Source organism: Homarus americanus, unplaced genomic scaffold (assembly GCF_018991925.1).
Source record: "Homarus americanus isolate GMGI-L3 unplaced genomic scaffold, GMGI_Hamer_2.0 scaffold51476, whole genome shotgun sequence".
NCBI lineage: Eukaryota > Metazoa > Arthropoda > Malacostraca > Decapoda > Nephropidae > Homarus > Homarus americanus.
Genome location: NW_024736148.1, coordinates 4,801,296 through 4,872,574, shown reverse-complemented (window position 1 = coordinate 4,872,574; position 71,279 = coordinate 4,801,296). Strand labels below are relative to the sequence as shown.

The following is a 71,279-nucleotide window of genomic DNA, read 5'->3' as shown; positions in this document are numbered from 1 at the left end:
TATTACAATAATATTCTATCCTAATTCACTTGTGATGTAAAAGTTTTTAACTGAAAAGCGATTCGAAAAACACGTGTAACTCTAGCTGATATGGCAGAGCCTGGTCGTGGAGGCTTTGTGTTTGCATCGGCCCTTCTTAAGCAGCTTTTAATTTTAGCGTCACGTTGAAATTGTGTTTACCGGTGTATTCTTATTTTCTTGCTTCTTACTTTCCAGAAATATGACAAGTTTTTATATAATACAATGTTACCATACTTTTTAATTTACAAGTATTCATTTTTAAAAATACAGAAGACACCAAACAAATACTAATACGGATATTGCGTGACTCTCAAAGACCAAACAGCTGGTACTCTCTCCCTCAGCCCTACCAAAAATAGCCCAACATCTTTCTTGTTTATTCTCTTCCAATTTCTCACTTTAACTGGTATTTTTACTTCATATTGCCTACATCAGATAAACTACAGTAATTGAGGTTAGATATTGTTATAAATTTGATTACGGGTCCTGGCAGGTACCGTTAGAACCACCTGACCCTACCAACAGTGTTGCAAGTCAGACAGCATTTTTTTACATTTTGGTGTTCCATTTGTTAATTTTTTTTCTGTGGGTTTGCATAATAGTATACTGTTTTACCTACAGTATTGTAAAACGATTTGGGAAAAGAAATACTGTAACTAAAATTTTAAAAGGAAAATTTTGAAACTGGCAACTGTGTAGATGACCTGACTCACATCATATTGATGTTTCAAATTTAATTAAAAAATTTATGTATCGATAAATAAACTTTTAAAATGAATACTTTATGTTTTATACTCCTGTGCATACCATACCATGCATTTGGCTACTTTGGGCTTGCTAGTGATGACGCAAGAGATCTGCCCTGGCAACTGTACCGACACTCACAGGGGCGGTGCTAAGGCTGCTTCCATTGTTTACTGTAGTTACTGGTAAATATTTTTCAACCTAACGAAAACTATTACTCAGATAGAGGTCGAATTTCAACTTTTGCCCAAAAATTTGGTCTTAAGAACTCGTGCTATACACGGGGTGTGTATATGTATATATATATATATATATATATATATATATATATATATATATATATATATATATATATATATATATATATATATATATATATATATATATATATATATATATATATATATATATATATATATTATATATATATATTCTCATAAGAAAAAGAGCCACAGCCATTAAACGAATATTTACCTTTTCTATCTTCAGACCACCAAACTATTTTTGTAATCCTTCTGTACAATATCCCACACTTCTTCTTATCCTCCTTACAGTGTCCAAAATGAAATTGCCAGTGGAGGATCAATCATCATCTGGAATAAATCCGAAAATATGTTGACATATAAGCCAAATTATCAGTAGCAACACCAATATACCTGTAGTGCACTCTAGTGGCTAGGTTTCTGCTGTGAGGGAAGTTCAACTAATTATCCAGTGGGAATTCTGCAGGTAGTGTGGCATGAATTGGTGAAGAAAAGGATTTAAAAACATTTATACAGTGGCTACTGAAAAACATTGGAAGCAAGAATGAACTCGCTTTGGTTTATGTATTTCAAGTGACCTAAAACTTCATATAAAGCAAGGTTCTAGAGAATCACGAATCTGTTATATACTATAGTGCATTCCTCCCGACTTACAACCTACTCGATTTACGCACTTATGATCTGCCCAGTTGTACCAAAATTTGGTCAACTTAATGTGGTTTTTGAGTCCCAAAGTCAGTAAAGGACAAAATTCACTTTTAAAATGGCTGGCAAGTTTCTAAAGTGAGTGTTTTGTGGTGCTGAGAAGAAAAAGAGACACCCATTTTAGATTTTGTGTATAATTTATATTTCTGACTTACGACCTGGATTTGGGTCCCTAATCCCGTCAGAAGTCGCGGAGGAGCTGTAGTTTCACAATATTCTTCCTACAATATGATAATCCCAAAACAACAAACCTACATGTACTGTAGATAGTGTAGTGGATGTACTGTAGATAGTGTAGTGAATGTAATGTAGAGAGTGTAGTGGATGTACTGTAGATAGTGTAGTGGATGTACTGTAGATAGTGTAGTGAATGTAATGTAGAGAGTGTAGTGGATGTACTGTAGAGAGTGTAGTGGATGTACTGTAGATAGTGTAGTGGATGTACTGTAGATAGTGTAGTGAATGTAATGTAGAGAGTGTAGTGGATGTACTGTAGAGAGTGTAGTGGATGTACTGTAGATAGTGTAGTGGATGTACTGTAGATAGTGTAGTGAATGTAATGTAGAGAGTGTAGTGGATGTACTGTAGATAGTGTAGTGGATGTACTGTAGAGTGTAGTGGATGTACTGTAGATAGTGTGGTGAATGTAATGTAGAGAGTGTAGTGGATGTACTGTAGATAGTGTAGTGGATGTACTGTAGAGTGTAGTGGATGTACTGTAGATAGTGTAGTGAATGTAATGTAGAGAGTGTAGTGGATGTACTGTAGATAGTGTAGTGGATGTACTGTACAGTGTAGTGGATGTACTGTAGATAGTGTAGTGAATGTAATGTAGAGAGTGTAGTGGATGTACTGTAGATAGTGTAGTGGATGTACTGTAGAGTGTAGTGGATGTACTGTAGATAGTGTAGCGTACTGTAGATAGTGCAGTGGATGTACTGTAGATAGTGTAGTGGATGAACTGTAGATAGTGTAGTGGATGTACTGTAGTGTGTGTAGTGGATGTACTGTAGATAGTGTAGTAGATGTACTGTAGATAGTGTAGTGGATGTACTGTAGAGAGTGTAGTGGATGTACTGTAGATAGTGTAGTGGATGTAATGTAGATAGTGTAGTGGATGTAATGTAGATAGTGTAGTGGATGTAATGTAGATAGTGTAGTGGATGTACTGTAGATAGTGTAGTGGATGTACTGTAGATAGTGTAGTGGATGTACTGTAGATAGTGTAGTGGATGTACTGTAGATAGTGTAGTGGATGTACTGTAGATAGTGCAGTGGATGTACTGTAGATAGTGTAGTGGATGTACTGTAGATAGTGTAGTGGATGTACTGTAGATAGTGCAGTGGATGTACTGTAGATAGTGTAGTGGATGTACTGTAGAGTGTGGTGGATGTACTGTGGATAGTGTAGTAGATGTACTGTAGATAGTGTGGTGGATGTACTGTAGTGTAGTGGATGTACTGTGGATAGTGTAGTAGATGTACTGTAGAGAGTGTAGTGGATGTACTGTAAATAGTGTAGTGGATGTACTGTGTAGATAGTGTAGTGGATGTACTGTAGATAGTGTAGTGGATGTACTATAGATAGTGTAGTGGATGTAGTGATGGTGATGTATGGATAGTGTAGTGTAAATAATGTAGTGGACGTTGTTAGTTGATGTAGTGATGATGATGTAGTATCAATAGTGTACTTGGTGTAGTGCGTGGTGGAAGGCAGACAAGAGTATGGAGGAGGTGGGTTGTGTGTGTGGTGGAGGTGGGTTGTGTGTGTGTGGTGGAGGTGGGTTGTTTATGTATGGAAGTGGGTTGTGTTGGAATAAGTAGATCTTTATGGACACATCTTAGGCTCTATCATACGTTCACTAAAGATTTTTTTTTGAACGGTTCATCATATATCGTTATTTCTATTAACATTTCTTTGGATCATAATAGAAAGCGAGTATTGTATAATAGTGGGTTAAGGTATCAGAATACAGTTACCCAATGGTGTAAAATAATTGACAAGGTTGTTATGTGATTGGGTAGTTCCGGGTTCAACTGGCATTTGACGCGGCGCGCTGCTACTGGTAAAACCAAAATTCTTTTTTTTGTTTTATATTTTACATCGCTGTTTCTTAACTTTCACTCTGGATTTAAATTGCAAGGGTTAAGATGAATATATTGGTGAAAATCTACATGAAATAGAACAGAAAAACAAGAATAGGGAGTTCACACGTATTATTGTTGAATGCACCTTCACCAACACAACTCCTCCCACCCAAATTGCCACATTTTACTGTTATCTTTGAAATATTAGTGTACCACCAACATACTGAATCAATAAACACATGACAACAAAAATGTCAAGTAGCAACAAGTTTTGTTCAGAAAATGGCAGCGTCCTCACCTGCAGGAGACTTGTGTACAGCCTGTCGGTGTTTGGGTCCTGTCAATTGCGATTTGTTGACACATCACCACCGTTTATATACCAATAATGTCAGTTATTTCTAAAGTCTCTATTATCATTCACTTCAATAATCCATCAAAACACAGTAGATAAGCCAGAGGCTTCAGTATTGTAAAGAAAACGACGAAATAGTCCAGCAATGAACGAGTTACTCCACCTGTTCCAACGACTGACGCTTTCTGACCACTGGCCACCACACGGCGAGTATTGTTGAAAAAAATACCACGAACGTGACTTGACGCCCTCTTTATTCTCCTATCTTTGAGAGTATATGTTACTAACTCAACGTAACTTAACCTAACAATCCTAGGGTAACTTTCTGTATATAAATAAGGATACACTGTTGATTCAGTCTCTTAGGAAAATGTACAAGAGCTTCTGTTCGTAGTACATCTTTAACATTTAACGTATCATCTTTGATACAAGACGCTATTTTGTCTTTAGTTTTCGAATTTATGGATTCTCTCGGATTCTATTACGCAAAAATACTACTTATATAATATATTGATAAGTAAAGGCATCAAAACTAACCTTTATACAAGTCTTATGTCAAAGATTTCGTAGAATTTACTGGAAAAGGGACCATACTGGCTCCAAGTTGCTGGTGAATGTTGATAACAAACCCTCACAGAAAACGGAATATGTTGGGGAAAACTATACTGTAGATGTTACAGCAGAAGTAAAGATAATATTTATTTATTTATTTATTTATTTATTTATTTATTTATTTATTTATTTATTTATGTATTTGTTTATTTATTTATTTATTTGTGCTTTTATTTTTATCGTTGTTGAATTAGGGTAAGAATACTCTTTCTATTCAAACTTCCGTCTCTACCTCCCTCACACTCTCTCTCCCTCCTGTTCAACCTTCCCTCTCTATCCCCCTCTCTCCCACTGCCCTTCACTCTCTCTTCAAACTTCCCTCCCTCTTTAACTACCTTCTCTACCTCTCTCCCTCCCTTTGACAAGTCCTTCCCTCATTCCTACACAATACTGAAGTCCTTCCCTCAATACTACACAATACTGTATGTCCTTTCCTCAGCCCTACAGTATTACATAGAGATGAACCTCAATGATCCCAGACAAATATTATACAAAATCCCCCCCAAAAATTAAAATAATCATTGGGACTTAAGACTCAATCCTAGGGGGCCTAATCTAATAAAAGTGAAACCTCTATTTAATGGACTATATGAAGAGGAGTCTATTATATTGAGGGCCCATTAGATAAGGTAATACTGAAGCAGATAGCTAACACCATAAAGTCGTTTGATTTCATCTATTTTTCCACATTTTGTTTTATGATAGTACTGTACACTGTACGGTATACACAATAAAAATGATACATTTTTTATTATAGTATTTTTTTTAAGTTTTCTTTATCTACAATCATAAATCACCTGTAGTGGGTTGGGTATGAAGGAGGGGGGATACTGTGTGGTAAAACTGGTAAAAACTGATCATATGACACTAAAATGATGTCTGTGTTTTGCAAACAACCAAATTTATTAGTACAGTAAATATTTCTCAGAAAAATCCATTGTTGTTGGTGCGTGTTGCTGTCTGCTCTTTGTTTACAACACAGTCGCTCAGTCCAAGTGTATGTTCATGTTCACAAAAACTTTAAATTATACCATGATGCTTCAACAAAGTTGCTTTAATTGGTACCAGACAACAAAATACGTAAATTCTGATTAATATGGCAGGGGGGGGGGGTGAGGTAAGGTTAGGTTGGTTTCTTTGGTTGGTTAGGTCAGGTTCTATTAGGTTCTGTGCCTTGTCATATAATTTTTAGTATTCATCTGAGAAAAAAGAATCACAAATCAAACAATGCATTCTTGTGTTAGCCTTCTGCTCCAGGATTCCCGAAAACTTTAATTTAATAAGGGGCGGATATTTTGCCGTGATCGGCAAAGTTCCTACTAACACTATTTTCCCCATGAGTGTGCTCTGGTTGGCTAATCGTCCATTTCTGGTTTACAACGCAAGAACGATCTGTGACCATGATTGGCGGCATTTGGCATTTATTTTGCCACAAGTCAATCATTGTGTAGCTATAAACATACCTAACCAGAAGTTGTTGTTCAATTTTGTTGATTTTTTCCAGACATTCTTATCACTATAAACGAGGCAACATTTACTAGAACCTAATAAGCCTGACCTAACCAACCAAAGAAACCTACCTAACTTCCTAGCTGGGAGGAAGGGGGGGGGGGGCGTCCCCGCCATATTAAACAGAAAGTACTTAGTCAATCAAAGCAGACTCACAGTAAAATAGCATTAGTAGGAACTTAACCTATCATAACAAAATATCCACTACGATTTCACAATCTATATGGATGAAAGTTTTTATATCAAGGGTCCATTACATGTGAAATGCCAAATTAATATATTATATGGAGAGAGAAATCCATTATATGGAGGTTTCACTATTAAATGCTAATAATTAGGCTGAGATCATTAAAGTGTGTAAGCCATAAGTGTAGGCTCACGTCAACAAAGGTGGTAAAGACACAAACAATAACTTTACTCTGTACCAAGTTTAAAAAATCTGTCTGTTATTATACCATTTTACTATTAAAGGTAAAGGTATAGAAGAGGGTGACCACCAGAAGGAATTGTCCGAATCGGTTAAAAAAAAAATTTCTACACTAATATCGTGATATTAACAAAAATTTTAACGACAATGCATATAACCTAAGAGAACCTGACCTAACATACCCAACCTATGGGCTTGTTAGGTCAAGTTCTATTAAGTTCAATGCACTAGCATGTTAATTTGTGTTAAACAACTCATCCTAATATTGGCGTTGATATTCATCGGCAATGGCAAGGAGCAATACGTGGAAGCGTTCACCATCATTTAGGAAATGTCTCTTGAAAAGGGATTCAGCGAGGTAATCAACAAAAATGGCACCGGGAGAATTGTGAAGCGGGATGGAGTAAATAAAAAGATTTTCGGGTTATATTGGGTTCTGTGCATTTTCGTTTCCATTTCTGTGTTTAATATACTGCAATGTTATTTGCATTATATTAGAGAATAAATACAAAATAATGCATAGAACCTAATAAAATCTGGCCTAAAATACCCAGCCTAAGCGTGTTAGGTCAGGTTCTATGCATTGTCGTTTCCATTTTTTTATTTATTCAGTAGGCTCTAGCCAATAAGGTCTAATAGGTGCCTGAAAAAAAACGCCATTATTAGCAAAAACGTTTTTTGTGTGTCATTAAAATACATATAAAAAGGGTTTATTGGTGCCGCCGCCCCAAGAATTTCACCCATTTTTTCCCCTTTGAAGCCCTCCTAACACTTTTTGTTAGCTGAAATAAAATGAATTGTTATTCAATCATCAAAATAAAGAATTTGAGTAATATAACACTTACCTTGGGGTAGTATTTGAGGTGCTTGGTGTGATAATTGTTCCGAGGCTGGGGCATGGAGGCTACACCGTCAAACCTTCGCCCACTTCCCTGGAGCCATCTCCATCCCCACGATGGCCTCTCGCACCTGGTTCACCCACTTCCGTTAACACTTCATAAAACCCCGCAAAGTCAAAATCTTCAGGCATTTCCCCAATGTCATCAATGTCTTCATCAACTTCAACCTCTCTCTGTTGGTCTTCCTCGGCTGGCCGGCGTTGTGAAGAACGCGAGTTATGAGTGACTGCTGCCGGGGGCGGCTCGTTGTGCTGATAGAAATAGTTTTACAAATCCAATCATTTGCTCCCTTTCACCCAAGTCAATCTCAATGTCTTGTATCATCTCTTGAAGGCTGGTACAGACACCCAATAAGAGTGACAGCTTCTGTGTCGTCACTTTCCTCTGCTCAGTTTCCCCTGCATCACCACACTCATTTTCCCGTGTGATTTTATCAAGATATATATATATATATATATATATATATATATATATATATATATATATATATATATATATATATATATATATATATATATATATATATATATATGGCGTTGTCCTAACTCATCCCTTATTCCAAAGACAAAGAAGAGACGGCAAAATTTTTTTTTTTATTTATGTTGGACTTACGACCTGGATTTGGGTCCCTAACCCCATAGTAAGTCAGGGTCTAGCTGTGTGTGTGTATGTGTGTATATATATATATATATATATATATATATATATATATATATATATATATATATATATATATATATATATATATATATATATATAATGTAAATCCACAATGAAAATGTGGATAAGATAAATCTTGATAAAATCACACGGGAAAATGGTGGTGTGGCACTGACATGATAGTTTCCCACATCACAGATGCCGCTGTGATTCTTGTTCAGCTGTGCAGTGGACAGGTTGAGAGCCCAGAGCAAGGCAGGGCCAGCAAAACACACCTGGGCCCGTGTTTCTCATGGCCAGAGCTGAATAGCTGCTCCGACAACCTGCGGTGGTTACGGATACCAATATAGAGGGGTGTGGGGGTACCTGGACTCCTGCCATGGAGGCTGCTCCAGAGACATCCGATGCTGTCGAGGTGGGAGGGGCAGTGCTGTCCCTCCCCCTCTCCATCTGCTCCTACAGCACTTCATGAGTCCAACCTTTAAACGGCATCTGCCACAGTTACCACAAGGTCAATTGGCGGTGAACAGAGGTGGGCATTCTTCAGTGGTGCAGGAAGACACACTGGCTGCTCATATGTCTGGCCTGCACGCTACTCCCCCAGAGACGTCACTGAGAGAGTACTCCGTGGAAGCACCAGCAGCCCTGGCAGCGACCTCACATGAAAGACACTTTTTACGTAGGCAGTCCACGTGTATATACACACTTTAGTCCTGAGTTTTCTTGCAATCATGTACTCAGAAAGGTCACCATGACATGTGGGGCACTCAAATCCACAATTCATCGCCAGCTGTGTGCATCTCTGGAAGTAACTCATTGTCTCACCTGGGGTCTCCTCATCCCTAAAAAACACTCCATGTAACTGCCTGGTTAGTCTACCGAAGGGCCAGGCTGCCCACTGCATCCAGAGCCTCACTTGCCTTGAGGTTTTGCAACTGACCAATGGTGTACCTGGAATCCAGGGCACACTGTAACTTTGAAGTGCAGTGTAGACGGATGTGTTGGACTGTTACCCCATCCGACCGTCCACTTGTGCTGAAGGACAGTGTGGCTATCTGGGACTGCGGGGCTGCGATGGCCATCTGTTGAGCTTGGAGGGTCAGCTGGGGGGAGTCATTTCTTAGCGTGAGTGGCGTCAGACAAGGCTTGCCAGCAAACTGACTAGGGACTTGCTGGCGGTCTTCCTGGTGAGCCTCTACAGAGTCATGTAGGCTTAGCTTGGCTCCCACAAAGTTCTTGACTGTCATTGCACCATGTTGGGTCTTGAAGAAAACATGCCAGGGTTTTCTGTGGTTTAATGGAGCCAGAGAACATGTGAGTGTAATGTCAGTCAAGTCTCAACTGCCTATGACAGCTTCAGCTGTGAGCGGCGATGCAAGATGCCGTACAGCTCGACATCCCACACTAGGTGAATAACTAAATATTATACTAGTCAAATTCCCTTATACAGTATATATCAAGAATTCATAAGAGCCCAACCACATTCAGAATTCCCGACCAGCACTAAATTAGATATTTATAGAAAAAAACTGTGTATAAGAATAGTCCTAATGAAATGTAAGCAGTACACAGTACAGCATTATAAAATAAGAGTACAGGTAAACCTCTATTTACAATGGGGGTTACATACCCAAAAACCCCATCACAAATTGAGTTCATTATAACATGGGATTCAATGGAATATGTTCCCAGCCTGTTTGATACATGCACTCACCACATCATTAAGAACAAGCCTGGTTGCTTCACCTCCAGAGACACTGTTTTCCTGGGCACCTTGGACTTTCCAGACACAGGAGCCTCAGCAACATGCTTGCTAGACATTTTCAAAATTACACTGCTCACTTCAGTCAAAAAAAGAGCAAAAGCACTCCACAATCACAACGTGCAATTTGAATGTTAGTATGTCCTCTCACTGTAAGAAGAAAAACGCTGATAACAATGCAACGACAATGATAGTGGCCAACACTACTTACCTCATGTTCACAAATACAGAGCCAAAGCACTTTACAGCCACAAAAAAACACTGTAAAATCACTTCACAGTCACCAAAACAGAGTATACAATCTGAATATTAGTGATAAGGGGAAAAAAAGCCACCAATGATAAGTAACAACTACAATACCAACAGATAATCGTTGAGTAACACGATTACAGGCAGATGCATCACTATGGAACACAGTGCAGGACTGTAGTGCACTAGGTGGCTGCATGGTGGTACACGGGTAGATGACCCCGTGGCTGGCAAATGCAGTGAGAAGCGAGTTAATGCGATTATTTTTTTATTGTAAATAGGAAGGTGGTTTTAAAATATCACCATTGTTAAAGCGAAATATTGTAAATACTAGAGAGATCGTAAATCAAAGTTTACCTGTATATAAAAAAATAATGTTTTATTATTTTGAAATGTATCTACTATTTTCTACACATAAGGGGTTTGGGATTTGGTAGAGGGTTTTAGACAAGACTTTGAAGTCTATGCATATTTCTCTTTTACTGTCAGAGAAGCAAGTACAGTACTGGACCAAGGAACTGACATGAAAATTAAAGTCGACAAGTTTGTAATTTTATTTCATTTAAACATAAATCTATTTTTATTTACATATCTTAATTATCATACTCAATTGCTGTAATAATATAGACTCCTTGCCATAACAAATTACCCAAAGACTATCTATCATCTACTCACTAGCACAACACAAACTAACAGTCAAGACTTGCCAATGTTGGCTCACTAGAAAAGCTCTGCTCTAGATAAAGACTATGAACAAGAGTCTCATATCTAGACACTAACTAGACACTACTGGGACAGATAATAACAGATTCAATCAAAACACTCTCCTAATCACTTCCTATTTTGCACACTTGTATCTTACACACACGCACACACACACACACACACACACATATATATATATATATATATATATATATATATATATATATATATATATATATATATATATATATATATATATATATATATATATATATATATATATATATATATATATATATATATATATATATATATATATATATATATAAATAAAATTGCAAAAAGAAAACTGTGTGCCAAAGAGAACAAAGGCATTTAAAGGTAACATAATGATCACGCAATTCCACAAATCCAAAAGACATTTGTCCATTATATAGGAAACTATAAAAATCTAGATCTAGGCTGTGCAAAGCTATAATTTTAACATGAACCTCATTATACATACTCGTCAGGTCTCTCTCAGTGGAAGAAACGAACAGTACTTAAATGTGTTTCGTCTGAATAATATAAAAATGATCACGAGTAATCCGACGAGATACAACGTTTACTTGCTCTCCCCAAAAAATTTGCAAGTTTATTCAAAATACCAAAAAGTGTGCAAAAAAAGCAGTGCATGGTAATCAATGACATTGGTGCTTTATCAACCCAAATATGGAATCTGAGGTTTAAAGAATGTGTTGCAAAACACTTGATGAATCACAGCTACAAAAGTCTTGCATTATTGGGATCTGCAGCTTTACTAAAATAAATATTTGACAATCTTTCCTTTAACTTACATCTTCTAAGCATGTTTTGTAATAGGCACACATGCAACTGGAAAAACAGTATTGTTTTCTTCACTTGAACTGTGCAGAGAGAGAATACCATCTACCACCAAAAAATTGATAGATTTGTTCCATTTAGGCAATATCAACTTCACCTACAACAATTAGGAAATTAAACAGGAATCTCAAAGACTTTTCTTGCCTTATCTTGAAATTTAAAAGATAGTTAAAAGCTACTAATCTGCCACATTAATAAAAATTTAAATAAATAAAATAAAAAATCCTAATTAAATGTTTGACATAACTGCATTAGTAAATTTAAATGTGTAATCTTTGAGAACAAAACTGAATATATAGCCATCAAACTATTCCTAGTTTGTATAAAATTTAAAGGTTGTATTCTGAATTTCAAGGTTATTCCATTTAGCCAAGTCATCCATGGAAGCACTCCTTTAGCTTTATAGAAAATGAAATTTTTGTCGTTTTTTCTCCTACCGATGACGATTTATATATTTTTGACATACTGTATTAAATCCAACAACAAACTCCACAATTTTCTTTGCACACCAATTTTAATATTTTATATTCTTTCACTCACCTATATGACTTCCAATTCTGGGTGACTCACAACTGACTGAGCAAATGTTTGACCAGCCTGAGCAAATGTTTTGACCAGCCTGGGCTGATGCAGCTTATGACAATTCTTGATCTATTTTTGACTATACTTAGATGCACTTTCTCCTGTTTTCTTGTTTGTTCTCTCATACATCTCTTGATCTTTCTTCCCACTTCTTCTATGATGTATCTTTACTTATGTAACCTTCTCCTACACACTCCTTAAGAAGTTTAGAGGCTTCTTCATCGTCTGACAAGAAACCGAACATACAGCATTCTTCAAGAAATGTTCCAGGTAAAGACTACATTTTAAAAATGTGGTATTGTTAAGACAGCAGATTCAATCTCTTTCAAGCCTTTTCCTGCTACAATGTAGGATGCCCAAAAGCAAGGGCAAACAGACTGTAATGGAAATATTTAGGAAAAATTATGCTGTACCACCCAAAAGGATGATAAAAATATTACATAAATAGTACAAATGGTTTTGGCTAATTAATCCTGTCACTGAACTTTAGGCAATAGAAAACAAATCATCATAAATAATTCAAATAGACCATATGCTTCGACCTTGGAATGAAGAATGAGAGGAACGACTAGGTATGAAAATATATCTTTATACTGTATCTATATTAAAAACGATCAAAATATAATGCACAATTATCAACATGCCTGAACAAAATGCCAAAGGAAGAATCTTCAACTTATTTTACATTTACCTAATTATGTCCAATTATTACTTGAATGCCTATGTTTGCTTCAAAAGTCCATACATTGCATAATGTTTTATTAAATGCATTTTAATCCTTAGGATATACGATAAATTATCCTTCAAAATCATAGTTACTGCATGAGCATGTGCAATTATCTTATCAGAGTAGTAAACTTTTAAAACACATAAAATATCTGATCGATGTTAAAAAAATAAGAAAGTCAATATATTTTGTGATTGTCAAATAAAAAATACAAATAACAAGTAATGTGAACAGGAAATATATAACACAATCTCATTTATGTAAACAAAGAAATTAAAGACAAGTCACAGACACTGTTAACACTTTACTCCTCTATCTTACATCAAAAGTATTTCTTCAGTTAACCTAATCTTTATTCAGCTGATTAAAAGTGCAAATAATCAAGAATATGCAGCAACATGTCAGGTTATGTGGACTGAAACATTTTATAACTATTTGTCCTCACACACTTCTGTACTGTAATATACTTGTAACTCCCTCATTCTCCACAGCTGACTTCATAACTATTTACCAGCCTGTACACACTACTGCATACTCTGTGCCATATACTCTGAGAGATATGTGTCAATATGGTTCTATATAATTTTTAAAATAAGGGCAGCCGCTCCCTATTAACTTGCTGTGCTCAAGAACTGCAACCTCACTATCATCTAGACCCACACCCATTCTCTACTAGTCACTAGTTTCGACTCACTTTGTTTGACTTTCAAGTACGATACCTGTATTCTGAGACCAATAAACTTACACTTAACTCCTCTGACTGTATTCTTATGGATCACTTACAACTTTCAGGTCATCTAACTACATGCTGAGAAAGCATTAGAAAGAGCAAAGTATAAATCTAGTTATCCTTGAATACAGGTAATATTTGGCTAGACAAGAATCAAAGGAATATGAATAGATCAAAGATTATTTGAAGCTTTGGTTGAGAAAATAACATTAATTATTAAATAAAGGAACTTGCTCAATTCATCCATCAGTTAAGCAAGGAAATAGTTTAAAACTGGCAACAATGAATTCATCCTTAAGAATAAATTTTCTTCATAAATAATTATTACCTAATATGTCATACTGGTGATATTAAATGGATGCTTACCACAAGCAATGCATACATATAAAAATTTGTGTTTTGTACAGACCTATTGGCTTATTATATGACAAAATACTTATTGTGACACTAATTATATAACTAAGAGAACCACTGGCAGTAACCTTAAGGATGACATAGCTTAGTTTTCACTCTTCTTCACTCATTTGATTTTCTGTTCCACTATTCACTCTGATAATATATTTAGTTTATAAATACTAATATATAAATATTTATATATATATATGTATATATATGTATGTATATATCCGCAGTACTTAAAAATTCTTTATTAATTCAATCTTAAGATAAATAAATTTGTCTGGAATGCCTGGCAACATCCAGAAAATCTTCAGTTTATTGGCCACAAGAAAAAGAGTGCCTTTAGTTCAAAAACTCTTGATGTGTCATCTTCACTGTCAGCATTATTAAAAATTTCCTCATTAAAAATTTCCTCACTGGCTGCACTCCATGTGTATTGCTTGTCCTCCTGTGCACACTCTGTCCCCTCCCCCCTAACACACCCTCAGCAAGGGTTCTTCAGTAGCCTCTTAATGCGGTAATCATACACTCTTCTGCAAAAAAAGAGAAGTTCTGGCACCACACAACCTGGAGGTTGGCGATCTTTACGGCAATAGCCTTCTTCTGGATCTGGAACTGGCGTTGCTATTGGATACACACCTTCTTGAAAGAGGCGGAGAAACCGTCTATATCTATGAGAACAGGAAAAAAGGTTAAAAATAATTAAGTGCACAGCAGTCGTGTACAGTACTGTATAGGTAATGTCACCAGTGGTGTTTAATCTTTCACTTCTACTGGAAGGAGATACAACACAAGAGTGAGAGATAATAGTTTAGAATGGACATTGTAGAAAGACTGGTCTACCGTTCACCTCTTCTACCAGGGTTCAATATCCTGTGTGAAGACAAATATTATTTTACGACAATACTGTAATTCAGAGGAAGAAAGGTGGGACTGTGTAGAGTGCGTAGTTTTTAAAGAGTCAAGTTTGGTGAAACCATATGCGTGTTGATTCTTAAAAGAGATTGTGGGTTATGCTTGGTCCTACACTAATGAATGAGTAGGTATTACCGTATTAGAAAATTCAGCAATGAGTTGATGCAAGGAAAAGTAAAAGGTTTTTATCAATCAACAATATTGATCTGTGTAGAGTTACTACAAGGTGGATAATTGTCTTGCTTACATGAGAGGATTGCTGACTGAGTTCTGAAGACATTTGAAATTTATAATCCTTTTCCATTTGAAATGTCTAAGAGATCGAAATTTAGATAAAACATTACTTATCTATTTTACATGGAGATGGGTAGAGGCATAAGGTAATGAGAAGAAAGGTCTGAGTGACTTAAAATTTTGGTGTTGTATGCATGAATTTATGCAGTTTCCTGTTTACCAAATGCAGATCAATACTATTGGAATGAAATTGCAGAAATAAGGACAAAACTTGATCCTTAATTAAAATTAAAACAATCACAGAAAAATTTATGGAAAAAAAATGGATGGCTTTGAATACCTATCCTAGTGTACAGTAAGATTTCATATGTCGTGGGATTTCTTGTGTTTGGCGTAAAATATCGTGAATTTCGCTAGATTCAGCCAGCTGAATGCGTGATCCAACAAGCTGAATGCTGGCCACCGTCTTGAATGACATCACAGTCCTCACACCAGTTACAGTCATTTCTGCTACAACTCGTGTTTTGTCAACGTGAATTGGTTGCAACGCGATTGATGAATAGGGGAACGCTGTTTGTAAAATGCGAACTTTTGAAAAGAATGTTGGTTATAGCACGATTCCATCCTCAACGTTTTAAGCGTGGAGCGGGGTTATGCAATGTTTACAGATCACGTTCGACATCACATGTTCAATTGATTCGTGTCCTTTGTTTGCAAAGTGTTTTTTGAGAGGTACTCTGTATTTTTATTTATTTATTTATTTTTGCAAATTTAGCTGTTACCCATAAATACTAGATGAAAAGAATAAGTAAAAAGAGTGTTTCGCACTGAGGACTAATAACGGTTTACACCAGCGCTCAGGTTCTCAACTGGCTCAGCCATGTTAATATTGTTATTATTATCCACTCTGCATCTGTGTTTTTCTGGCTAAATAAACTGTTTCAATTTATTCAATTCTGTTTACATCACGAGATTAGTTGAATCGCGCGGTTTCTGTCAATTACTCCGTGATTTTTGCTATTTTCTCCAATTTTGTTGTGTTAGTGATGAATATGGAAAGACAAAGTCAGAAGAATGTTCCCAAGAAGCGTTCTGGTGATCGAATTGCCGGTGGTGAACGTAAAAGAGGTTTACAAGAATGCAACTATCGCGTTGTAACCCGCACCATCCTAACGACTGCCCGGGCTGATATTGTGTGCTTTTGTGGGTGGTGCTACCACCTGTCGAGTCAAGATAATAGCCTCTACCTCTACTAGGGGTCCTACTGGTGGGGGTGGGACAGACCCACCTAAGCGGCCAAATAAGGAAAAGGAGAAGTGGGACTATCATAAGGGAGTTAAGTTTGCCAAGTACTGTACTCGATGCAGGATAAGCAGCGTGTGATTAAATTACTCGAGGAAGGCCTAAAAACTAGTTTCCGGAAAGCACAATCAAGCCAATAAAGGCAGAATTTGTATCATTTGGAGGTCATAAATGGGAAAATCAGAGGTAGATGTAGAGTGGACAGTCTATATTGTTATTTTTCCCATTAGTTTATGTATTTGCATTTGGCGAATTTGAATTTGGCGCAATTTCTCCAGTCTGTATGACCCGCAAAAAACAAGATCTTACTGTACTTACAACAAAATATCTGTATCTTTTTATCTAATTTAAGCTGTGCAGTATTTGTTTTGCATACCTAAACATATCCTTACACACATAATAATACAGTCCATGTACTGCATTTGAATCAAATTTACCTTACTCATAAAAAAAAAAGTACTAACCGGCAGTATTCATTAAATGTAAGGACATAGCAACGATCTTCAATGCACGCTACACTAAGATGATCTCGATGTTTGGAGGCAAAGATCTCATCAGGAAGGTCGTCCGGACGTCTCCCTGAGTCAGTGTGTTCCGGACGATAATACCACAAAATAGACATCATCATGTCAGCTGGAAAAAAGAGAATGACCTGAGTCAGTATTTAATATATTAATTTTCCATCAACTCATTTTCCTGAATTTTCTATTGACCATTAAGAAAGACAACATTTAACAGGAAAAATATCGCTGAATCAAGATCATACACAGATTTTTAATCTGCTCTTATTCATTCACTTTAAATGCTGTTATAATTCTAAAACCACTTGCTACTAGGCTCTCCTATTATTCATGTGGATTTTAGTACTTCTTTCATGTCCATCCTTTCATTTCCTTCTTAGTTATCCTATTTCTGTCCTACCATCTAACTACGTAAGTACTATGCATTCTCTCGAAAAAATTTTCACTTCCTATTATCTGTATTCATAGTACCACAGCAATTCCAGATCAGCTGTCTGACATTTCTAACCTACATCTCCATCTAAATTCTATATTTCTTATTCTCTGCATCCTCTTTATCTCATGAGTGTCATTTCTGATCCCTGTGTATCCTTTTTACAAGACTTTTAACAACAATTCATGTTAAGGATACATTAAACACACTAAAACACTTCCAAACCTTCATATTATTTAATATTTTCATTTTGTCATATTTCCATTCGATTTCAACACCAGTTTAAGTCAATTTAGTATAGATTCAGTAAGTGTTTGTAAATACAGTTATTGCAATCCATCTCCATTGTCCATATCCACTTCATGTCCTGCAGGTGAGGAACTGATGATGCATTCCATGTTGACAGTTTGTGTCTCCTCTGATTCCCTGTACAGTACCCATGCTCTCTACATTAAAGAGTACCTGTACCCTGAGTACTGGACAACCTGAATAATGACACATCCGAATAACAACACGGATCTTGGAAAAAAATTACTGTGCAGCTACTCCCCTCCCCGACTTATGACCTACTCGACTTACGACCACCCGGACATACGACCACCTCAGTCGTACCAAAATTTTGTCAAATTACGTATTTTCGAGTCCCAATGTCAGTGATAATGCGCTGTGTATTGACAAAATTTTTGTTTGTAATTCACTTTAAAATGGCTGGCAAGCTTAAAAGTGAGAGTTTTGTGGTGCTGAGAAGAAAAAGAGACACCCATTTTAGATTTTCTATGTATTATTTAAACATTTTCGACTTACGACCTGGATTTGGGTCCCTAACCCCGTCGTAAGTCGGGGAGGAGCTGTATTTAAAAATGTGAAAAATATCTTGCGGATCATTCTTATTTTTGTGGAGCGATGTAGTGTAGACCGTGTGGGCCTCACCACATCAAAACAACACAGCCGTGCAGTACTCAGTTAGTGTGCGGTTATTACTCAGTGCAGATGTGCCTGTTCTCTTGTAACATATAAATAACAGAGCAGAAAGTGCCTTACCATGAAGGATAATCTTATAGTGTTAGTCATGGTTGACAATAAATGCTATGTTGCTGATATAAAGCAGAAATTTGGAACTGAATACTGCAAAGTGAGTGATATCGTAAGTGTGATCCGCTTCATCTCCATTGAAAGTGAAATTGTGTCCCTTACACACCCGCGTAATCTTCACTTCATAATACATGTTGCTAACTCGCCAGGCAGCTGTGGCCTTGAGATGGCTATGCATGTTGTTACCACTGATTCATGTAATGAAACTGTAAAAGTTGTTGTAAAATCATTTCAGTACACTAATGTGACTTAAAAATAAAGGAAATATGATAAAAAAGAAAAAAGAGAAGAGCACGACTATAAACAGTGTTCTCTGTGGGAGGTGAACTTACTTATGGATGATTCACATTGTTCCAAATGTGACGTCATGGCACACACGGCGTTGCAGCCATGTGCCTCTCAAATTAGCTGGCTGGCTGAACTTTTCACTCTCGGCATGACCCACAGGATGGTTCGAGGGCGGAATGAGCTATTTTTTGTATACTGTATACCCTGTAGTGTTAAATATGTGGTATTGTATTTGATGATGTGCTGTGTATTATTTTCATTGTTTATTATAGCATTTTAGGTGTATGTAAAATACAGAATAACAAGAGATTGGAACCTATTACCTTTTACTCATTGTTAAAGCTACCTATGACAACAAAGTTCCCAACAACGAAGTGAATTTCACGAACACATTAACTTCACTGCCAGAGGTATACTGCACACATCATTCACTTTATCACACGCTGCACACGGCCATCCATGCCTTATACATATGTACAGTATGGAGAGATTCAGGATTCGGGAACCTTAAAAAATCTTTGTGGCTCTGAATGTTTCTAGAACCTAGATCCTCACCTACAGTACATCTAATAACTTTAAATAAAAAACAACTTAACTTACTGAAAGTATATCATAAATACGATTACTTTATTTGTACTAGTTTTGAGCTTAAATAAGCCAATGTGTGTTGGTGTAATATGCTGGCTGTTTTGAATGGTTGTGTTTGCAAATATTGGATTCCGTCTGAGTAACGACGCTGCTTTGGGTTAATTAGTTGGGTACTTTGGTTTTTACTGCTGAATGAAATCGCCTTGTCATCCTAAGTTGTGCTTGGGCACTTGTCTTCTATTATATTTGCAGCTCCTCAGGCATAATTAAACGATAAAAATAAATGCAATTTTTCAATTACAGTCAGACATTTTCACCTCATAATGAAAAGAGATTATTCTTTACTTTCCATCAATTATTAAGTGAATAAAATTATATCATAGCCCAAATAATCATTACAGGTATCCCTCATTTAACACTCATGCCCTTAGTGATATTTCGGTTTAGTGATGTTCAACTCACTGGGAAAAACTCGGGAGGGGAGTTGGAAAAACTGGGGATTCTGTACTCCAAATGTGCATTACAATATTGTACTGTAATGTGGCTTAGAAATAAAGAATATATAATTTAAATTATAAAATAAGAATAATGATGAGCATGGGTATGTATGTGTGGGAAGTGAACATATGTACTGAATGGAGGGAGTGAGCTGTAACTGCAGCCAAATGCACTCTTCCTTCCCCCTATGTGACGTCACAGCATACACGTCTCTTGAGTAAGCTGAGCTGGGTTGTATGTATACTGTACCAGTAAATGTGAGGAATAACTATAAATAGTAATAAATAAAATAAAAACTAATGCATTACTATTTGGCAATTGCTTCATTACATACAGGACATGAGACAGCAAGCTGAGATCCCCAGGCCCCCCCCACCTTCCCTGCTCTGTGTGCTAACTCGTGCGCATGTAAAAATTTTTCCTTTCATTTATGTTTTTGACCTAATAATGATTTTTTTGCACATTCTGTATGAATGATTTGTGTGCTCATGTAACGGAGTAAAAACAATAAATAAATAAAAAAAAGAAAAAAGTATATATACCTAAAATTGAGTTGAAAAATACAATACTGTACAGTAACTTAGCAACATGTCATGTTTACATATTTGTTCACCTTACACACATACTGTACACACCCATGCTCTTCATTTTTCTTATTTTACATGACAGTATACATGTATTTTCTTTATTTTTAAGCCACATTAGAGTGTTGTAATGGTTATTCCACAACTTTTATAGTTTCATTAGATGTAACAAAGGTAACATGCCATCTCCACTGATGTCATCCCTTGTTTAGCGATAATTTCGCTTAATGTTAAGCTTTTCATGTCTGTATTCCCATCATTAAATGAGGGATACCTGTACTGGGAAACAATGAAACTGGCAGCACTCTACAAAAGACATATGCCAGCAACAGTATATGGACACTTCAGCATTTATCTTTTTCTTATCACTGATGTTTCACTCCACAGGAGAACTTCACTCTGAGTCAGAAGCTGCAAAAGAAGAGCCTCTAAGCCACCTCATCACTACACAATTCTTTCCCATTATTGTAATATCCTTACCCTATCCTGTCTCTCCACACTACAGTGTTCAACCTTTCTTACAAGGCTTAAAACTGATAAAAATAACTTACAAGTTTCGGGGTCTTCCCATAATGCAGCTATCTTGGCAACAAAGGGAAGGTCTGTTTTTCGTGGTCCAGATCTCAACAGAACACAGTCTCGGACGCGGACAACATCACCTTCCTTATGGCGCATCGCTGTATAACAAGTTCTGACAAGTTCAAGTTCATCATTCTGAAAGATAGAAATTTTTCATTGGCAATCAAAAAGCTTCAGCACAAAGATTACATTTCCTACAGGAATTTACATGACAGTATGGACAGTTTACCAACAGCTAATCCACTCAATGTAGATATTGTTAGCTGTTTTAGTCAATTCTAAAAATCCCAGCACAGTACAGTACTGACTTATTTAATTATGCACACACTCACCCAGAGAATACTGTATTTTGGCTAGCTTGGGCTGAGGCAGCTCTTGACAAATTATTGGTCACTGTACTGTCTCTGTACAGTACAGTGACACAATACAGTAGGTACAGTACGTACTTCCTTACTGCATGATGTTTGCTGTTCTGAAGGTAAATACAGGTTTATGTATATTTGATTCTATACAGTATTAACAAAAGTTACTTTAATCTTTACTTTTTGTGTGTGCACTTGTGAGTACAGTACTGTACAAGATATTACATACCATACCATAATTATATACTGTAGAGTACAGTAATATCTCCATTAGTTGAAATCCCTCTTAGCCTGAACTCTCCAATAGCCAGAATTGAAATATGCTAAGAGTTTTCTCAATTCTTGGTTTGGGAATGATCTTCCGAGGTTGAAAATCAGGCGCATTTTCTGAAAATTCCAAGAAAAATTCTGGAACTCTCTCCAATTTCTTTTCCGGGTTTGAGAGCAAATTCCGAGGATGAAAGAATGCGTAATTTCCCGAAAATTCGAAGAAACCTCCAGTCACGATCAGTTCACATTAGTCAGTTGTGGAGTATATACCTACAGTCTACCAAGCAAGCTTTTCCCCCCCATTTGTTTTTCTATTATTGCCCAGTGTTTGAGCCATTATATCTGATAACTGTGGACCAACCACCTAAGGGGTGCAACTTATTTTTTTATTGATTGGCAGGGGGGGGGTATATTTTTACTTGTGTACAAAGAAATGTATCCAGGTATTCCCTTTCTGTGTATGCCCATAGGACAATTATTTCTTTTACCTGTAGTATTGTATATGTGTGTGTGTGTAGACACACACACACACACATACAGTACACTCAAAACGCATACAGCAATGCCCCGCTTTATGCGGTTCTCGTTTACGCGTTTCCACATTTACGCGATACCCCGCCAGAACTGCAATTCCCACTTAACGCAGTGCATCTACTCATATACGCGGCGAGCGGCTGGCGGTCCTGCCACGCCGCCATTTTTGGATTCAAACCTCCCGCCATCCCACCATGTTGGGCATGCTGCGCGAGTAGGTTGCGTAGTGGATGCCTCTGTTGCGTTATCGCTGACGTCATGTGACGTATCGGACTGTGATTGGGCCACGCATCCTTACCTCCCTCCGCCGCTAGCTGTGATTGGTTTAATGTAATATGACGTGCCCTGCCGCGGGAGGGATGAAGCCGCTTGACCTAGCCGCGTCAGTTACACCCCTCCCGGCCACACCGTGTATACCGGTATCTATTGTTCCATAAGAATGGCTGTCACCGGACCACCACCACCACAGAAAAACCTTGCATTACTTGGACCCAGCCGCCCTAAGCCAAAGAAGATACGATGTGCCCTAAGCTACGATGTGAAGTACAAGATTATCCAAGAGTTGGAGAAAGGAACAAGACAAGTTGATTTGGCGCGCCAGCATGGCGTGAACGAATCTATGATCCGGACGATAAAGAACACATGAACATCACAAAGTCTGCAGGGGCTTCAATGATCAAGTATTGCCAGAACAAGGTGCTTCTCAAGACGGAGAATTTACTTGTGAGCTACTTGATTCGTCAGGCAAGACGGAACATGACGGTCGACATGCGGTCAGTTCAGGAGTACGCACGTGAACTGTACACAGCAGTGTCACGTAAGATGGGAATTGCAGAGCCCAAACCCTTCAATGCTTCCTCTGGGTGGCTGCACAGGTTTAAGAAGAGGAACAAGATCACCAACATTAACATTGGTGGTGAAGAAGCGAGTGCTGACCGTGTTGCGGCTAGGGATTTTCCTCCGTTCTTACGTGAGATTATGGAGGAAGGACAGTACACTGACGACCAGGTGTTCAACATGGACGAATCCGGTCTGTTTTGGAAAAAGCTACCTTCCAAGACCTTCGTTGTCCAGTCTGCCAGCAAGTGTCAGGGCCGGAAGTTGCAGAAGGAGCGCATCACCGTCCTCTTTACCACCAATGCCTCCGGTTCCTGTAAACTCAAGTTATCGGTGATCCACACAGCCCGCAAGCCACACGCCTACAAGAACATGGACATGACCAAGCTCAATGTCCACTGGCTGACAGCATGTAAGGCGTGGATGTTCTCTGCTCTGTCCCTCTCCTGGTTTGATGACTGTTTCGTTCCCGACGTGAAGAAATTCCATGAGGAACAGAATGTTCCAGTCAAGATTTTGTTGCTCCTTGACAAGGCACCAGGACACTCGCCCCTACTGTTGGATCGTCACCCCAACGTAAAAGTGGTCTTCCTATCTCCCATCACTACGTCATTATTCCAGCCCATGGACCGGGAGTTGATATGCAACGTTAAGGCTGCATTCTCTGCAAAGAAGTTTAAGCTCCTGAATGACTGTACCAACATCAAGGATGACTTGCGTAATCTGGGTGACACCGATAGCAAGGGCGACGAGGACGAGGAACAACAGTTGGCAGAGCAAGAAGTTCTCGTCAAACACTTTTGGAGGAAATTTAACGTCAAGAAAGCTGTGGACTTCTTGGTGGAGGCATGGGATCAGCTGTCTGTAGCAACGGTTCGTCACGCATGGAGACATGTGTTGCAAGGTATCCCAGGTGGGAGGCAGAGTCAACCTGTGACTGGTGAGGTTCAGACTGTTGCAGTAGCAGTGGACCTTGCCAGAGAAGCTGCGCAGAGTGTTTCAGCTGCAGGCTTCTCTGAGACCACCAATGACGACATTATGGAGGTGATAAGGGATCCTGATGTGACTGCCGACGAGATGTTAAAATACAATCACGTCAGTGAAGAGGCAGGTGGTGTGTCATCCCAAGAAGAACACAAGTTAACGCATGGTAGTGTAAGGAGTGCCATCGAGTGTGCAGAGAAACTGAAGCTCCTCCTTTCCGACGACCCTAACGATAACCGGTATGAAGTCTTCACTACCCAGCTGTTGCAGACTATGGAGCCGTATATCAGGGTGTATCACGACAACATCAACACTAGCCGTCAACAAAGCATTACCGAGTTCTTCGCCCACAACCCACCACAGCCAGCCCAAGCCAGTGATAGTGACAGAGAGAGAGACAGTGATGGTGACTTTGAGGGTTTTGTCAGGGAGGCCCTGACAAATGTGGATGACAGTGATGGTGACTCACCTGAGGGCCAGTAGTCTGCCCTCTGCCTCGGAACCAGCCGCCATTCCCGTACGCCGGCCCATCTCTTCTACTAACGTAAGTGTTAAACCTTACCTTGATTTTTCCTAACATAACCTAACCTTACGTAAGTGGTAAACCTTCATTTTTTTAAAACCTAACCTAACCTTACGAAAGTGTTAAACCTTGATTTTTTTCTAACCTAACCTGACATAAGTGTTAAACCTTGATTTTTCTTTTACGTGGTACAGTATATTATTCTCTTATTGATATTTCTCTTCTATATTATGTGTGTGCATACCATCATAAAGTTAAGATGTTATTTTTACTAAAACGTACGTATTGTGTCGGGAAAAAGTGGAGTTTGGGGGTCGGCCCAGTCTCTATTTCAATTAATCCCATATGTTCTGTTGTTCCATTTCCGCGTTTCCCATTTTATGTGGGCCTCCGCGGGTTCAATTGACCACGTAAAGCGGGGTATACAAATAAAAAAAAATTGGAAAATCCTCTCACAAATAATCAGAAACAATTTTATTAAAAATGTGAGTCTACCTTCAGGTCCGTTCTCTATTACAGTGTGTGTGTGTCTACACACACACACACACACACACACACACACACATATTTACGATACTACAGGTAAAGGAAATTACTCTCTCTAGAACGAATGGCTCCCTGTCCCAGTCGCAAAAATGCTGGCAACTTTAAAACTACCCAGATATTCTTCTGTACATCCAGGGTGTCATCCACGAATAACCGAGAACCGTGAAGTAAAAATCATATTGTAGCTATACATATCATTATTACATTATTACAAGGACTGTGTTTGAAACCCATTTGACAAAAAACAAAGGCATAGTATTGAATTATAATACAGTATAGATTATTTGCAATAGTTTTTTAAAAAAGTACAGTAAAAACACTTGGGAACCTGAATAAGAGAACGTGTCTTGGGAAGAGCACTATGAATAATGTTATGCTGATATGAATACAGTGGTCCCTCAGTTAACGAGCACAATTCGTCCCAGAAGGTTGCTCGTTAACCGAAACCAATGTTTCAATGGGATTTTGGGTAATTGGTTCCAGCTCACTGAAAATTACATACAAACGAAAAATAAATGCAGTAAAGTACACTTACTTTGAAGTGTGCATGTAGAAGGCTCCTGGTTGTTGATGATGATGATGGGAATTAGAATGGGGGTGGAGGAGACGGGAGAAGAGAAGGCATTGGGGTGGAAGAGAAGTCACCCCATGCCGCCATTTCACCCTTAAAATTTTAGTTCACTTGGTGTAATTCAAGATTATTTTCTTTAAATCAACACTGCACTGCGCTATATATTATCAATATGTAAAATATATTTCAAAATGACCAATAACTTGACTGGAAACAGAAAAAAAGCATTTATGTTGAAGAGTCTCAAACAAGATGTTCCTTCCTCTGAACCTGTAAACAAACTGATGCCAAGCTTGGTGTGTTGAGTGCTGTTTGGCGAGCATAAAACTAATTTCCTGTACTTCAATTATGTTCAATAATTGTTAAAATGACTAAAAAATTTAATATAAAACTTTTAAAATGATTGAATAGTACAACCTTCTTGATATTTACTAAAATGGTTGGGAATTTAAGTCCTAGAACTGATTACTGTATTGGCGGACTAATACTATAGCTAGTTAGCAGGCGAAAACATGTTGAGGGGCGCTTGTAAGGAATTCGTTAATCGAGGGATTGCTCGTTAACCAAAGTGAAGAATCTTAGGGAAGGTAATTCGTTAACCGAGGCGCTCGTTAACCGAAGGATCACTGTAATGTTAATGTGTGATTCATACAACCATGAGGATATCCAAGATGTACATCTTTAGAAACTCATTAAGGTAACACATTTTGTTTCTAATTGAATGGATATTAAGCAAACCTACTCTTCATAGGTTCAGGAGGGGGGGAGGGGGGGCTACACGATTTTTGAAAAACTAAAGTCAGTGTTTCCAATTACTTTTTACGTTGTGGAGTCTTCACAGGGCAATCTTTACTTGATGCAAAGTGACTGACTGGCTGACTTGGGTGGTACTGCAAGAGTGGAACAATTTGCACAGCAGGGCGAGGTCTCCAGTAAAAACTGGAGAACAAGTTGGGAATGGGAAGGGACTGGTGGCTTTGTATACACTTATATGAGTATTTGCTTCATTTAATTTACTGTATATTATTTTACTATAATAAACTTACATATATTCATCACTTGTTTTCATGTACTGTATAATATTTACAAACCTTACACTTCTTACCGGGCTCTCCACTGTAAAACATCAGGAGACAAAGTTCTTCTCCACATATATATATATGAAACAATACTGACGGTGTTCTACCCTCTATTAGTCTCCTAAATGCAATGCTTAAGTGCCAATTAGTGAACTATCATATTTATATTGTATATCGGCCCTACAATTGGAGGGAGATTAGAATTAAGACTGATGATATACATTATACAGGATTAACCCTCTGCCCATTCATCTTATGGGATGATCCATTAACAAAGCTGGACAAAAAAACAGAAACTTGGAATTACAAAGATGGCAATGGAGTCAGACAGAGAACTGTGTGATATAAACGAAGAGTGTTAGTTCCCATTGTCTGTGACCGGGCAAAGGAAAGAATGATTTGCCAGAGGAAACCACCATGCAAGGGCCGATCCAGAAAAAAAAAAAAAATATATATATATATATATATATATATATATATATATATATATATATATATATATATATATATATATATATATATATATATATATATATATATATATATATATATACAGTGGTCCCTCGGTTAACGAAAGGTTCGATTAACGAAATTTCGGTTAATGAATTAGCTCCCATAAGGATCTTCAATTCGGCTAACGATCAAAACTTCGATTAACAAAATCCTTACGACAAACACGTTTTGTTGTGAGCATCAGCTGATCACCTAGTCCGTCAATACAGTAATCGGTTCTATGTTTACATTTGTTTCCAGTGGAGTAAATATCAAGAAGTTGTGCTCTTTAATATTTTTGCATTTTTTATATTAAAATTATTATTTATTTTAAAATTCAGTTAACATAATGATAATATATGCAGTACTGGGAACTTGTCATTTTGTGCTCCCATCAGCCGCTTGACTCACCCGCCAAAGTGTCAGTTTAACTTTGTTTACAGTGAAGGAAACATCATGTTTGTTGCTCTCTTGAATACAGAGTACTTTTACGTTTTTACTTTAAAATTATTGGTCATTCTGAAATTTAGCTAACATATTGATAATATATAGTGCAGTGTTGATTTAAATAAAATAATCTGTAATTACAGCTAGTGAACTTAAAATTTTATTGGTGAAATTACTGCATCAAGCATGGGTCCAAAGGAAGGCAATTTCTCCTCCATCCCCACTTCCTTCTCTTCTCCCTTCTACTCCTCCACCCCCCCACTTCTAATTCCCATCATCATCATCAACCAGCAACATTCTACATACTGTACACACCTCAAAGTAAGTGTACTTTACTGCATTTTGTTTATACTTTGTATGTACTTTTCTGTGAGCTAGAACCAATTACCCAATATCCCACTGAAATAATGGATTCGGTCAACGAACAACTCTGTGGAACGAATTGTGTTCGTTAGCCGAGGGACCACTGTACGTATATACAGTATAAAAAAAAGGGGGGGGGGAGGAGAGGGGGGTTCAAATAAGTTGTGGGTGGGAGAATAGAAAGTGAGCCTTTTTTTTGGGGGCCCCTCCCCCCCCCAAAAAAAATTAAATCTGACCAATATCATGGACATTTTGAGGCCATTTGCACTTGATATTAGGAGATATTCTTTGGTCAATAGTTATTACTTTTTACTAAACAAAAATGCTTGAGTAACAATACTGCATTAAAGAACAAAAATTGGAATGGAATTTTCTGATGAATAGAGGGGGTCTGGACCCCCAATTCTTTTTTTTTCTTTTTTAGAAAGGAGTTCAGCCATGAGCTTTGTTATTAATAAAGCACGGAGTGGACTTGAGAGTAGACTCAACATTTTTAATACATTTGTTTATGATTATTTGTGAGAGGATTTTCCCATTATTATTTAATTGCATGTATGTGTCTACACACACACACTCACACAAATATACAAAATAGGTAAAAAAAAATATTGTCCTAAGGGCAAACACATAAAGGTAATATACATTTCTTTGTACACAAGTAAAAAAGGACGCCCCTCCCCCCGTCAGCATATGTTATTCGCGGCCACTTTGAGAACCTAACCCCGCGAATTTGAAGGGCATGCAGTATAAGACAATTCCCAATGTCCCTGTTGTTAAATTGGACAATTGTCATGGTTTAAACCCTTGCCATCACTCTTGGGTATGTGCTAAGCTGAAAGCAAGAATAATACACAAATTTCCTCAGGCACCAAACTTGCAGACAAATAATAGTGAATCTTAATCTTTACACATAATTTTTAACATTTTACAGTACATACAGATATTAATTCATTATGCATAATAAGGTCAGTTACATTATGAACTTTTTTTTTAACATAATGATGCCAATGATACACTCCTGTTGCTATACTTCATCTTCACTATTACTCATCCTTAAAAATTTTGATCTTTTTTCATGTAAGGTAACAATGATCTTTCTACTCATCGGTATCATCTTCTCCCGAGATGTTATACCCACCAGTCACTACCTCTCTGTAAGCTAAGGACTGTTTCCCAAAATAGTTATTCCCTTTGTCAGTGACGAGCCATTTCCTAATATGGCTTCTCTCTCTCATCAGTGAAGGCCTGCCTTCCAGTCCGGCTACTCCTTTTTAATAAGCACAGGTTCATTTCCGAATGCAGCCATCTCTCCGCAGTGCTCCAATATGTTTCCCACTACCGTATGACCATTCCCTTCATATAACCAAAAGTCAGTTTCTCAATGTGGCCAGTCGCCATATTGAAAAACCAACATTAAAAAAATTTGTAGCTACATGGTGATCAGTGCATAACTACAGAATATCAAAATACATGCCATAACAGCAACAAAATAATGTACAGTACTGTCAAACACTCTAAATTAAGAACGTAAAGCATGAATACTTACTCTTAGCCAGATCTTCCCCTCGAAAGGTTCACCTTCCCAGGACCAGTTGTGCACCCATCTTGGCTTCTTGGCAGACTTGCACTTGCCCTGGGCTGTAGCGCTCCTGCGACGAGAACCAGCATTTATTGGCAGTGGGGGGAATGTAGGGAAGGGAGAGGCACTATTGGATTTTTGGGATTCCTCTTTGCTTTTGGATTTTTTTCGTCCACCACTCACCACTTCTGAATCAACACTGGATGTATCACTTTCATTATTTTTTTCCTTTAAGTATGCTAAAAGGCTTTTTTTCCTATTCAGTTTCCCATTTGGGGGTGAACGACGGGAAGTACTCTTAGATGATTTGGTAATCTTCTGAGATTTCAAGGTTTGGCTCTTTGTTCCTGCAAGAGTTTTAGAAGCACCTTCAGTTACACCTGTCTTTGTACTTAAAGCCTTATTACTGCTTGTCCCCAAGCTCTCACTATTCCTTCTTTTTACATTATTAGTTGAGGTATTCAATTTCTTATCAAGAGCCTCTTTAGATTTTGATTTGGATGCAACTACACTATTTTTGGGCACTCTTTGGTCACTCAACAGTCCCAAAGGGGACTTTTTTACATCTCGCAAGCCTTTTGTTAATTTCAAACTATCTGTAAACCCCACAGCTTTTGTGGGTGAGGACATGTCACACTTTTTAGATAAAGAACCGCTTTTAAGAGGTATGTCACCTTGGCCATTTATTATTTTTGCTTTAAAGAGAGGACTATCTTTGGGAGACACTTTGAAAGAAGAAATCTTGGTTACTCCTTTTGGAGTCACTTCTGTCTTAATTTCTGACAAAACTTCTTCTGTCTTGATGCTCATCATTTTCATTGGATCACTAGGTTTGATATCATGTTTGCAGTCTAACTGCTTGGAAGGTGAGAGAGATAATTTGGAAGATTTTAAATATTCCTTTTTCTTATCTTCTGTCTGAGATCTCAAGTTTTTTCCTTGTGAGCATAAATCATTAGTCCTATTTCTATGTAACTCACTCTCACAAGGAACATCAGTATTTTTTTCTGAGGGCACTCCTTGGATGCAGGACGTGACAGCTGTAGATTTATGATCAGGATCTGGATTAGGGTTTGGGAATGACGTTTCCAGCACGATACTATCACTACTGGTATCTCTTGTTTTTGGAGGACGACCTCTCTTACGAACCAGTGGCGCTGAACTAATAATGTCTGTTTTAACATCTATTAAATCGGATCTCAAATCATTTTTCTGAGTGTCACCTATGGATATCATATTAGATGATACCTCAAAAGAACCTGAATTACTTTGGCTAATAGGAACATTTTCTGGAATGTTTGGTTTTGTATCTTTACTTTTGTCTTCAGACTTTACCAACATTCTGTGTGCATTAGAACTGGATGAAGACTTTGCTTTGGCTAAATGGGCAGTGGCTGTCGGTGTGGGCAATGTCTGACAAAGTAGGTGCCGGGGGCCAGGTCTCTGATAACCCACTTGTGGAGTGCCTCCACTGGGTACAAAATTCTTAGCTGTATCACTATCTTTAGTTTGTGCTACTTTACATTGTACACTCATAATTAACTTGTCTCTCACAGAGATTGATCCTTGTTGACTGTTAGTACCAGCCATGGTGGACTTACATATAGTAGGTGCTGTACTTGTGGTTTGAGTTGCAACTGTCGGCTTGCTAGGATTCAGAACCACTCCTTCTGATAATCCAGTGAGGGTATGGCTTCTGGTAGAGGGTGCCACAACTGAAGGTGTCAGAGTCATCCTTGAAGAAGAAACCAAATCAGAGGCACTTCCTGTAAAACTCCCACTAACTTCTGGCACGTTGGTTATACAACTATTAGTAACCGAGGTCGTGGTCTGAGCATCACAAACAGCATTTGAGGCACATGGAAATGGTGTGGTTTCTGAAGAAGTTCCTGACTGTGTTGGACTCCAACTTTTATTTGGTCTAGAGTCCATATTTATAATAAGATCTGGACCAACTTGGGCAGATGTGGCAGTGTTGACAGATCGAAGAGATTCTATTTCTAGGTCTGAAACAGAAGATCTGGCTTTTCTGTTCTTAGCAGAAGGAAGTTCCTTAATTACAACTCCGCCCTCATCCATGGGAGGCACTGAACATGTATTTCGTAATCCTTCTTTGAACGAAGTTCCAAGAGCAGACACACTCTGGGTTGGTTCAAGCACTGCTCTTGCTGTTGTAGTCTGTGAATCCATGTCAACAGTGTCTATGACATCCTTAAAATTTTGCTGTGGTGAAGTAGTAATGGAAATATTTTTCTTAGCATCAACAGAACTATGCTCAGAACCCTGGCTAGCAACCATTGTATATGTATTTCTTGTAATTTTGAATGAAGTTCCATTTGATAAATTTACATCATGTTGGAGTTTTTCAGGATTAATATCTACAGCAGCCTTTATTATTGGATCTGCAACCTTCTGAACCTCTGCAGAAGTGGCTGTTGTGATCTGTGAAACATTGGTCACAGAAGGAGAAATACCAGAAATGCTAACTGTTGTGACCTGTGTTGGCCTCACTGATAGTCGAGGCACTCCAGATACAATGGCTGTATTTGCTTGAGTGGAAACCATGGGGACTTTAGGCACACCTGTCACAACAGCTGTAGTAACTTGTGACAAAACCTTGTGAGGTTCTAAGACCCTTGTGTCAACAGCTACAGTACCTTGTGTCAAATCTGTGTGAGCTTTCTGAACACCAGTGACCACAGCAGTGGCAGCTTGCGTGGAAACCAAATGAGGTTTAGGCATGGCAGAAATGCTAGTTTGTGAAGAATCCTTGTGGAGTTTAGGCCCACTAGAAATTCCAGCAGTAACATGTGTGAAAGTTGTATGAAATTTACTAACAGGGCTATTCACCTCTGCTACATCCAGTGAAGACTGTGGTACCCCAGATACTCTGATGTCAGTGGGTTGAGTTTGGCTCACCAGCTGACTCACACTGGATACGATGGTGCCATGGATCTCTGATGGAACTGAAGTGTCCTGTGTAGGAGCCATAACAGGTTGAGGTATACCAGGGACGATTGCTGTAGTGATCTGCGTAGGTGGCACAACCTGTTGTGGGATGGCAGTGACCACAGCTGTTGTGACCTGTGTAGGTACAACAGCAGGTTGGGGTTTGGCAGAGACCATACTTGTAGTTACCTGTGTAGGTGCTACAACAGGTTGAGGTACAGCAGTGACCTGTGTAGGTGCTACAACAGGATGGAGGACAGAAGTGACCACAGTTGTAGTGACCTGTGTAGGTACCACAACAGGTTTGGGTATGGCAGTAACCACAGCTGTAGTAACCTGTGTAGGTACTACAACACACTGAGGTACACTTGTGACCACAACTGCAGTGACCTGTGTTGGTGCCACAACAGACTGAGGTATACCAGTGACTACAGCATAAGTACCTTGATGACCCAAGCTTGATTGGGGTACTCGAGGTGTGACTGTTGTAGTGACCTGAGATGGAATAGCAACAGGCTGAGATAACTCACAAGAAATATTTGTTATATTCTGTGAAGGAGTTACATCTGGTTGTGGTGCACCCGTAACAACAGCTGTAGTAGGCCTTGTGGGATTTTTGACAGACTGAGGAACTCCAGTAACTACAGCTGTGTTAATTCCTGAAGGGATGACAGGTGAATGAGGAATGCCAGTGACAACAGCTGTAGAAACTTGTGCAGAAGCTAAGGCATTCTGCGGTGCCTCAGAAACAAGAGCTGTGGCAGGCTTTGAGGGAGATGTGGTTGGTTGAGGCACCTCAGAGGTAACAGCTGATGTTACATGAACAGGAGTCATGGCATGTTGAGGAATCCTAGAAACAAAGGTTGTAGCTTGCTGTGGTGTAGTTATAGTATGTTCTGGAACCCCAGAAACAGTTGTGCTTGCTTGTGTTGGAGCTCTGCCTGACTGTACCACAGACTGAGAACCAACAGGAGCCCCAGGATTGATGGGCACAGTAACGGTGATAGGTGCCATGGCCACCATGGTCGTGGTGGTGGTAGGATGAGGCTGAGAGAGAGGCACATCGGGAGGCACTGGGGCAGGCACTGGTGGGGGAACATTGGGAGGAGGGGCAGTAACTGCCTGGGGATCCTGGGATGGCATTAGAGTTACTGTTTGTTGTGGTACAACAGTTCCAAACACCTGGATGGTTGGTTGGGTACCAGTGGTCATCACAGTAGTGAGAGGACCAGTATGGTACACTGATGTTGCACCACAGCCTTGTTGGGCTCCACTATGAGGAGGATGAGGCGGTGGTTGTTGTGTGGGGTGATACTGATATTGGTAGCCTGGACCCCCACCTTGGCCCATGCTACTGCACTGGTTTGCGCTGTTTGTTGCAGCTTCTGGCCCTCTACCATTTCCAGTAGGGGGCCAAGTATGCACGTTTTTTGGATCCACTGGACAGCAAATTGTACTCTGTGATGAGGGTCCTGTAGGGAAAAAAAAAAAATGCTAGTAAAGGTTTTAATCACACTTTCCCCCAGAATTTACAAACAAAAAGTATATAAATCAATAAATTATTTACTAAGAAATATATATCTATGCTATGAAATTGTTTGAACCATGCTTCAGGAATACATAAAATATTACAAGCTAAAACTATGTTATTGCACAATACGAAACGATAAAACAAAAAGATTAAGCATAAGTAAGTGTACCTAAGCACAAGCCAATAAGCACAAGACAATCACAAAATGTCCATGGGCATGCATCTATAACAATCAAACAAACAAACAGGGCAAACAAAACACACCTATGAAGTTTATTTTAACAATCGTACCCGGGGGAGGATACGTGAAGACCGGTGTATATTCCGTGTAGTGATATGTGGCATACGCAGGAGGGTGAGGGCCATTGGACGTGGGTGGCGGTGGGGGAGGCAGAGCTAATGCCTGGGGGGGTCCCTGGGGAGGAGGGTTGGGCACACATAGGGTATAGGAAGTGTAGCTCTCTTGAGAGTAGTGAACACCTCCAGGTTGTGGGGGAGGATAGGAATACTCAGCACCTGGGGCAGCATACTGACCCCCAGAGTAAGTTGGAGGATAAAAGTGGTATGTTGCTCCCCTTGGATAATACTTGTCATAGGGCGCTACGTGCGGTGGTGGGGCTGGGGGAGCCGGGTGATAGCTGTAGGTAGGGTACTGGTAGGGTGGAGTATAGGGCTCAGAACCAGACTGATTGGGAGGAGCTTTAATTGGGAGTGGAGGAGAAGTAAGCCTAGGAGGAGAGGAATAAGGGGGAGCTGCTGCCACTGGTGATCCCTTGGGAGCCTTGTAGGGGCTGGTGCCGTCTGAGGTGGTGGCTGTGTAATTTGCTTTAACCGGCATGGGCCCACTCACTGGCTGGTAGCCTGCAATGAAATGCAAGGCTGTCACCCAAAACATACACACACGAAATCAATCTAAAAACAACATATACCCAGTGTGGAACACAAACTTTATAAAAGCTAGTGATTTCTCACACACGCTGGGGTCTTATTTTTCTTTTTAGATTGGTGATGGCTAGTGGTTCAATGTCCATCAGCTATTATTGTAAATGGATAAGAAATAGATATATAGAATATACTGTACATATATAATGTGTGGATATATATCAAAACACACAATATATAGGCATGAGACCAAGTTGCCTGTTTGGGGGTTGACGCACCCTTAATCTTAGTATGGGGGTATGGGCCTAGTAACCCCCACCTTCTTATACTGTACCGGGTATTCACTTACAACAAAGAAACAAACGATTCACAATGAAGTGTTTAAATGTGTGTGTAGATGTAGGTAATCAGACTGATGAGAGGACAGAAAATTAAAATACTTTGAGTGAAATTAACCTGGATATCGTTGTTGTGTGCAAAAAAATTGAAGGGCAATGAATAAAGTGAAGTCAAGAGTGTCTGACCAAGTTAAAGGTGAATGAAGGTGTGGTGGTGCTGTAGTGTTGTGTGAGAGAACATCTGAACATTATGGATAACAATAACAGGGGGTTAGTTACAGTGTGTACATGTGCACCAGGGAATAAGAAGGGTAAGAAGGAACACAGAGGAGCTCTGGGAAGATCTGAATAACTGTATTAGAAAATATTAGTATACAGGAGGTCCCCGACTTACGAACGTCTGCCGATACGAACGGGGTTAAACTTGAAATTTACAGTACAGAATTTTATTTACCTGATGACATATTTTTTTACTTTCATTTACTGAATTTTGTCATACTATTTCTTCCTTTGTCTTAAATTAAGTGCTTTTAGATGTATATAAGGACTTAGGCTGTGATATAGTAGGATTTTAAACATTGTTTTGTAAGTATGGTATGCATATAGCATATGTTCCGACTTACGTACAAATCTGACTTACAAACTTCCTCAGGAACGGAATCTGTTCGTAGCCCGGGGACCCCCTGTAATAAATGAGTGGTAACGATAGGGGACTGAAGCTATGGAGTGACAGAAATAAATAGAAATGGTGAAAGACTGATAAAAATATAAGCTGATAAGAGTTTGATAGAGCAGAACATGTGGTTTAAATAGAGAAATTCTTAAGTAAAGTGTACATGGAAGCAGGATAATAGAGAAGATAAGAAGATTGTTGAACTATGTGTTGGTGGATAGAAGGCAGAAAATTGACTGATGAGAAAGCATTAAGAGGGGTGACAGAAAAGAGGGTCTGAACATTACTGGGTAGAAGTTCAGAGTGAAAGAGTGCCAAAGAAGCGAGTAGAAAGATTAAAAAATTTGAGGAGCTGTGGATAGAGAGAGAATGTTGATGTAAGATTTAAGAAACGTTAAGAGATGAAGGTGGAGGTGAAGAAATATAGTTTAAAGAACAATATACAGTAAACTATTTAAAACAGTAGCCTTAGAAAGTGCAGCTGAGGTGTAGGGGTACAAAACAATTAAGAAAGAAAAAGACGTAAAAATTGTACGATGAAAAGTTGGCAGCAACCATGAGGGAGAAAAGAAGGGTCTAGAAGTGTCATGTGTAGGAAAAGAATATATATATATATATATATATATATATATATATATATATATATATATATATATATATATATATATATATATATATATATACAAACGGTTCGATTAACGAAATTTCGGTTAACGAATTACCTCCCATAAGGATCTTCAATTCGGTTAACGAACAAAACTTCGATTAACGAAATCCTTACGACATCACGTTTTGTTGTCAGCATCAACTGATCAGCTAATGGGCTAGTCTGCCAATTCAGTAATCTGTTCTATATTTACATTCGTTTCCAGTGGAGTAAATATCAAGAAAGTTGTGCTCTTTAATATTTTTGCATTTTTTTTTATATTAAAATTATTAGTCATTTTAAAATTTAGTTAACATATTGATAATATATGCAGTACAGGGAACTAGTTTTTTGTGCGCCCATCAGCCGCTTGACTCACCCACCAGGCGTCAGTTTGGCTTTGTTTGCAGTGGAGTGAACATCGATTTTGTTGGTGTCTTGAATATTTTTGCATTTTTACATTAAAATTATTGGTCATTCTGAAATTTAGTTAACATATTGATAATATATAGTGCAGTGTTGATTTAAATAAAATAATCTTGAATTACACCTAGTGAACTTAAAATTTTATTGGTGAAATTACTGCATCAAGCATGGGTCCCCTGAAAGGTGATTTCTCCTCCATCCCACTTCCTTCTCTTCTCCCTTATCCTCCACCCCCACTTCTAATTCCCATCATCTTCTACCAGAAGCCTTCTACATACACACCTCAAAGCAAGTGTACTTTACTGCATTTTTTTTTACTTTGTACAGTGATCCCTCGGTTAACGAGCACCTCGGTTAACGAGATTTTGGTTAACGAATTACCTTCCATAGGATTCTTAACTTCGGTTAACGAGCATTCCCTCGATTAACGAATTCCTTACGAGAGGCCCTCAACATGTTTTCGCTTGCACACCAGCTGTCGTATTAGTCCGTCAATACAGTAATCGGTTCTAGGGCTTAAATTCCTTACCATTTTAGTAAATATCAAGAAAGATGTACTATTCAATCATTTTAAAAGTTTTATATAATTTTTTTTAGTCAATTTAACAGTTATTGAACATAATTGAAGTACAGGAAACTAGTTTTATGTGCGCCAAACAGCCTGTCAACACACCAAACAGGCGTCAGTCTCTGTGTCTTTTCAGTGGAGGTAACATCTTGCTTCAGACTCTCTTCAACATAAACGATTTTTTTCTGTGTTTTCATTCAAATTATTGGTCATTTTGAAATTTATTTTACATATTGATGATATATAGCGCCGTGCAGTGTTAATTTAAAGAAAATATTCTTTATTTACAGCAATTAAACTTAAAATATCACGTGTTGAAATTGTTTTTGAATCCAGCATGGGTCCCAAGAAATCTAGAAAAGCGACTTCAATTCAGATGAAACAGGAAATAATTAGAAAACATGAAGAAGGCATTAGAACAAATGTGCTAAGCAAAGAATATGGCATGTCGACATCAACTGTGTTGACAATTCTTGCACAGAAAGACAAATTCAAGGAAGTGAAAGTGAGAGACAAATATACCAAAGTGTTCAAAGGTAGATCCCTAATAGCAGAAACAGAGAGGTTACTTCTCATCTGGATTAGGGAAAAACAGATGAAAGGTGATTCGGTTTCTACTGAATTTATTTGTGAAAGAGCCAGGGAAATATACGAACATTTAAAGGTAGATCAACCTGGTTCTTCAGGCACAGACTTTGAAGATTTTCGGGCCAGCAAAGGCTGGTTCGAAAAATTTAAGAAAAGAAGTGACATATTTAGTGTTGTTAGGCATGGTGAGGCTGCCAGTGCTGATAAGGAAGGAGCAGCAAAGTTTTTAGTGGAATTTAAAGAACTGATGGACACAGAAAATTATCTTCCACAGCAAGTGTTCAATGTGGACGAAACTGGGCTGTTCTGGAAAAAGATGCCCAAAAGAACATTCATCACCAGAGATGAAGCCTCTTTACCTGGGCATAAACCCATGAAAGACCGTCTCACCCTATTGCTTGGTGCCAATGCTTCAGGGGATTTCCGACTGAAACCTATGCTTGTCTACCACTCTGAGAACCCCAGGGTGTTCAAGCAACAGAAAGTGGTAAGTGGACGGCTTGGAGTTAATTGGAAATCCAACCGTAAGGCATGGGTAACAAGACAGCTCTTTAATGAATGGCCTGTTGAGGTGTTTTGCCCTTCTGTGAAGAGCTACCAAACCACCAATAAACTCCCTTTAAAGGCTCTTCTCCTCATGGATAATGCCCCTGGTCATGACCCTCAACTTGCCAGAACTTTGGAGTCTCAATTTGACTTTGTCAAAGTGTTGTTTTTGCCTCCCAACACTACATCAATCATACAGCCAATGGACCAGAATGTGATCAGCAACTTTAAGAAGCTGTACATGAAGAAATTGTTCAGGAGATGTCATCAGGCAACTTCCACTGATCCTGAACTAACACTGGCACAGTTCTGGAAGACACAGTTTAACATCCTGGAGGCTGTAAAATTGATTGTGTCCTCATGGCAAGAAGTCTCCACTAGAACCCTCAATTCTTCATGGAAAGCACTGTGGCCATCAGTAGTCCATGATTTTGAGGGATTTCAGGATGAAACAGTTGCACCAGGAGATTGTGTCCATTGGTCAGTCATTGGGCCTTGAAGTGGAGGAGGATGATGTAGAAAAGCTAGTGATGTCTCATGAACAGGAACTTACTCCAGATGACTTGCAGCAACTGGATGAGATGTTAGAGGCTGACAGTGGTGAGGAGGAAACAGAAAGTGATGACCATATGTCAACTTCAGAGTTGAAAGATGTTGTTCACCACTGGGAGAAGTTCAGGAAACTGGCTTCAAGGCACCCAGATGTGGAAAAGTCTGAACTAACTTTGTGTCATGTTGAGGACACAGTGGTCTCCTTCTTCAAACATCAGTTAATGATGAGGAGGAAAGATGCCCCACAGACAAAAATTAACAGTTTCTTCAGTAAAAGGCAGCGGGAACAAGATGCTAGCCCTCAGCCTTCCACTTCAAGAAGGAGAGAGGATGTTCCTGGTGGAGAATCTGCCAGTCCAGAGGTTCCTGACATTTTCATGGAAGGTGACGCACCTTCCAAGAAGCAGTAAAATGCTTCTCCTCCACCTCCACTTCCTTCTCTTCTCCATTCTCCTCCTCCACCTCCCACTTCAAATTCACATCAGCATCATCATCCAGGACCCTTCTACATACACACCTCAAATTAAGTGTACTTTACTACCTTTTTTGTTGACTTTAGGCAATTTTCGGTGAGCTGGAACCAATTACCCAAAAACCCATTGAAACAACGGTTTTGGTTTACGAATTTTTCGGTTAACGAGCAGCCTTCTGGAATGAATTGTGCTTGTTAACCGAGGGACCACTGTATGTACTTTTTTGTGAGCTGGAACCAGTTACCCAATATCCCATTACCCAATATCCCATTGAAGCAATGGATTCAGTTAACGAACGACTCTGTGGAACAAATTGTGTTCGTTAACCGAGGGACCACTGTATTTTGAAATTTTCTATTTAACTTATAGTATACGTACAGTACTGTATATACAAAAAGTAAGATATCCATTTTTGGCAAACAAATTTCTTAGAAATCATATTATCACGTGAACAACTTGTGAAACCGCAGTAAAAATTATTTATAAAAAATGCTGATATTTGTCCACTTCTAGTGTTGCTTATGGGTCAAAAGTAATTTAAAAGCATATTTATTACACAGTGAGCAATAAATGATTATATAGTCAGTAATACAACTTGGATAGTTGTTGAAGTAGCACTAATGAGACAACTGCACCAAACAGTTAAAAATAACAAGAAGTTGTTCTAGGTGAGAAAACCAAGAGAACAACTGAAAAGGTCATAAAATGAAGCTGTGATCCTGAAATCACATTTCATAACTTCACCCCAGAACTATATGGCTCAAGTGAAACCTGACATTTGTGGCTGGGACTGATCTTACAATTAAACTACTGTACTGTACCTCTTCTAATGCAACTGTCACTCTGATGGGAAATAGTAATAGAGGGAGGAGGCCAAACCATAAGATGTCACATCCAGTAATGAGAACCAAACTATTCTCTGTAGGTCAGTGTTGTGTCCTAATTTTTCAGAACATGTCTTTAAATAAGTCACAGTGAACCTACCGTATGCGTTTCCAGCTCAAATTCCGCCCAAATCCATTGGTCTTTTTTTTTCCCCTTATTAATAGTGTACATTATAAAGACAAAATTTTGAGTAATTTACCCTGACTGAGACTTTTGCACAGTATTAACCACAAACCAGACACAGTAACACAGCATGCAAGTTTCTCCTTCTCTGGTTAAATTAAGTTAATTAGAGAAACCAATGAATGATTGCTGTCATGTAATTTTTTAAAATTTTTGCTTATTTGCATAAATTACAGGTATTGTATTTGTTAGGACTGCCATTGAGGCATGAGCATAACAAGCTCAAACCTGCTTTAATTTCCTCTCAGATAATACTGTATACAATAAGTGGTGATATCACTGCACTTAATATTATCCTGTGAAGTGCCAGTACAGTACAATACTCTATATATTATAGCCACTATGGAATGTTGTGATATGCCACAATTTTTTAGGGAGGCATCTACACACTGATCACAGTGCAAGTGATCAATCACAAATACTGTATGTTAATTACTGGTAATAAATGTATATTCAGATTAATTTTTAAATGACTCAATAAATAGTCCCAAGAGTTATGCAGTACCAAAGGTTACAGGTAATATTGTAAACAGGGCATTGATTACCGTATTTCACGGCATATAAGACGCACTTTTTTGTCTGAAAAATGGTGAAAAAAATTGGCCTGCATCCTATATGTGAAGTTGCGGTATCCCTTAGGCAAATGAATCCTCAGGTGCTGTCTCCAGTAACCTAAATTCTACCTAACCCAACTCCAAAATTAATAATATGTTATTGCTTATTTAAACACATTATTATTTTTAATTAAAGTAATTAAAAAATAACTACAGTGACCCCTCGGTTAACGAACTCAATCCGTTCCAGAAGGTCGTTCGTTAACCGAAACCATTGTTTCAATGGGTTTTTGGGTAATTGGTTCCAGCTCACCGAAAATTTCCTAAATTCAACAAAAATGGTAGAAAAGTTCACTTTCTTTGAGGTGTGTATGTAGAAGGCTCCTGGATGATGATGATGATGATGGGAATTAGAATGGGGGTGGAGGAGAAGGAAGAAGAGAAGGCATTGGGGTGGAAGAGAAGTCACCCCATGGCACCATTTCACCCATAAAATTTTAGTTCTCTTGGTGTATTTCAAGATTATTTTCTTTAAATCAACACTGCACTGCATTATATATTGTCAATATGTAAAATATATTTCAAAATGACCAATAATTTGCTTGGAAACACAGAAAAAAGCGTTTAGTTGAAGAGAGTCTCAAGCAAGATGTTACCTCCACTGAAAACAGAGAGAGACTAACGCCTGTCTGGTGTGTTAACAGGCTGGATGGCACGCCAGAAACTAGTTTCTTTACCTTCAATTATGTTCAATAATTGTTAAAATGACTAAAAAAGTTAATATTAAACTTTTAAAATTATTGAATAGTATAAACTTCTTGATATTTTACTAAAATAGTAAGGAATTTAAGCCCTAGAACCGATTAATGTATTGGCGGACTGATACTAAAGCTGGTTGCCCGGCCAGTGCAAGCGAAAACATGTTGAGGTCGGTTCGTAAGAAATTCGTTAACCGAATTTTTGTTCGTTAACCGAATTGAAGATCCTTATGGAAGGCAGTTCGTTAACCGAAATTTCGTTAACCGAGGCGTTCGTTAAACGAGGGGTCACTGTATTGTAAATATAAAAGCTGAATTTATAAATGCTGTACTGATGATTATAACCTGAGATGATTAACGTTCATACGACAGACACCCAACTCTTCAGAGGTAGCTAAGCAGTAACCATTTCTGAACTCTTATGCATTACTACAGTGTATCTATTAATGTCAAACTTGCAATATCTATTTTAAAATCTACAAATACCTGATATAAATGAAGATTTACAGATAACTTTCTTTTCACATTCGCTTCTGTTAACATCGCCACCGGCATTCTAGCCAAGTTAGGCTCGTCACTGTAACCAAAAGGCTACTGGGTCAAGCTATGAGGTGTTATGGTTGTTTTTCAACTCATATTTTTGGGTAGAAACAGTAATATCTCCGTTAGCCGGAATTCCTCAAACCTGGAGCTCTCCGATTGACGGAATTGAAATTTTTTCAGAAAATTGTTTCCAAAGTCGGAATTTTCTGGAAAAATCTGACTTTGGGAACAATTTTCCGAGGGGCACATTTTCCGGAAAATTCAGAGAAAATTTTCCCAATGCCTGAAAAATCCCGGGGATGGGGGAGTTTTTTCCGGGCTGGAGAGATGAAAATCAGACGCATTTTCAAGAAATTCTGAGAAAATTTGTTCTGGTATCCGGAAAATTCCAGGGATGGGGGCTATTTTTTCGGGTTCGGGAGATGATGTAATGGGCAATTTCTGGAACTCCCAAGAAAATTTTTCCATTGTCCAGAAAATTCCAGGGATGAGGGATTTTTTCCAGCTTTGAGTGTCGTCTCGTTACCTGGAAATCTCTTTCCCGGAAGAGCACTGCACTAACTGCTCCGGCTAACAGAGATATCACTTTCTTCATTTTATTTACTCAGTTACATACACACACACATCCTATGTAGATGTACTGTACTATATTGTGAAAAAAAAAAGTAGAAGAAATAATTGTCATACAGGCAAAGCTAGCTTAGTAGGGAAGTGAAGGAGAGCGAAGAATGTGGGGAGGGTAGGGCATTGTTAGGGAGTCGGCAGAGGTAACGTCCCTGCTGGTCTGCATTGCTAAGGCAAAGCAGGGTGTGTATGCAAATGGCGATTGTTAAACTTTAATTTGGCTTTTTTCTACTGGTTTGTCAATAAAGTATTTTTCGTTGTATCTTATTGGCATTATTTTTTTTATTTATTTATTCCTTAAAAGTTTTCCTAAATACTACCTGCTGAAATGGAGGGTGCATCTTATATTCTATAAAATACAGTAGTCATCAAGATGGAACTGGGAATAAACCGGATTAAAGAATTTTCTGAATTTTTAAAATAATGGCCAACAATACTGGTACAGTATACACAAAATATGAAATACAGTACAATAAGGGAAAATACGCTGAAGGTTAGAGGATGCGGTCCCCAGACAATGCCAAAATCAATACTGTACAGTAGACCCTCGCCATCAGTGTATTTCCCATCCGTGGATTCTGAGTATCCACAGTTTTTACTCTGTATACCATTTCATCAACCACAGCACTGAATTTCGAGTATCCACGGATTAGTGTGGTATGTTTACCTCTCCGCAGTCTAATGTATTCCTCTGTATATGTGAGAAATTAATTAAATAATACTAATAAATACAGGAAAAGAATAAATTACTGCTTTGCCATTTGACAATCGGTTCACTAAGGACACAGGAGACAGGAGCACACTCCCCATAGGATATGTTTAAACTCTTTGTGTTTGACCTTATGATACAGTGGTCCCTCGATTAACGAACGGTTCAATTAACAAAATTTCGGTTAACGAATTTGTTCCCATAAGGATTTTCAGTTCCATTAATGAACAAAACTTTGATTAACGACAGCCTTACGAGAAACACGCCTTGGTGTGCGCATCAGCTGATTAGCTAGTCCGCCAATACAGTAATTGGCTCTATGTTTACATTCGTTTCCAGTGGAGTAAATATCAAGAAAGTTGTGCTCTTGAATATTTTTGCATTTTTTATATTAAAATTATTGTTCATTCTGAAATTTAGTTAACATATTGATAATATATACAGAAGAGGGAACAGTTTTTATGCTCCCATCAGCTGATTGATTCACCCACCAATGCTTCTCAGTTTAACTTTGTTTACAGTGGAGTGAACATTGAGTTTGTTGGTCTCTTGAATATTTTTGCATTTTTACATTAAAACTATTGGTCAGAAATTATTATGAAACATGAAGAAGGCATTAGAATCAATGCACTCTGTAAAGAATATGGCATGTCATCATCGACTGCCTCTACAATCAACTGTTTGAAATGTAAACAAAGCTGCCGGTAATACGACATACACACCTTAAAGTAAGTTAAAGTACAGTAATATATTGTTTTTTATTTATTATTGTACAGTACAGTACTGTACTTAGTTCATATTTAATGTTTTGTTAATTCTATTCCCGGTACACAGTACTTTGTGTGTACAGCATACACTTTTTCTGTGAGTTGGAATCAATTACCCAAATATCCCATTGAAATATTAGATTCAGTTAACAAAATTTTTCGTTAACAACCGATTCTGTGGAACCAATTGTGTTCAATAATCAAGGGACCACTGTATATTTTTTTTCACATTCTGTATGAACAATTGTGTGTGCATGTAACCGTAAATAAAGAAATAAAACAAAATTACGTATATCTACCTCCTGAAACTATGAGTAGAAAAAGGACAACATAGCTCACAACTTGGCCTATTAGGGTTAGGCTGAGATTTCCAAAACCACACCCTATTCCCCTTCCATGATTCAGCACTAACTCCAGTGGACGTAAGAAATGCTTATTCTCTTTTATGTTTTTGACTTTACAATAATAAATTTATATTTATATACATATATTTTTTTTTTTACAAATTCTGTATGAACGATTGTGTGTGCATGTAACAGTAAGAAAAAATATATAGATCAAATTACGTACAGTATATTACTTGAAAATACGAGTTGAAAAATGACAATGACACAGCTTGGCCTGGTAGGTGGAGAGCTAGGGGAATGTAGCTACAGAAACAGTCTAACTTGGCAACCTGCCAAGTCCACACCCGTTCTCTTCATTTTTCTTATTTCATAGCAACATGCCATCTCCACAGAGATGTTATATAAAATTTATATTACTCTCAAATTTAAATAAATGTACAAAACAGGAATTGTTTAGTGAAGGAACAGGCAACTTAGTTTGACTTTGACGAATGTTACTTGCGGCCATGGAACCTAAGCCCCTATTTCCCATAAGCCTTTAGTTTTGCCAACTGTGGATTTGCCAACCACGGAGTTTTTTAAGAACCTAACCCCCCATGGTTGGCGAGGAACTATTGTACAGTAGTGAACAGTACTGCATATATACAAATACTTTGTTACAAAAAAAAAACATTATAAATTATTAAAAACAAAACCAAGAACAAGTGAAATGACTGTTAATAAAAAACCTGAACAGTACAGACAGGTGCTGCTAAATTTGTAACTGAAAAACAAAGTTCAGTTTGACGAGATAGTGTTTTTAGGGTATGAAAATTCAGTGAATGAGCTTTTATTCAAATTAACAAGCAAAATTTCAAGTGAAAAAGCTAACATTATTAATTGTGAGTTGGACTTTGTCACTGGCTGAGCAGCAAGCATAGCTAGTGCCTCTGTGAACTTACTTTCTACACTCTGAGGTGGAGTCAGTGAGAGGCTGCCACACCATGGCAAGCCGCTTGGCATAGATAACGTGATAGCGTTTGTTTTCTGGCCACAGTACAGACCAGTATTGCCTGTACACTTGTGTTCTCTTTCATCACTCAGGAGGATGATCATGGATAGACACACCGTCTACGTTACAATTTGGACTATTGTACTGGCTCCAGAGAATATATTTATAGACTGTACTGTGAGAGAGAGCATCAACAATACATTTTGATCAACATTAATATTAATGTGTCTCCACCATGTAGGAGGGTGTGGCATTCCTGTACAGTGGTCCCTCGGTTAACGAGCACAATTCGTTCCAGAAGGTTGCTCGTTAACCAAAAAATTCGTTAACCGAAAACATTGTTTCAATGGGTTTTTGGGTAATTGGTTCCAGCTCACCAAAAATTACATACAAACGAAAAATAAATGCAGTAAAGTACACTTACTTTGAGGTGTGCATGTAGAAGGCTCCTGGTTGATGATGATGGGAATTAGAATGGGGGTGGAGGAGAAGGGAGAAGAGAAGGCTTTGGGGTGGAAGAGAAGTCACCCCATGTGCCATTTCACCCATAAAATTTTAGTTCACTTGGTGTAATTCAAGATTATTTTCTTTAAATCAACACTGCACTGTGCTATATATCATCAATATGTAAAATAAATTTCAAAATGACCAATAATTTGACTGGAAACACAGAAAAAATGCATTTATGTTGAAGAGAGTCTGAAGCAAGATGTTACCTCCACTAAAAAGACACAGAGACTGACGCCTTTATGGTGTGTTGACAGGCTGTTTGGCGCGCTAAAAACTAGTTTCCCTGTACTTAATTTATGTTAAATAATTGTTAAAATGACTAAAAAATTTAATATATGACTTTTAAAATTATTGAATAGTACAAACTTCTTGATATTTACTAAAATAGTAGGGAATTTAAGCCCTAGAACTGATTACTGTATTGGCGGACTAATACGACAGCTAGTGTGCAAGCGAAAACATGTTGAGGGGCGCTCGTAAGGAATTCGTTAATCGAGGGATTGCTCGTTAACCGAAGTTAAGAATATTATGGAAGGTAATTCGTTAACCGAGGGATCACTGTACTGCCCAGGGACTCTAGCCAGCTGATGTTATGTAAGCAGATAATCAGAGAGGCTGCCACAAGTGAATGGCCTTCAATTTATATATTATTTTCTAGGCCATCTTTCAAGGCAAACATATATCTGGTTATATATTTACATTCTACATCTATTTCTGCTTCTTATTGTAGTAGTATAGCTTTATGAGAAATTAATTCAGTAAGACGTATTGGGTGTTGAAAAATTAGTCTACAGCTTTGTTAATCAGAGGTAAAAAAAATTATTGATGGTATTATTTTTATCACCTGTCACCATGTTCCTTTTTATGTTATGTTTATTTTCATAAAAAAGAATTACTTTTCATTGTACAAAATGCACTTATATTTTATTTACTGCCCCTTGGGAGAGAGTTAGGTTTTGAAGAACTTTGTCTCTTTTTGGCTGTATAGTTCTGATGGCAACTCGATTTTCCTCTTAGTATTATTTTTTTTGCTTTTACTGTACAGTACTCGACTTATTTTTATAAATTTTAGAGTGCTTTTTGTTTGTGTTCAATTTCATAATTGATGTTTTACACCAATTTACTGCAGAACATGTAGATTTACGAAAACCTGATAGTTGAATAAGAGAAGTTCAAAGCATTATTTGGCAATACTGTACTCTTTGTGGTGGTACAGTATATTGCACACAGAACAAAATATCATTATCCACATAAAACTGGTCTTGTGTTTGATAAAATATAGGTAACTTGATGGAACTTTAACTGTGACAGGTAAGGCATAACGGATTTAACTTTAAGAATAGAAGTGAAGCAACGCACCATTTAAAAGTTTGCTACAATAATCCCATAACACCAGGATTATAGAAGAGCATTTAATAAAATTCAGATACAGTTTACTAACCGACTAACAAATTAATTCATGTGATAACGGCCTGGTTCACTGAAAATTAAAGTGAGCATACATAAAATTTTGGACCTAGGAAAAATAAAAATTCTGGACTTTCAAAAGTTCATAATGTAGATACTGTACTGATTGGTGGCATGAAATTATAAGAAATTTAGCAGTAAGTCAAGTTGCTGTGCCTTGAGGGTCGAGGGGCGAGAATAATACACGGATGAACCAGAAAAGCAAATTCTTAAAGAAGAAGGGTAAAAAGCCAAATGCAAAGATAGTGAGAGGCGATGTGAGGGTCCTCACAAATGAGGTGTTTCGTCAAGAGAATGAGAATGTGACGTGGTGGAAGAAGATGAATGTGCAACTGAATGCACAGACAAGAGTCAAAAGACTGAACATTAGCCAGAAGTTGAGAGTCAACAAGAAGCTGAGCTTTACACATGTGCAGCAGAGCAGGGAGAGATTTTGTAGCAACCAACAAGTTAGAAACTGACTATGTTCTAAAGCATAACCTGAATAAGAAGTAGCATGATGTTTACTGAGCAGAGAAAGCCCTCACCACAGCTAAAGCCCAAGTAGCAGCATTCACCACCAAACTGAACAGTTCTGAAGCCATGCAAGAGACTCATCAATGAAGTTGAAAATAAATCTTCTTGCAATGAATATTAAGGCAAAATGAGTCAGCAAAATGTTTCTTCAAGTGTTTTGTAAGAAGCAGTGTTTCTATTGCAAGATGAGTCCCCAGAACTTGCAATGCCATTAGGTTGCAAAGAAGAGGGCATCTGCAGCAGCTATACCTATGGCACTGCAAAAGGAATGTTACGTGAATCCTAAATTCACAACAGAGCATCAGCAATAGCAATGCTACTTATCCCTCAAGTGATCATTATCTGCTACATGCATGGTAATGTCTACACTATAATGCCTCCCTCCACTATTAAGACCACTGGGGGTTATGTTGAGGGAAGGCTTGTGACTTGTCTTGAAGACAATGGGAATGCATGTTGCATTGCCTTTAAAATATTGACACCCAGGAAGTGTTGCAATGAATATACCACCAATGCCATAATGTTTGAAAGCTCATCCATTGGGATATCCAAGGTTTGGAGAAGATGCAATGTAAGTAGTTCCCGCTTAATACAGTACAAGAGATATGTTCTCAAAAAGTCTTGTGCTGTGTGAATTCATGCCAAAAGAACCCCAAAAAGCCACAAAAAACAATGTAAAAGAAGAGATATATAATGGATGCAATATGCATCATCTGTTTGCTAGAGTATGTATTTTTGGATGATGCAATATGTGACATCTGTGCTCCAGTAGATGGGCATGGTAGATGATAAGAAATTGTTGAACAAGATGAACCACTTGATATCCATGATCTAGCGAAATTCCTACTGCACTGGACCAGAAATCACCTACATTGGCAGTACAAACCAGCAGATGCTTAAAACTCTTATGAGTATTTCATGGCTGGGAAAAGTGTACAACATTAATATGTGGTTATTCAAAACCAAGATTGGTAAACTCATAGTTGACAAGGCATTACTGTACTGTGTGCTACTTGTTCATAGTTGCCTAACCAAATGTATACTGTATCTGAAAAAGTCAATCAAGGTTGAAGACTCTAAAACATTTTCTTGCATACAGACTATTGTAATGTCTGCAGTAAGGTTCCACTTAACGAGCCATCTGAATAGGTTATGTTCCTTGAAAACCATTTGGTTATCAAATTTTCAGATAATAAATAGCATTATAAATGGGAAAAATTGAGTTTGGTTCCCAAACAACAAATTAACCTCATTATTATACAGTAATAACCCTATACTTTGTACCCCTAAGATTCAAAATCACTTATAATTTGTTAGTTTTGCCGTTATAAAATATATATTACAAGTTTTGTAATACTCCTGTATTTGGTAAAATTTCAAAATATGGGTGACATTTCAAAATATAACTGCATATCAAAATTTTCATATTTGGTACAATTTTGGATTATGAGACATTTACGAATATGTATAACACACATCTCGCCATGGGACGTGACCACCTGCCTCAGTGTAAACAAGTACTGTATACGCATGTTAAACCTGTTGGTCAGGGTCAGTTCAAGTTGGTCAGTTGTGGAGTGCACATCTACAGTCTACCATGCAAGCCTTTTCCACTTGTTTTTTCATCATTACCCAGTGTTTGAGCAATTATATCTGATAATCGTGAACCAAGCACCTCAAAAGGACACCCTACGGGGCAAATACAAGAGCTTAAGCATCCAAGATAATGTTTAAATTTTAATTGGGTCAGATAACAGCAAAGTACATACTGTTGTTTTTCCTTCGGGAGGTGTCCCTCATATTTCGCACAATCTTATCATTCATAAGGGCATGAGCCCCTATTATTTTTAATTACAGTATGTGGTTTTTACTGTATGTACCTAAAAAACTGAATTCAGTTCACGTACAACAAAACATCTATATTACACCTAAAAATTATAAACTGAATAAAATATGTATAGTGCAGTAAACGCTCACCAACCGCGGATTCCGGGTATCCATGGTATTTACTCTACACCAACGGCGCAATTGAATTTTGAGTACAATACTGTATATGAGCATCCTTTTACTACCAGAAATTCATTATGTGGGAGATATATTTGGTCTAATGCAGCTGAATGTTTGAAATCATGAACTACAGTGTGCCACTTCCCACCTCTCAGTACAGTAAGTTGTTCCTCTTCAAATGTGAGTCTGCACTGTATAAATCTGTCTAAGTGTGCAAAATTATTTGTAACTTTATTCAGCTCATCAAGTAGGAGTGAGTTACCTCACATGGCCTGCCACCCACAGAACATTAACATAGTATTCCATAGGTTTTTATTTAAATATCTGTATAACTGGTGAGTTTGAATTGAAAATACCTGTATAGTGGAAAGCTCTGAGCTCAGTAATGTTGGGAAATTTTTTTTATTTATGCCTTCTGCCATGGAAATTATTAAGATATAAGTGTGTTTCAAAAATTTGCTACAGTGAGTTAATGTATACCACCGTGTCATTTGCAAAACCGAGTCCTGGTGGAAATGTTAGAAAAGATCCAGTGGTTGTTGAATGGAGGAAAAAATGGCACAACATCAATAATTTTTCTGAGGAGTCACAGTTCTGATTTGAAATGTGGACACAGCATCAACATTCCCAGAAGAACACTGCACCTGATTCCGGTACAACATTGTCCTCAATGGATCTTCTGAAGCTGTATGATTTGTTTCCTGCTATTCAAGAAGCCCCACTGACTTTGTTGACACTTCCAGCCTCCACTTATGAAGTAGAGCGGTCATTTAGTAACTAAGACACGTCAGGACATGGCTTTGATTAACAATGTCAAGTGAATACTTGTATGGAATGTGCATTCTCAGCGTGCATCACCAGAAGGTATTAAATTGAAAGAAAGCCTTCACTGAAGACGTGATTGATCGATTTGGAGCTGATAAGCACCGCCTGCATTATTTACAGTATTTAACCAATGAAGTTATGCTGCTAATGTTTTGAGCAAGTCACCATCATGACAGACAACTAGCATTTGACATTTCTAGATTTTCAGGATTAATGATATCAAATGAATTACAGTACAATATTTTGGTTAGTTTTTAATGATAATTTTACTGATTAATAATTTGGTGATAACACTGTTAAATGATATTGCTGATCATACAGTACTCAAAAGTAACTCGATTATACTTGATCATACTTTTATATGGATGTATATAACTGTTTTGAATAAACTGATATATCAGGTTTTGTCTTGCTTTCTTGCACCCCCTGGAAAAAATCATGCGGACGTCCATGCATATGGCAAGAAATACCACCGAGAAAAGATGCTTTTGTGGAATACAGTATAGATTTTTCATAAATTGTTTTTTCCAGAAATACTGTAAATGGAGACTTTCACCCTTGAGGAAAATATGGAAGGTGAGAAGGATTGCAATTTATTGGCGATTTAAAATCAGTGATGCTTTTTGTTAAATCAGTTCTTCTGTACAATTTGAAGTTATAAAAAACAATGTAGTTAGTGTACTTCAAGATATTCAAAAACATATTTTTTAAGAAAATAAAATTTTCTTTGAAAGATTGCAGCATTAGGAAAACATAAAAGTGAAAAATATAAGGATCTAGAATGGTTATAGAAATGAAAAACTACAAAAAATAAGTTTTGAGACTGAATTTGCACAGTATATAGATCAAGTTAAAGGAAGAGGAGCTAATATTGTACACTTCAGTTCAACTAGAAAATTAAGTCACTAAAAAAATTATGAGTAGATCAAAGAATACTAATACGTACTGTACTAAAAAAAATAAAATAAAATAAAGCTAAAGAAAGTTAACCATTTCCAAATTGAAAGTTTGTAAATGTAGATAATTTCCTTTGAATGCTGTGCACACTGCAAACTATTACAGCATTCCGTGATGCAGGAAAGTACTTCACAAAGATAGGATGTATTGTAGTTTAAAGGTAAGATGAGCAGTTCTTTACTTAGGCACAGAGAAGGATTTGGAACCATGTGAGATATAAAAGGTCATGTATGAGCATTAGTGTGTTAACGAGAACTGACAGCAACAGTAAAGGAAAGATAATTGTTTACATTCAAGAAACTCTGCAGAATTATTTGGTTTAAAGTGAACTGATAAACAGATGTTAAAAAAAGTCTCTTACATTAGATTATTCGTCAAGTTGTGTACAGTTCTATGAATGGTTTAAACGTAAGTGAAAATGCAACTTTACATCTGACCAACCTGAAACTCTAAAAATACTTTATCTATATCTAGACTTTCAGAAAGATACACAGAGGGACTTGACAGAAATGAAGAGCTGATGTACAAACAAGAGTGGTAATCCGGCCAACAATCTGACATTGGACCAACCGTGGGTATGTGTGATCACAAATTACACTGATCCAACTTCAAATTGGCAGAAGAGTGGATTCTTGTTTAACTACAGTATTCCCCACGTACATGCGAGCCATGTTTGGTATAAAAACTGTATTATTATTATTAATAGTATTATCATGATTATTATAGCCTGGTGAGCAATTGTTTAAAATAATGTGATATGATTCTTGGAAGGATAGCAGGTTACAGTGTATTTCATGGAATAAATCACCCTTTTCCAACCATTTATGAATGTAGGCACAACATTCACAAAACAACTGCAACTTTATCAACCAAAATTACTACAGTAATGCCCCAACTTTGTCTCGCTAGCTTGGCAACATGATGTGAGTTGTGCAAAAATGATAGCTGTAGGAAGGACCTTCAGAGGGTTACCCAGCACAAGCAATGATGTTCTTGTTCACGTAAAAAAGTGCATAAAAAGACTGTCTGCTTTACAGTCTTTAGTTTCTCATACAATCCGAAACTTATTATCAAACCTGATCCCAAACAGTGCTCAAAATTATGTAACAAGCAATGAATCTAGTGCTGAATATTATTGTGTAGCCTAAACCATGGTACAAACATAACATAACACTGTATTATAAATAAATAAACAATCATTATTTACACACACATATTATATATATATATATATATGCAAGTAAATCACTGTAGGTGCGCGTGATCTAGGTATATGCTGATAACCACAAGGAAGAAAATTCCCAGCGCTGTAAGTGAAACAGCCTAGTCTGTACTCACCCCTGAAGATGTGAATTATGTTTAAAGCTATATATATATATATATATATATATATATATATATATATATATATATATATATATATATATATATATATATATATATATATATATATATATATATATATATATATATATATATATATATATATATATGAATTTTACTGATAAAAATCTTTAAAGAAGTTCTACCAACAAACTAACAAAGTCTTTTTTGCAATTTACAGGACAAAATTTTTTATTGTTACATACAGTATACTTAAATACTGTACAGTAATATCAATTCACGAGATTACCCTACAGAGTTATCACACAACACACATCTATGAACATTTCGTTATAAATAAGCGAGACATCCAATTACAATTAGACAAAATACTTCTCTGGACCACAGCTTTCTTAACATAAGTCAGTCTTCATAAATGAATGATATAAAATGCAACTTTTTTCATTGTTAAATGACAACTACCTGTACAGTGTATTACCCTGTCTGTGTTTCAGTTTAACAAATTAAAAGTTGCACATTATGAAAATGAACTACAGTAAAATAAACATAGGTCGCACACCCTGAAAATCACACAGTTCTATTCGCCATACAAAATCTTTTAAGAATGAGTATATACTGCATATAACCCAGGGGTTCAAGGATTAATGTTTAAAGGTGTCACTTATAATTCTGGAGCCTACACAGAATGGGGTACAGTATTAGTGCAGGTTCCACAGGTCAGGTGTGAGTGGCATCTATTTCAATTGTGTAGAATCTCCACATAGGTGAAACACACTAAGTATAAATTGGGCCCATTTAAATTTTTTAATTCCAGTGAAGGTAGATCAGAATATCTCTGAACATACCAGTACAGGTACTCCCCGACTTACGACGGGGTTAGGGACCGACATCCAGGTCCTAAGTCGAAATGGTCGTAAGTCGGAAATGCTTAAATAACGCATAGAAAATAAAAAATTTGGGTCTCTTTTTCTTCTCAGCACCACAAAACACTCACTTTTAAGCTTGCCAGCTATTTTAAAGTGAATTGCAGATGAAAATTTTGTCTGTGTACTGACTTTGGGACTCAAAAAAACATAATTTGACCACATTTTGGTACGACTGAGGCAGGACGTAAGTGAGGGTGGACGTAAGTCGAGTCGGTCGTAAGTTGGGGAGTACCTGTACTGTATATGTATTATTTTGGGTATCTTTAAATCTTGTCCTGTCTTTACTGGACTATGAATGCTGTTACATTTATTTCTTTGACATCTTAAGGCTTCATAATGGTTTAGGAGGGCCTAATTGTGGTGTCTTCAAAAAATGCTAAAATGTTTGTTTCTATTTGGTGACACAATTTCACACCTTCCAATGCCTTTCATTCATTAGTGCGACATACGGAATTATTACTGTAAATTCATCTGGAAATTTGTAAACCAATAAAGAGAAATCTTCATATTATTTTATTAATTATTTCCCTAATAACTTCCATAGAAAATAATTCATTATCACTATTTGCCTGAATGATCAATAATAAATACTAACAGCCATTCACTGACTTTCTTAAATGAGTCTGTAAACCTGACAATCTCAATAACATACTCCATGCTATTACCAATCATATCTGGGAGATCATCACACAAAAACTAATTAATCAGAAAAAACTTTGCAATAGGGACAAAGCTTGAAGGGCTTACCACAAAAAAGCAAAATCACTCAAGCTTAGAAGCTGCAGGTGTCATACTGAATTGTCACTGAATCCACAGCACATCAATCATGAAGACTCACACGCACACACACACACACATACACTAACACACACTTACCTGCTGGAGTGGATGCTGCAGGTGAATGAATTGAAGGGGCCGGAGCGGTAAAAGCAGAGTGGTGTCGTTCAACATGTCCTGGTGCAGGTACTGCCCGGGGTGAGCCCGGAGGTGGGTGAATCCCAGTGTTCACAGGTGGACTTTTCAGACTTGGAGACACATGATTTGGAGAACCTAGCTGTTTTGGTGAATTATGGGATGGATGGGTTGAGTGGGTGGGTGCTACTGCATGACTGGGAGGCAAATACCCAGGTGAGGAGTGGCTGGGATATGTAGGACCAGCCATAGGTGGTCCTGTTGAGGGGGGATTCCCTTGGGTGGGATTAACAATAGGAGATGGCGGTGTTACAGGTGGTGGATGATACCCGCAGTGATGCCCTGGTGGAGCAGTGGCGCCATGAGGGTGGCTGGTTGGTGGAGGAGGAGGAGGGTATGGTTGATGGTGTGGGTGATGGTGATGGGGCTGAGAATAGTTATGTGAGGATGGATGTGGGGGAGGATGGTGAGAGGAAGGAGGATGGTGAGAGGAGGGAGTATGGTGAGAGGAGGGAGGATGGTGATGTGGTGGTGGGTGATGGGATGGGGTGGGGGTGGATGGGGTGGTGGTGGTGGTGGGGGAGGTTGAGGTGGAGGTGGCTGATGGTGTGGTGGTGGGGGAGGCTGATGGTGTGGTGGCGGGGGAGGCTGATGGTGAGGTGGGGGATGGGGAGGATGGGGAGGATGGGGATGATGGTGATGATGGTGGTGGTGGTGGTGAGGCGTACCACCAGGACTCATGACGGGCTGCATAGTGGAGAGTGCTCCCAGAGGTGTGTAGTTGTCTGACTTTTGCGGAGGAGAGGAATAGCTGCTGGTGTGGGGCTGAGGCTGTCGGGGAAGAACAATCATTAGGAATATTAAAACAAAAAAGAGTGCTGTACTACAACCCCTCAATAAGAAATGACTTTGTGTTCAAGTGAATAGTGTCTCAGTAAACCTATGTTACTCTGGAATGAACAACAAATGAGAAAAGAGGGTTACTTTTTTGGACTTTAAAAAATACACCCTAAGTAAGAAATCAAAGAGAAATTAAGTGCTTAAAGCTTTGTTTATCACAGAACTATATAAATAAGAAAAGGACTAAATAAATCACATTTAGAACAAATGTTATGCACTGTACAGTACAATAATAATACTTGAAGTTGGGGAGTAGACCACTATCTATCTCACCATGTAAACAGTCAGCACATGGGAAGGCACCAAACACCTCCACTGTAGCCTGTAGGCCAATCAGTGATGGGGTCATCTCCCTGAGCAGCCACGCTATCTACACACCGTCATCTTGTCATAAACAGTGTCTTCTTACCCTGACATGAAACTAAAAAAGGTTCCTTATGCCTAATGGCCTGTTAAGGGCAGTGTGGATACAGCATACTGAAGACTAAGCCTTCAGTACACAAAGGGACAACATGGCCGACACTTCCACTTCCCCAACTGTACATTTAGGTACCCATTCTGCAGGTTGGTCAACTAAAATGGGAAACAGCACTGATGTGTCAAGTGCCCAAGGCCAAGGGCTAAGAACATGTCATCACCACAATACAGTGCACATGTTCTGAAACCCATGCAGAAGAGAACATGGGAAGCCACCTTATTCCCTCAGTTCTTAGCTCACTTTACTACACTAAAAGGAAGAGAAAGGATCTGAGTTTACTGATACAGTATATATATATATATATATATATATATATATATATATATATATATATATATATATATATATATATATATATATATATATATATATATATATATATATATATATATATATATATATATATATATATATATATATATATATATATATATATATATATAACAAACAGGCATCTCAAGACGAACACCCTCTCTAATCTTAAAACTTGTCTGGTGCATTGCCATCAAAGATATGCCCATAGGAAGGCCAAGGCAAACACAATCCTGTAATGTCATGCATGGACAGGATGCTACCTGGCTGAGAGTTTAATGACTTTCACCATGACAGTGGAGAAATGTCCTAAAGGCTCCATAATCAAACTAATGGTTTACAATAAAAGGCTGCCAATTAAATTAGTTTGCCTCTTGTATGTAAATTCTAATTCACTTAATTAAACTAGGGAAATGATGAGACTATCCAGATTCTGTACAAGAAAAGATCCATCTGAGATCCATTACAAGGAATCTTGCAAATGACCAAAGATCTTGATCAGAGATTAACAGTGGAGAAATAAGAGAAAACTCATTGAATCTCTTCACAGTATAGAGCTCTAACACTCCTATGTTCCTGTGCTGTCTGTAAAGGATAACCAGCTTAAAGGACTAAAGTACTTCCCCCAAACAAAAGGGACATTAAGAAAAGAGTACACAGAAAAACTAACCAAGTCCATCTATTCCTCTATAACAGGTCCACTACAAAGGTCTCTCTTAAATGAAAAGGCCGATGCATCTTTACAAAATGCTTAAGCAAGACCCTGTGTTGGAAAATTTCCATATCAATTATTTTTCTACCAACAATTACAGTACAAAATGGTTTCATATTACCCATCATCATTTTGTAGCCATTTTCCATGTTTGTGTGGGTTAGGTGATAACCTGATGGTATGGTGTCCTGCTGGCCATCAGGTAAATTACTGTATAAGTAAATTTTATAGCTGCATGGCCCTATTATTGGTAACACATGTTTATAGAGTGGGAACTAGGTATTTAATGTACGATTTCCAAGTGACCTTTTAACTTGCAAGGCAGGGTGAAAACTGCCTGAAGTAATCAAAGATTATCCTTCCAGAATGTAGAGGCATTAAATTTGTCAGTGTTTATATTTCAAACCTTTAGCTCTGATACTCTGCAGAACTTGCCAGGAGACTATCCCCTAAATTCTGAGATTAAGTTGGAAATGAACAAGCCCCTACATAACATGTTCCATGAAGAGGAAGGAGACCTCTGCTTCCAACCTAACTGAGAACTAGTCGCACCTCTAACAGTTCATAAAAGTGGGTTCCACAGACCTCATGGCCCGACTGTGAAAATACACTGTGAAATAAATCTTTGGTATCCAAGAAGGCAATGAAGATGAGACCTTTCTGTCATCTTTCACTTTCCACCTGTAGAATAAAAACACTACACTGCAAAAGCGAAAATGAAAAGAGATCACTCTTTGGCAACAGTGCAAGAGTTTGATTAACAATCTTGTCTCCTGTTGTTTAAATTAAGCTACCCCAGATGATAAAAGCTTCAGTTTGGAATTGGATACACTGAGGAATGTTTATGTAAGTACAATATTTTTTTCCCCAATGAGTACATGCCTATAGTATATACAACATACACAAACACACACACACACACACAGATAAAACCCTTACATATATAATAAATGTTTATTAACCATCCCTAAAACTGGATAAAAAGAGGTCCACATATACTTAGAGAACCTTACCCTTTCTGTGCCCTTCCTGAAGTGACTTAAAGCCAATAAAAGGAAGGGACTAAGAATTGGAAAACTGAGCTGGCTTCCCATTTTCTGACCTGTTTAAATCTAAGTATGCATGGGTTGTGGGCAGCAGTGACAGATTATTAGCTCTTGACCTCTGACTACCTGCTTTATAGTAACACAAATGGAGGGTTCTAGGGAACTCTAAGATTCAACCTGTAAGACTGTTGATGCAGTATACTTGAGTTGCCTCATCGACTGCATCAGTTATAAAATGTACATTAATAATACACTGTATGAAGTTTTCCTTTGGATTCTATGCATAAATCTTACTTGTACATGATGAGTGGGAGGAATGTAGGCAGTAGGAGGAGCTGATGTAGTTGAACATCCAGTGGTAGTTGTCTTTCGTTGTACCTGCTTCACCATTGTTGTGGTTTTGCCATCGCTTGAGGTGATACAGTACGTACTTTCTCCTGAGATGGTGACTGTCTGAGGTGCAGCTGGTGTTTGGGAGGTAATATATGTGCGTGTAGATTCTTCAACAACACTTTTGGGCTCCTCTTCACCCCGAACAAGAATATCAGTTGTCAATTCAGAATTGTCCGTTCCATTGCCATCTTCTCTATCAGTGTCGGCAGCACCTTGACGCTTCACTTTCTTTTTAACTATAATGTGTTCCTCCACTTCTGTTTCACGACTTCCTTGAGCCTTTTTGACCTTCTTGGTAGTTTCCTCAACAGTTATCACACTGCTAGTTGTTGTGTTTCGAGCCTTGGTGGACTTGACCGATATTTTTCTTTTAATGTCAACATTTGTTATTTCACTTTCTGCTGAGGAACTAGTAGCTGCTGCCGTTGGAGTTCTTTTACGAGATTCACTGGAGTAACTTGCAGCCATTATTGCTGAAGCATTCAGACTGGCCATACGTTTTGTGACAACCATATCACGCATGTCCATGTGCACGTCTAACTCTCCTCTTCGTCTTTTACGTTTCTTTTTCACTTTCTTTTCTGTTTCCTCCTCATTTTTCCTTTTCACATTCTTGCGCCGTTTCCCGTGTTTTTCATCATCAGTGTCATAGTCCCTGTCCTCTTCGTCAGACTCTTCCTCTGAATTACTGTCAGGAATTACTTGGTCTCTTAGTACAAGTGCCATGTCATTCTTAGGAGTAGATGCTGGGAGAACAGGTAAGGGAGTTCTGGCGTCTTCATTTATACAATGCATCATAGCTCGAGCATTGAGACTTGCCATGCGAGCTGCCCGCCGGGGAGGAGCTATACTCTCTTCTCTCTTCTTACTTTTTAACAAATGCTTTTTAGTTTTCAAAATGCTTTTTCCTGATTTCTTTTTTCGTGTATTCGCTTCATATTCACTGTCACTTTCTTTGTCACTTTCATCAACTTCAGATGTGTCATCTTTCCCCCTTGTACCTTTCTTAACAAAAGTAACTTTTTTGGTTTTCTTGATGGCCACTTTGGAATCCCCTTTGGATGACTTCTTTAAAACTCGTCCAGATGAGTTTTTATATGACACTTTCTTCCTTGATTTTTTAAGCGTGTCTTGATCGTCTTCATCATTTTCTTCCGATGATGACTCTGATTTAAGACTGCTTTTTGGGGATGGTTTTTCTTTCATCTGTTTCTGGTTGGTGCTACGCTTCTTTTCTTTAGAGATTCCTTTTTTATTACCTCTGTTTACTAATCCATTTTGCTTAGTATTCTCTTCATATTCTCCATCATCTTCTTCCTCCTCCTCTTCAGATTCATCATCCTTTTCTTCATCACTTTTCTCAATCAATTTATCTTTCATTGTTTTCTTCTTCTTCCTATTGTTTGCAAGTCCTTTTCTTGCTTTGAGATTCTTTGTATGTCTTCCACGTTCTTTTGATGCTGCCCAGTCTTCATCATCATCACTGACCTCTTCATCACTCGTCTCCTCATTCATACACACAATTCTCTTTGGTGAAGCCTTGATCTTCTTTGCTTCCTCAGTATCACTACTTTCACTGTCATCAGATCTTACTTTGGCAATCTTGCTCACTTTCATCTTTGATGACCTCTTGTCATCACTGTCTTCTGCAGAGTCTGATGCTTCTGATGTCTGCTTCTTAATTTTCTTGTTGGAAAAAATTTTTTGTGGTTTTTTATTGTTAATGCGAGATTTTGAAGATTCTTTCTTCAGCTTGTATATTTTACCCCCAATTACAACTTTTTTTGGACACTCTGATCTATTTCCACACAGTTTACCTTTACGAATGCCATGGAGTGATTCCCTGGAGTCTTCATCTGATGATACTGAGTCAGTGCTCGAGTTGTCCTCATCATCATCGCCATCGTCATCATCATCCCTAAACTCCTTTTCCCTCTTAACTTTATTGTTAGGTTTGGTCGTTTTCTTTTTTCTCTTAGATGGTTTTTCATCCTTCTCCCCCTCACTCTCTGAAAAAGAAAACACACTTCTTTCTCTCTTACTTTTGGTGTTTGGTTTTGCTGAATTCTGTTTTTTATCAACTTTGTTTTTATCTTTCTTGGGTCTGGCAGGGGGTAAGCCATCATTTTTTCTCTTATTTTTACTTCCTTTTGGTCTTCCTCTTTTCTTAGGCACTGGTGCGTCTTGAGACACTGGATACGAAGACTTACTTTTACTGTCTTTGAAGTCACCGCTCAATGTTCCATTTTCCTTTTTGAACGAGGAGGAAGTTTTCTTTTCTCTGTCGTCTTTACCATAAACTGAGCTATTTTCCCCTTCACTATCTACTAAAAGTTTCTTCGCCGCGCCCTTTTTCTTTGGTTTACTCGTGGAAGAACTACCATCCTCACTAGGTTCTTTGGTATCATTCTTGAGCATTGTCCGGTCAAGTTTTTCCTTACCCGATGGCGATTTGTTAAGATAGCTGCAGTCTTTTGTGCTGGGAGAGGTCGCCTCTTTCTCTGCTACTCTTGAAACTGTGTCACCACTTTTAGCGTCCACTAATTTCTTGGTCTCTTTACTATCCCTATCATTATCTAGTTTCTCATCCCCTGTCCTCTTTCCTTTTTTCCCTTCTTTGTCACTTTCCCCATTCTCATCACCTATCTTTTTTCCTTTCTTTTTACAATCTTTATCACATTCTTCTTTTTTTCCTTCTTCCTCAAATTCTTCCTTCCTATTATTTTCTTTATCACACTGTTCTTTATTTGTTCCATCTTTCTCATCATCTATTATTTTCTTTTTTATATCTTTATCACTTTCTTCTTTCTTTTTTCCATCCTTATCACTTTCCTCAAGTTTCTTTCCATTGTTTTCACTCCTATCTTTTTCTTCCACAGTTTTCTTACCCTTCTTTTTCAATTCTCTTTCACTTTCATCTTTCTCATCATTTTTCTTTGACTTATTTCTTGCCACTTTTTCATCTTTCTTCTCATCAACTTTCTTCCCAGCCTTCTTTTTCACTTCTTTGTCATTTTCTTGTTTCTCAGCACAAGGTTCTTTCACTTTCTTTCCCTTTTTCTTTCCATCTTTATCATTTTCCTCCTTTTCATCACCAGACTTCACAATGTCATTTCTGGATTCCGAATTTCGTCTGGACTTTCCACTTACCACGGATTTCTTCCCTTTGTCTAATGAAGGTGATTTGGCACTCTGTGAGGCTGACTTGTTTCCTTCAGAGGGGATGTCTCGCCCTGCTTTGGGCATTTCCTGTTTATCTGACACCAATTTGGCTTTCTGGTTACTTAAGCTTTCGACAGTTTTCAATGGTTTTGGATTTTCGGTCTCTGACTTTGTAGAAGCCTTAGCCCCTTTTCCTGTTACTTTAGCACCATCAAAGAGGCCTCGTGATGGGGATCTGCATGGAGATCTCCGAGCAGGAGACTTCCCAGAGGCCTTGCAACTTGGAGAGGTGTGGGTGGAGGCCCGACCTGGAGACTGACTGCTGGATTTTGCAGAACGACTTCGAAAGGTAACTCCTCCAGAGGTGACCTTTGGAGGGGACTCACTGCATGAAGTGGAAGAAGAACGTTTTGTTTGTGTTCTCCCACTTCTGCTCCTTCGAGAAGAACTGGCAATTCCTACACTCTCCTTTTTGGTTACCTGTAAAAAAAATAAGAAAATCAATACCCTGACAATGATAAATCAAATGTGCAGTGACTGCAGATTATCACATACAGTATATCTCTCACTTACCCCCAGGTCATGGTAATTTTGAAATAACCCTGAAAGTCAATAAGCTTCGACTCCCTTGCTGGTAAGTACATTATACTGTATATCCAGAAAGTTTAAATTCATATGTCCTTTACAATCACACTTTAATGACATTCAAATCTTTCTCTAAGGTCATAAAAGTAGGTCATGGTGCCCTAAAATAATTTTCCTCTGCAATAAATAACATCTAACTCTCTAAATCCCATAATTTGAAATTTTTTTAACTTGATCATTCTCAAGATATTCATTAGACAAACTGTGCAAGAAAAACGAAGAAATACAAACAATAAGTTCCTGGGAAATATCTATCAATGTACCAGCTTACAGACACAAGCAGAATCTTATTGCAGAATACAACAAGTGATCCTGAATTTTGTCATACACAGGCTGTATTTTAAACTTTTGTAGTGCAGCATCCCAAAGTTATGATAGTTTTCTTGTCGTGAGTCTTAATATGACCAAAAGATAGGCACTACATACTGTACACCATACAAAACAGTTGGTGAGTGTGACTATGTTACTCCCTACACCCTGTCAAGGTTATGTTCACACAACCTTGGCAGCTGACTCTGGCCATTGCTCATATAAGCTAAAAAAAAATAATATAAAACTGATTCTAAAACTCCATCTTATGACCAAGCCTGGACCTGATGATGCATGTAATACTCATAACTATTAAACAATGGTACTAATTCAATAATAAATAATGCAGTACTGAACTGTATCTGTAAGTTGCAACAATATCCCTCAACAAGGCAATCAGAGATAGCATGCCTCGCCCTAGCTGTACTATTGCCACTGGAATGGGACACCTCACACTTGTGACATCATTTCCCTGTTCATTTACGTTTTTACTGTACAGTATTTTATGAACCGATGAAGGGTCCTATAAAGTCTTCATACAAAACCTGAAGTTTTCATTCAGCAGTTTCTGAGACAAATTTTTGTCATTATGACCTTGATCTTTTATTTTATTTTTAATTTTTCCTTTTTTTTTATGGGGATTAGCCCACCCGGGCACAGGTCACTGACCAACATCGTGGCCTGGGGACGAAAATGAAATAATAATAATACATAGTAAATAAAATCTATAATACACAATATAAATTTGAAAATAAAATAACAAAATAATAATAATAATAATAATAATAATAATAATAATAATAATAATAATAATAATAATAATAATAATAATAATATAATAAAGAACCATAAAGAAATAATTTTTTTTTAAAAAAGATCAAAACTGAGAAACAATACAGTATATGTATGCTGTGTTGTCAAAGTAAGAAAAACAATTGAGACCCTGCAATTGTGTGTAAATGATGCAGAAAGTCAGATCAGCAACCTGGAACTTGGTCACAACTTTCGTGATGCCATATGGCAGCCGGGTCTACATGCGACACCCCAAGGGGTCTCCACTTTTAATTCCTAAAATAGATTTGACTTGAAGAAGGATGATGTCACAGAGAAAACATAAATGACACTTTTGATGAGCCTCTTGTTAAGAAATCAGATGCAACAAGCCTCATCCTTCTATAATGTTTAATTCCAGAGCTATCATGAAAAATGTGACTTTTGAATTTTAACAACCATGACCTTGTCTTCCCCCAAAAAGTTCATTGATAACTGTACTGTATATCCAATATAGTTCATCCAACATGTTTGGTCACATTCAGTGCAGACACGGATAAGATATGCTTCATTACAATATGGGCCAAGGTGCAGTAATACAGACACACAGACAGAGTCATTCTAATACCTCATAAACCCCTTTGGAGGCAAGGTAAAAAGGGATAACTGGATGCAAAGCAAAAGTTACCACAGAAGGCTTGAGGATAATGAGTCAGGTGCCACATAAGCAAAGAGTATTCCGTCCATCACTTGAAGGCTTGGCTATGAACAGGTAATACTGGATCAACCATCCAGCTTCACAGTGACCTCAAGGAAGTTGTCTGGTTTAGGCTTAGTCATAAAACGAGATTTCAGGAACAATCCTTCATCTTTGACCTTATGCCAGGAGCAGATGACTCATATAACTGAAGCCAGCTAGAAAAAAGGAAGGCAGTGGATAGGCACTTCAAGTGTTAATGAGGGAAAGGGCGGCTACATCAAATTCTCTATGATATACCCTAATTGCAAGCAAAAACTATTATTTATATATATATATATATATATATATATATATATATATATATATATATATATATATATATATATATATATATATATATATATATATATATATATATATATATATATATATATATATATATAACCAGACGGACATCATACAAAGCATTTAGATGGATAGATGGATGAACAGTATGAGTGATGACACTACCTCTCAGTTCAAGTCTAGGTTGAGAAGTAGATACAGATATAGTACTGTCTGGATTTATAATTTGTATGTGTTGGGGCAATAAGCAAAATGGACTAGCAAAATAGTAGTTGTAGCTATATCACAGATCTCCTGCTAGTCATAAAAATGTTGAAGTTTAAATGCAAGGGAAAACTTGAAAATCTCAATAGATCATCTATGAATTCATATATATATAATTTACCGTATTGCACAGTACTGTATAAGAAGCAATTAGTAATGTTTTAATATACTTGTATAAAACCTTGTTGACCTTGATCTTTGGCTCCTGACTGTGTATGCAAAAACTGTTTTACATGTGTGTGGTAAATCTCAGTCACCCAGTCATAAATAATACTGTACAGTATATAAAAGATATGAGAGGACAGACAGACACATGGACAGGGCACTCCAATATGCCCCATTTGTTTCACACAATGATTATAATGTCATATTCATTCATCCAGTCTACAGATACAGTATTGTGTACACAAGCATCGAGTAAAATCTAGTTCCTTTAACACTGTGGGATTTGACATTTGACTGCTGCCTCCCAAAACTGTATACAGTATACTGTAGCAATATGTTGTAATATTTGTTATGTAAGTTTGGTTAATATTCATTCACAAAGCCTCCAGACTATAGTAGTACAGTACAAGTTTGGTCAGCATTCACTTTCCCAGTCTTAAAATATTGTGTACACAAGTACAGTACAGTACTTAGTTGCAATTTAGTACATATGTCCTTTAATCCCTGAATTTTACATATTAATCAGATGTAGAATATTATAAGCAATATTTGCTGAAAAACTTTAGTTAATATCCAATCAAGATACAAGATATTATTTACACAAAATCAGAATTTGAGAGACCGGCACATGGATGGATGGACAGTAGCAAAATAGTACAGTATAGCACTCCACCACCACTATGGCAGGACACATTGTTCTGTATTCAGTGCTGTATAACATAATATTGTATAAATATTCAATATCAATATTGAGCTTGGTCGCACATATCCTGAGTACATCAGGTATGTGAGCAATGTGCTTTATTCACTGATCCATGAGGTTTCCAGGTGAAGTGGGATACAGGACTTCTAAATATGGCTCAATATCGAGAAATGGTGAAATAACAGGAGATTTGAGACAAACTATGAGTTTTGGTAAAATAATAGCTGCAGTTGGAGTTGGGGAACCCAAAGATATTTTCTTGCAAGTTATCAGGATCAATATTGGAGAACTATGTGTCATCAACACAGATAAAGAGTGGAGCACATATGGTCCAGAACAATGAGGAACAATGACAATGTCATCAGTCTGGGAGAATTGATACTGATGAAGAAACAGCAATAACTCATGGTCACCTAAGTGAGAAAAACGAAAGTCCCATTAACTCACAAAAAAGGAGAGGGGTGATTCACTAATGCCACCTGTACTGAAACAACGAGCACGTTTCGAGTGACTGGAATGGCCAGGAAATACTCACAACTTTATAAATGTATTTAGGCCCATGAAAGTTTATCGTACCCATGTGTGCAGTCACACAGAGATTGATTGATTGGTTGATTGGGTAAAATATCTGGCATTGCAAAATGTGTCACACAGAGAATTCAAATACAGGTACAGTAGTTTGATAATACGTTACTGGTACTGTATAGGCAAAAGATATCCATGTGGTCAGTTACTCAGGACTCCTTGATGAGGAAGCTGTCACGTGATTTCTGTACAGTTTAGTACAGTCCTTCTGGTACTAGTGGTTTTCACTTCCAGTGCAAGTGAGTCAGTAGGTGACAATGAGTACCTTTCTAGTGCTAGGGGGGAATGACTAGCTTTCTTGTGGTAGTGGGGATGACTGACTGACTAGCCCTCTAGTGCTAGTGGCAGTGATCAGCCTTCTGCTCCTAGTGACAATGAATAATATCCAGTACTTGCAATAAAAACACAATGGTTGGAAGTACCCGGTAGTAGCAAAGAAACAATAAACTTGTTACAGTACTGTACTAGGAAGGCATAAAACTTCCCACTATTTATACTGTACTACAGTTGACAGCAGTTACTAATCTGTTGTAAAAGGACAAGCCACTCAATTAGCTGTACAGTAATTGGATACTGTTGATACTGTACACACTAAAGAAAATCTACTCACTTTATCATTAATATACTCTAGAATGATGATGAGCCTTAAATATATTCTTGTTTAAAAATAGTCCACCCACCTTAGCTTTAAACTTTAGTGTGGAAGTCTTCTTGAGCGGGGGAGTGCTAAGTCTTCTAAGGCTGCTCCCTTGTTGCTGCCCCCGCCCCTTGCTGTGAGTCCTGCTGCCCGTTCTCATCCCTTCACCACCCCATACTGTATCTGAAAAGGTAAAATCAAGTAAGTTTACTTCACTGGATGCATCACCTAACTGTGTGGAAATTTATACAGGCACCAACTTACTAAATGACTGAGTGAACCTTTTATGAGGCTACAGTGATCAGTCTCATGTGACAGTTTCTCACCCTTGCTTTTATTTATTTTTCTACATGGCTTGAATTATTTTACAGATCATTACAGTACTAAATCAATGTACTGTATCCAGTATATATAAAATATCACATATTATAAAATGAATATTAATAAAATAATAACACATAATATATATAATACAGTATACTAACATTTAACTTACGAATGCCTGCCGATACAAACGAGGTTAAACTTTAAATTTACATTATTTTAATTACCTGGTGACTTATTTTTTACTTTCACTTACTGTATTTTGTCATTATATTTCTTCTTTTTTCTTAAATTAAGTGATTTTAGATGAACACAGTATATAAGGATTTAGGCTATGATATACGTAGTGGGATTTTAAACACTGTTCTGTAAGTACAGTATGGACATGGCATATGTTCAGACTTAAGTACATTTCCAACTTAAGAACGTCCTCAGGAACGGAACCCAATCGTAACCCGGGGACCCCCTGTATACAGTCCTGGTCAAAAGTAATCATCCACCCCTTCTACTACCACACCTGCAAGCTCAAGGCCTTTCTACACGACAGGTCACAATAGGGTGGGGGAGGTATTGATGGGGGGAATGCTAAGGGTAGTGAACCTGAGTAGGGTAGGAGGGTGCAAGTCAAGGGCCACATATGTAGTGAGTGTATGTGGTCTTATCATTATCTTTAACACCTGAAGGTGTTATGGTTGGTGGATGTAGCTTGACACTGACAGCCTTAATGACCCTGGCAGTTGATTGGCCTAAAGCCCAAACAACCAGCAGTGTGGGTGTCCAAGGGAGGTGTCATATGGACTTAACTTTTCCTTAGTTATCTATGCCTTTACTTGAGATTCTGGGGAGGAATGCAAGTGAACTTTTAGCAGGTAATGTGTCATTAGGGTTAATAAGGTGTCTGGCTTCTGTGAGGCAAAGTTCCTGATATGACAACATAAGAGAATAGGGGGCATGACTTGCTCACCTCTAGTAACAATAAACTAGGCTGTTACTTGATCAGTCACGGGCAAATTCTCGGTTTGCACGTGGCTGGCTACAACATGTTAGAAATTGCAAGAGAGGATGGGGTCACTGTGAGACGTTGGTTAACCTGCTTGGAAGAGTCTGGGCACTTGGAAAACCTGTCACATTGTTGGTTTGCTGACATTTGACACATTAAAATGACTAATTCTGGATGTGTAATGTAAACAAAACAGGGGTTAGGTGGTGGAGTGGATGATTACAAGTGCTTTCCACAGTGACTGTACATTAACTACAGAGAACATACAGTATAATATAACAGATTTAATTTTCAGGATACATTTGTGGACACGCTGTACCCCCCATGCTGTTATATACTGTAAATCTTTATGAGTTTACCTCAGTTCTTACGTGTTGTTTAAAGCAAAGGTCATGCTTACATAAACTGTTACTTATTGTTCACATCAGTTCATGTTTACATAAATGGTGTCCTCGTGTATTCAAAACATTCACAGGCTCATATGATAATTTCTCCTTCTAACTGATGCCGTGGCAACATATTTAAAGTGACTTACTTAAATTGCAGCAAAGTGGACTAAGAATTGCTATGATAATCTATCCTAGCATGGCCCATTCTCTTTTCACTTCCCAGTTAACCCCTTCTTATCTGGTTAATGCCAAACAATTTTATTCAGCACACAGAGGATCCTGTACACAAGTGGTTAACAGGACAAAATAAGTACTGTATGGTGTAGATGGGAATACGAATCCTTTGATGCACTCAGCTTGAGAAGATATTTGGCAGGTATGTGGTAGTATTTGGTAAGTATGTGGTAGTACCTGGCAGGTATATGGTAGTACTGTACACTATTTAGCAGGTTTATGGTGGTATTTGGCAGGTATATGGTAGTAAACTATTTAGCAGGTTTATGGTGGTATTTGGCAGGTTTATGGTAGTATTTGGCAGGTATATGGTAGTACATGGCAGGTATGTGGAAGTATTTGTCAGATGTGGTAGTATTTGTCATATATGTGCTAGCATTTGACATGTATGTGGTTTTATTTGAGTTTTTTTTTTTTGCAGGATTAGCCCACCAGGGCACAGGTCAATGACCAACATCAGGGCCTGGGGGCGAAAATATTATTATTATTATTATTATTATTATTATTATTATTATTATTATAATAAAAATAAAAAAAATAATAATAATAATAATAATAATAATAATAATAATAATAATAATAATAATAATAATAAAAATAAAAATAATAATAATAATAATAATAATAATAATAATAATAATAAAAGCCCATAAATAAAAAAATAAAAAAAAAGAGATCAACAGTGAGAAACGATATACTGCAATGTATATATTGTGTGTTGTCAAAGTAAGAGAAACAATTGAAACCCTACAATTGTGTGCAAATGAGGCAGAAAGTCATCAGATCAGCAACCTGGGACTTGGTCACAATTTTTGTGATGCCATATGGCAGCCGGGTCTATCATTAGACAATACATTATTGTATGCTTCCAACATCTTCCCAGATATGATGTACAGGAATTAATACTGAAAATGTAATATTGTACAGGTCCTTATCCTCAAACATGTACACACAGAAACAATGCTAATATTCCCTACCATCGCACAGTCAGCGAAACCGGACTCGGACTCGCACACATCCACACTGACCACAAAACAAGTACGGTATACAGTAAATAAGACCAGAGACCCTCTACCCATACACTGACACACGGTGGGAAGAGATAAAATAGATCCTCGTCACCAGGAAGGGCTGTGGGTGCTCTAGTTAGTGGTGGGGGTGTCGAGTCGCGCACATGGCTGCCTACACACAGATAACGAGGTTGTGGACGAACCACAAGGATATTGCCACTGTGAAGATACTCCCTTTCCCTTACGTGACGGACACGGGGA

At 37.8% G+C, this 71,279-nt stretch overlaps 1 protein-coding gene across 1 annotated transcript; it reads right to left on the bottom strand.

Moving 5' to 3' along the window:
* Positions 1-10,830: 10,830 nt before the first annotated feature.
* Positions 10,831-68,264, bottom strand: LOC121871987 (mucin-17-like). Its single transcript, XM_042374607.1, has 9 exons — positions 68,105-68,264; positions 59,677-63,417; positions 56,538-56,765; positions 55,899-56,436; positions 34,682-35,278; positions 29,905-34,358; positions 21,323-21,485; positions 17,232-17,400; positions 10,831-14,987 (listed from the first exon to the last, which is right to left on the bottom strand). Exons 1-9 carry the CDS (start codon positions 68,219-68,221, stop codon positions 14,801-14,803), a joined length of 10,194 nt encoding a protein of 3,397 aa, XP_042230541.1. The 5' UTR covers positions 68,222-68,264; the 3' UTR covers positions 10,831-14,800.
* Positions 68,265-71,279: the final 3,015 nt, after the last annotated feature.

Excerpts from the sequence above, each read along its gene's own strand:
- LOC121871987 (XM_042374607.1), bottom strand. The coding sequence starts at position 68,221 with ATGAGAACGGGCAGCAGGACTCACAGCAAGGGGCGGGGGCAGCAACAA. Across the intron at positions 56,437-56,537 it reads CTCCCCCACCACCACACCAT|CATACTCCCTCCTCTCACCA; the intron begins CAGCCACCTCCA and ends CCCTCCTCTCAC. Across the intron at positions 21,486-29,904 it reads AGGGGAAGATCTGGCTAAGA|AATGATGAACTTGAACTTGT; the intron begins GTAAGTATTCAT and ends TCTATCTTTCAG.